Source organism: Telopea speciosissima, chromosome 1 (genome assembly GCF_018873765.1).
Source record: "Telopea speciosissima isolate NSW1024214 ecotype Mountain lineage chromosome 1, Tspe_v1, whole genome shotgun sequence".
Lineage (NCBI taxonomy): Eukaryota > Viridiplantae > Streptophyta > Magnoliopsida > Proteales > Proteaceae > Telopea > Telopea speciosissima.
In genome coordinates this window covers 14,119,617-14,190,577 of record NC_057916.1, presented here as the reverse complement: position 1 = coordinate 14,190,577, position 70,961 = coordinate 14,119,617, and the positions used below count along the sequence as shown (strand labels likewise).

At 38.4% G+C, this 70,961-nt stretch overlaps 6 protein-coding genes, 1 non-coding gene and 1 pseudogene across 8 annotated transcripts; 2 read left to right on the top strand and 6 right to left on the bottom strand.

Annotated features, from left to right (window-relative positions):
* Positions 1–13,527: 13,527 nt before the first annotated feature.
* On the bottom strand, positions 13,528–14,721 carry LOC122661824 (YDG domain-containing protein At5g47150-like). The gene has a single exon (XM_043857363.1). The coding sequence runs from the start codon at positions 14,719–14,721 to the stop codon at positions 13,528–13,530; it is 1,194 nt and encodes a 397-aa protein (XP_043713298.1).
* Positions 14,722–24,661: 9,940 nt separating this feature from the next.
* Positions 24,662–30,928, bottom strand: LOC122661738 (histone-lysine N-methyltransferase, H3 lysine-9 specific SUVH6-like). The gene is made up of 6 exons (XM_043857269.1): positions 30,889–30,928; positions 28,794–28,859; positions 28,572–28,690; positions 26,117–26,368; positions 24,901–26,062; positions 24,662–24,863 (listed from the first exon to the last, which is right to left on the bottom strand). Exons 1-5 carry the CDS (start codon positions 30,926–30,928, stop codon positions 24,917–24,919), a joined length of 1,623 nt encoding a protein of 540 aa, XP_043713204.1. The 3' UTR covers positions 24,662–24,863; positions 24,901–24,916.
* Positions 30,929–33,417: 2,489 nt separating this feature from the next.
* Positions 33,418–43,832, top strand: LOC122656606 (uncharacterized aarF domain-containing protein kinase At5g05200, chloroplastic). The gene is made up of 11 exons (XM_043851206.1): positions 33,418–33,599; positions 34,315–34,426; positions 36,667–36,809; positions 39,291–39,404; positions 39,657–39,845; positions 39,926–40,081; positions 40,725–40,990; positions 41,157–41,254; positions 42,311–42,489; positions 42,938–43,054; positions 43,509–43,832. The coding sequence occupies exons 1-11, from the start codon at positions 33,531–33,533 to the stop codon at positions 43,683–43,685; spliced, it is 1,620 nt and encodes a 539-aa protein (XP_043707141.1). The 5' UTR covers positions 33,418–33,530; the 3' UTR covers positions 43,686–43,832.
* A 2,266-nt stretch (positions 43,833–46,098) lies between these two features.
* LOC122656598 lies at positions 46,099–48,430 on the bottom strand (annotated as a pseudogene).
* A 2,393-nt stretch (positions 48,431–50,823) lies between these two features.
* Positions 50,824–51,525, bottom strand: LOC122661651 (protein FAR1-RELATED SEQUENCE 5-like). Its single transcript, XM_043857161.1, has 2 exons — positions 51,211–51,525; positions 50,824–51,129 (listed from the first exon to the last, which is right to left on the bottom strand). Exons 1-2 carry the CDS (start codon positions 51,523–51,525, stop codon positions 50,824–50,826), a joined length of 621 nt encoding a protein of 206 aa, XP_043713096.1.
* Positions 51,526–52,774: 1,249 nt separating this feature from the next.
* On the top strand, positions 52,775–52,847 carry TRNAR-CCU. The gene has a single exon. It is a non-coding gene; the product is annotated as a tRNA-Arg (tRNA).
* Positions 52,848–53,553: 706 nt separating this feature from the next.
* LOC122656584 lies at positions 53,554–57,232 on the bottom strand. 2 transcript variants are annotated; one of them, XM_043851185.1, is made up of 4 exons: positions 57,015–57,232; positions 56,450–56,637; positions 55,611–56,239; positions 53,554–55,541 (listed from the first exon to the last, which is right to left on the bottom strand). In XM_043851185.1, the coding sequence occupies exons 1-4, from the start codon at positions 57,130–57,132 to the stop codon at positions 53,786–53,788; spliced, it is 2,691 nt and encodes an 896-aa protein (XP_043707120.1). In that variant the 5' UTR covers positions 57,133–57,232; the 3' UTR covers positions 53,554–53,785. The 2 variants fall into 2 exon arrangements, with proteins under 2 accessions (XP_043707120.1, XP_043707111.1); XM_043851176.1 differs by having other exon boundaries at positions 53,554–55,539; positions 55,609–56,637.
* A 6,344-nt stretch (positions 57,233–63,576) lies between these two features.
* LOC122661570 (protein NETWORKED 4A-like) lies at positions 63,577–70,688 on the bottom strand. Its single transcript, XM_043857047.1, has 3 exons — positions 70,411–70,688; positions 66,236–66,347; positions 63,577–65,216 (listed from the first exon to the last, which is right to left on the bottom strand). Exons 1-3 carry the CDS (start codon positions 70,534–70,536, stop codon positions 63,607–63,609), a joined length of 1,848 nt encoding a protein of 615 aa, XP_043712982.1. The 5' UTR covers positions 70,537–70,688; the 3' UTR covers positions 63,577–63,606.
* Between the last annotated feature and the right edge of the window lie 273 nt (positions 70,689–70,961).

The window sequence follows — 70,961 nt, the reverse complement described above, 5'->3', positions numbered from 1 at the left end:
CTATTACTACTTGCCCGTTGCACATCAGAAGTCTTCTTTAAGCCCTTAGTGATGGCTGAACCTGTACTTGTAGCTTTTCCACTGATGACTATAGCATTAGCATTAGCACTAGCTTTACCTCTATTACATGCAGTAGCATTAGCATTAGCATTAGCTTTACCTCTATTACATGCAGTAGCATTAGCATTAACACTTCCAATAGATCCACTACCACTGCTATTAGCACTAGTGGATACCCGACAAACACCACCACCCCTTCTAGCACTTTGCTTTGGCCTTCTTGGTACAGCTCTAATCTGACTCCTCTCAAGCTGTGTACCATCAACTGTGGAATCAAATACAGCCGTGTCCTCAACTAAATTTTCTCTACAAACAATCCCATTAGGGAAGTTATTGACTGTATACTTGTCCATTTGACCAAGGCTAGTTTCAAGATCATATACATGCAAATTAATACCATCCCTCCTAGTCAACTCAAACAACTCATACATAGCACAGTCATCTGTCACCACTTTGACCACTCCATCAGGCATTTCACATCTGACTTTGAAGGTTACATTATGGCCTACAGGTACATGGTTAATGATTGAATTATAGATGTCAAAAATCATGTCCAAGTACCCATCCATGTATGGGTCAACATATTTTTCGAACACTTGATTCTCCCAATAAAATACAATAGCACACCTTACATTCATGATTTGAGAGCAGCTGAAAAAAGTCATAATGATACATGAAATTAATATACATAAGCTCTTATTCCATATCATAAGCTTAGACATAATTAAACTCATGAGATATTTGGCAAGAGATTATTAGACATGGAAAGCAACTATAAGGTTTCAATTACCATGGGTTGTGAAAACAAAACTATCCTTTTAATAAGGACTGTCACTCGGTGCAATGGTACAAGTTCTTTCATAGGACAATTGTTCTTTGTTAATGTTAAATACAAGGAGAGCATAATAAGAAAATGACTTACAATTCACTTGGGTTGGTTTTTTTTTTTCTTATGAAGTGCTCCTGCTGTTCTAACTTTAATGATTTTTTTCTCAGGCTTTCTCAGATGCATGAAATAAATCATGTTCTACATCAAAATCTATTTTCTTGGTACCTCAAGGAAGGATTTATCTAATTAATGCAAGTAGGTTTACCATCTACAGTTCTACACCTTCATTTCATGCTTCCCATGAGTGGGGAAATTATATCACAGAGTGACTGATTATATAGAGCAAGCAGAACCAAAATAGAACAGAGATAGGGAGTGATGTGCAGAATCTTTGAAAAATTAGCAATCAAAATGGAACATACAACACGGTTTGAGGATGAATTTATACTATAATATATGTATAAATCAAAATGAATTATAAGATCAAATCTATTGTCAAGAATTAATCTAAACTAAATCTAATTAGACAAACCCTAGCATAAATCTAACAACAAATATAGATTTTGATTACATTACACGGAACATGACAAATTAGTAATGGATTGAAGGGGAAAAAGTTACTTTAAAGGGTCAAATGTCCTCGAAGATTGCCGGAGAGAACATGGACCTGTCGGAGAGAGCAGTGCACGGTTTGGGGATTTATACAGCTTCGATTTTCTCTTTACAATAGCATCATCAGTAGCAGCAACGGCAAGCTACCGACGGTGATTTCACGCAGTAATAGCAGCTTCGACGATGAATGGACGCAGCAACAACAGATCCGGCGATGATCAGCTCCAGCGATGAATTGCCCTCTTCGTAGTTCTCTGGAGCAGAAGAAGAAATAGATAAGTTTAAAAGATGGGAGAAGGGTTAGAGGGCTTACCCTTATGTCTCATAAGGGTAAAATGGTCCATGGGAAAATTTTAAGGGTAAAATAGGATTTAAAAAAAATTTAATTATAACTAACGCTTTAGAGTTGACGGTAAGGGCTTAATTGTAAGCTATCCAAAACCCAAGTGGATGTACGTAACAAATTTAACTATTTGGGGTGGTTTGATATTGTTACAAACATCTGGGGGATGCATGTAATTTTCTCATTATTTTTTGATATGAGGGACATGAAAAACTCATGGAAGGAGGACAACTCCTTTCATAATCTTGGCGGTGCACCTTAAGGATGCCACGTGTCTGATGTAATCCAACGGTCATAATTCCATGAAAGACGTTTCAACTGCAAATCTCACTTTTACAATCCGGTTGCAAAATGACCTACCCCAGATGCGAAAATGGATCGAGAAGGGGAATTTCCAAATAGAAATCTCACGATTGTGTCTCCTTCCTCTTCCCCGCGCAATGGAAATTTTTGAACTAAAACAATACGAACACCTCCCTAGTCCCTCCTGCTTTCCTCCCTCTCAAAAAATCCCGGGCATTCGGTTCTTTCCTCTCTCTCTCTCGACACAGAACCTAGCACGACAGGTAATTTCTACTTTTTTTTTTATTTGCTGCAAATCATTCCATTTCTCTATTCTTGAAGGAGCTAGGGTTTTTGAAAGGGAGAACTCCCTCCGGCAGCGATCTTCCACCATTTGCGATCTCCTTTCGGCGGCAACATGTCCACAGGTAAAGTATATTTCTGATTTCTTGTTCATGCTTGTTTATGGAAGCTCATCTGCGATTTTTTTGTACTGCAAAACTTCCATCTGTGATTTTTTTTTGGTTTAATCTTGTTCAGTAACTCACCCTACTGCGATTTTTTGTTTAATCTTGTTCAAGAATTCACCCTACTGAGATTTTTTGTTTAGTCTTGTTCAAGTTTTTTTAATAAGTGTATTGTGATCATGTTTGAGGTAAGTACAATCAGTATTGTTTTAACATGTTTTTTTTTTCTTTTAAGGTGAATCCTTAGCACAAAATGGTAGAGCACCTGGGAATTACCCAGGGTACGATGGTTCGAATCCATCAGGATTCATACCATACATTGTTCCCAACATATAAGTTTGGAACAACTATCTATAAGTTTCTGCATTTCCAATTTTTCATTGCTATTGTTGAAAGTTCTTTGTGTTGTAGAGGATCTTAGTTGATTCTTATATACTTAACAGTATTTCAGATTATTAGAGAAAGGTAGAATGTACCACGGCTAAGGACATGAGCTGGAGGAGGTGTGGCACTTGCCAACCGAGATGCTGCCGTATATGGTCCAGTTGACTGTCGACATAAACTTACTGTTACATCATTTAAAAATTGTATCTCCTTGTCTGTTTTGCTTATAGGTCAGTGCCTCAATCAGGGGGACTAGAACAGCAGCCATCATTCCAAATGCATGACCCACATCAAAGGTAGGCGCGCCCTACTGGAGTGGATATGGAATTTTTATCCTGCATTGCAAGAAATGGATTCATGAATACTAAGCGAAACCTTTTAGCATGATTCCTAAGCAAAAGAGGATCACCAGATTTAGTTGGGATAAGGCTGAGTTGAGTTTCAGTTTTTAAGTATTGGAAGAAATGCATTCATGAATACTCTGTCGGATTCACAAAGATCTCAGTGAGTGGAGAATGACTGAAAATGCTATGAACTCAGCAAAATAAAGGCAGCTTTTGGACATACCCAAGAATGAATTTGGTTGTGAGTTTCATTTTCAGATTTAGGGGAGGGTTTTTTTTTTCTACAGAACTCGCTGCTAGCATCTTCTGGCCCTATAGCACTTATAAATGCTTGACAGTAGATCTTTCTAGTGGGAGAGGCCAGATGCTTTGGAGTTTACCATCTTCTGCACTATGCCGTTTGGTCTTGCAGGTGGAGAATAGTAGGACTTTAGAGACTAGATGTTCTTCTAGAACTAAGATAATTGAAAGAATCTCAAATCTCATTTTTTGGGGGATTCCTAGTTTGGCAGAATAGAGAGGAACTGCTTTACAAACTGAGAATCTGATCACACACTTTGTTTGATCTTGCTGTACTAAAACCTTTACCTATTAACAAGGACGTTTCACAATTTTGGAGTTGTTCTCTCTGCATAATCATATAGTTCTTTTCTATACCAGGACTGGTTAAAGGGACGGAGAATCTCCTAGCAAAAGAGGGTTACAAGGGCAGAATTATACAAGTGTATTGAGCTTCCTTGCAATATTTTCCCCTGTAATTTAGAATGTTTATTTCTCTCTTCTATACTTATTGTTTTGCATTGTTTATTGGTGATGACAAATTTTGTTCAAGAAGAAGAGGAAGAAAGGCAATGAGAGGATAAATTATCAAACTTTATCTGACAAACTAGCAATAATTACTATTGCAGGGATCCAATAAGTATCTATCAGGTGCTTTTGTAAATATATGAAGCTGTGTTACCACTGATCTACCATCAACACCATGTCATAATGGAACTCCAAAGATTGCTTTTCACATTTATCACTAGCAACACTTGCATGTTTGTACACAAGTTTTATATTTCCCTCAACAGGAAAACAAATTGACACAGCTAAACCTGGCGTCAGGCAGCAGCACAAATTCTAAAATGTATAATACTGCTATATGTCTAAACTGCTAAAGGAATATAAGTTTTTCCATGATATGGAAAGCAAGTCAAAATGACAAGTATTCATTCACCTTTTGCCTTCGCTTGAAAACAAATTCCAAACAGTAGTAGAATAGTAGTATTAACTAATCAATCAAAACCATAAAAAATAAAGATGAGGAAAAAAAAATCCTCTGCACCATATCAAATAAGAGCATATTATTCCCAACATTTTGTTGTTTGAAATAACTAAGAAATGAAGAAAAGAAACCTAATATACGCAATGCCTCTAACTGAGACAGCAACAAGAGCATATATACCCCCACCTAAAAGGGAAGAAAGAAAGAAAAAAAGGACTAAATTAGGGAAAGATTGAACAAAACCCAACTTCACAAACTGCAATCCTTGAGACTTGATGGATTCAAACCATCATAACCTAGGAAATAATTCCCTGGTGCTCTTCCATTTTGAGCTAAGGCCTCAACCTGTAAAAAACAAATGTTAGATATGAACATACATACAAAAAAGAGAGACCGAGATACAGATAAAATAAACATACCTCTGCGTTATGATGAAAGAGCATTCCACTCCATACTAGTGTTCTGAAAAAGAGAGACCGAGGTATAGAGAAAATAAAACATATGAAAAAACTAACCACAGTATCTGAATTCCACAAATAATACACATGAAAAAATAATTTAGATATTTTGGTGGATGAAATAAAAGGTATACCAAAAATAATGTGTTTTAAGAGGGGGAGGGGGTGAAAGTAAGATGGACAACATAGAAGAGAAGCCAAATGGTTCCATGCTATATGATAAAAATTTCAATGAATTCAGAATTTCAATAAAGGAAAGAAAAAGAGAATACTATGGAATTCAACCATTGATGAAAAAAACCCAACCCAACTCAAGATTGCAACTTCACCATTATCCTCTATAATCTATCCACGTCTGGGACTGGGAGGAACCATAAGCTGTTTAATATTGTTCTTGGAAATTGTGCAGATAGAGTTTTGTTGGTGGTTGAGATGATACAGGCATACAGCTAAGGAAAGATCATGTGAATCATTGATAGTTCCTCCCTGCACAAATACAAGAATGGAAAAAAAATATTAAATTCAATGTTTGAATCATTGAAAGTTAGTCTAGTACATTAAAAAATATTATGTGAATCATTAAACAAACTACCGGTAACAGTGAAGTGCAGCTAATATTGTCATCCATCTGTTGAAGGTAATCTGGGTACATTCGACATTGAAAATGCACCACTAGTTCTAGCAGGAGCTGAATGAATTTCTTGTGACACTTGAGTGTTTCTTGTCTCAGTTCTTTTCTTTTTGTTTCCTTCTTTTTGTATCCTACTCTTCTTCTGTATACCACTTGGACACTTTTCTTTCTTCTTCAGTCCTATTGCAGACATGAGGACCTCATAAGGGACAACCACTTGAGGGCTATCAAGTTGTATACGTAATTCTTTTGAAACCTGCATTACCAAAGCATAACCCTCGAAAATTATGACAAAATTTTTTTTTATGAGAAAAAAATTGATAAACTAAAAGGAGGAATATACAAGAGAGTTAGAGTCCAGGGCCTTGATTTTGGCAGGTAACAAATCCAAAAGGTGTCATCTCTATTCAACGTTGAATTAACTAACTAATATGAAAAAGGGAAGTAGTTAACTATGTAATATGAGTCTTTACTGTTAGAGCAAACCCCAACCAAAAAACGCGAAAGAAAACAAGAACAGAGAAAGATGACATAGAGATTTAACGTGGTTTACACACCAGTATAGTGTGCTACATCCACGAGTGAAGACGAAGATGATTCACTATGCAAATCGGAGAAAAATTACAATGCAGATCTCTCAAGAACACCCAAAACAGCACTTTCGCTCTCTCCCAGAAACCCTAAAATGAAAAAACCCAAATGTTACTCTTCTTTACAATAAAGCGGGTAAAGAACATAAATACTCCTCCATCGGATCCGGGTCGATCCATCGGGTGGGGTCAAACCCGCTACCATCACAGATCTCAGAAAAAGTTCCATTCGGTTCGCCACAAAAAATGTCGGAGCAGATCATTCTTCGAAACAGGTCCAAGAATTTGAGACATACATAACATTTAAATATGGGAAAGAGAGAGAAATAGACTCATGGGAGTGTGGTGTGGCCACTGGATAGAGTTTTTTATTTTTATTTTTTATAAATAGAAGTTCTTACTTCCATATTACCTATTTGGTCACAAATGGTAGCCATCCAATTCAATAGTTTGAAGATTACACAATGAGTTGGTTAGTGTGGCATTAATAGAGTGCAGGCTCTTAGGAAGTCATGCGTTGGACTCTTTTGCATCTTATGCCATAAGGTACTCCCACTCCCTCTCCCTCTCATGTAATTGTAGTTAAGGTCTCATTGGACAATTAGATACTAGGATAAAAACCCTAACACACCCCCCCCCAAAAAAAAAAAAAAAAAAAAAAAGGAAAAATTCAATATGTTGACAAACAAGGCATCATTTTGATTGTCCTCGCTTAATTGTTTTATAACCCACCTTAATCATATTGTTCATTATGTACATTTTTCTTACGGAAAATTATTGACCTCTCACCATTACTTTGCCCTAATTAAACATTTTCCCCCTCGATTTTCTATTATTACACTCAGACCCACTCTGGCTGACAGTGTTAACGTTAGTTATAGTTTAGAAAAAACTATTTTACCCTTACACTAAAACATCCAAAATAAAATGATTGTTTTACCCTTTTCTTCATCTTCAACTCAAACATCCTCATGCTCCTTCTTCATACTTTTCCCTACAACCCGTCCCCACCCTGTTTCCTGCAACTCCGCCCCCACTCCTGCTACCGGCCCATCTGAGTTTTGTTCTGAAGAGATTAATCTCTCCAACTTCTCTTTCTATTCTCCTTTCCTGTTTCTCCTTATTTCTTCTTATCGTCTCCTATTTTTGCTTCTGTTTCTCCTTCTCGACTAAAATTCGGAGTGAATTGGAATTTGAGGATTAAAAAAAATACTACATTACCATGTCACCACTTAACAGACGAACACTAACGGCATGGGTGTAATTGTAATTGATTATAAATTGTATGGGAGGGGGCGTAACAATGGAAAGTCGAGGGGAGGAATGTTTGATTAGGGCAAAGTACAGGGGGAGGAGGATGTAAGTTTTCCAATATTATTAAGATCAACTTAATTTAATTCATCCTTATCCCAACTAAATGGGGTTGGCTACATGGATCCTTTCCCTCCAATCAACTCTATTTAAAGCGATACCTCTTACAAGCCTAAGTTATGCATATCATTTCTCACCACTTCTCCCAAAGTCATTTCTACCCTTGGCTCTTTTACAGTTTGCAATCTTAATCAAATCACTCCTCCAAACTAAACCATCTAAGGGCCTCCATTACACATCCATGCCACCTCAAACAACTTCCTCGCAACTTATCATGTACGGTGCTAATTCTAAATCAGCTCAAATTTGCTCATTCCTTGGGATTGAAAACTCATCATGAGTACATGTAATTTAGTCTAAAAATTGGCAACTTAATTGCCTAATTTATATGTCGAGGTTATCACACAAAAACACCCCCTTAGGTGATGTTCCCGAATTTGGATCCTCTACTGCCGAGCTGCCCTGACATAGGGTTGCATGCAATGTCCGCCTTACCCCTACCCAAACGCCTTGCCCAAGTGAGGGGTAAGGCGGTAATTGCGCACAGCCCTGTGTCTGGGCAGCACGGTCCTGTCGGGCAGCTCGACAGTAGAGGATCTGGATTTGATGGTCCCCACCCTTATTTTCCCTTTTGGCAAGTGAGTTACCTTTATTTTGCTACTTCTACTTATGCAAGTAGCAAAATACAATACATCGTTCCCCCCCCCCCCCCGGGGGACCTTTATCCCCTGAGGTTTGCTGACCAGTGCGGTTCCTCTCATCCCCCCCCCCACCCAAGTGGGGCTGTACACGATCCCAAGCCTCTGTTATCAACAACAGAAGACATTACCACCAGGCCAAGGGTGTCACCTCCTAAGCTGGAATATAGGGTGTAGTTCCATTTTGGAAGGGTGTTGCAAAATCAAATCTTGGGTAAGCACGGAGTCCAAGTGGAACACCATTTGAAAGCAACCCACAAGCATATACATTGGATTGTGAGAAACCCACACCACTGAACAAAGGATGCAAGATTTAATTTTGGGTGAGAATGAATTGATTTATGTAAGTTCCAATAAACAAGTTTGAACTTGATCACATATATCCCCTTAGGCTCAATCTGTTCCAAACGAAAATATTTCACAGGAATTGTCATAAAATAAAAGAAACCATTATAGGTCTAAAAGTACCAGAAATCATTTCACTATAAACTGCAATATAAAGATCTGAAAACCAAATCCCAATTTAATTTTATGGATGTTTTGAAATCTACGTATAGGGGAAGCACATTTCCTTTCCTTTAGGAGAGACACTTTGTTCTATGTACTTAATCCTTCTCTCCGGCATGATTGGCTTCATTCCTGACTGTCTTCTCAGAAGGATTCGGCTCCGAAATGGTTCTTTCACAGCCAACATTATTGCCTTTTTCAGAAGAAACAAATTTCAGGTGCTCCTCTATGCTAATAGGTTGAGCATTTCTTCCACAACCTGGAGGAAATGTTCTGGTGGCAGAGATTTCTCTCTGGGGAAAAGATTTAGGCAAGCTCTCATCTGTTGCTTTCAAAACATGAGGTTGATCTGAAGTACTCATCGACAGTTCCACAAATGAGATGATTGATTCCACACTATATTGATTTCTCTTCAATACACAATCCTTATTATATAAGGATAGGTGTTGAGTTTATTTAGGATTTGATTGGGTTATAAACAAGGGAAGAGGGATTGTAACGGATAGATTTTGAATTGATTCAGGAAGCGTTGTTGTAAACATATCGTGAATCTTACCAGCTGTGGATTCGGTCAAAATATACTTTCCAGGCTGTTCCTTAGTGGTTGTGAACTTGTGATAGTTGGACAAAAGAGATGCTCTTACACGCTCCATAGAAGCTCACTTCTTTGTGTTTTCTGTTGTTCGTTATTTTTTACTGTAAATTTTGTCACAATTCAATTTTTTGGTGGGTGAAAAAAGGTTCTCTTTTTTCCATTTTAATATTTATTAATGCTCAGGAATGTTCGGGTGTGGTTGATTGACAGACGGCTAATAGCAACATGACGTAGAGGAGATATCAGATGAGTTTTTAAGCCGGTTGGACACTTGGACCAGCAAAAGTCCATCTGGACTGATCGGAGGTATTAAGCAATATAGGGAGAATTATATATCAAATCGAAGATCTCGTCGAGCTCTTTAGGAATCAGCGCTGATGTATGCTTTTTTTGGTCATTTTTAACCGAAATTTTGAATTTCGAACTTTTGTTTTCTTCTTCTATAAGCAAGCCTCTCTATATAGGGTTTCGAATTTTCCTTTGTAAACAACTTACATTTTGAATATAAGAGGTTTTCTGTTTCCTTTACTTGTGGATTCAAGGTTCATCGGTGCGGTTAGAACGAGATCTAACCCCCCCTCCCCTCCCCTCCCCTCCCCCCCCAAAAATTTTCTAATGCGTCACAATGTGACCAGTATTTTCCAACCAAACTCTGAAATCAACCCCTTGGCCGGGTAGTTCAACAAGCCTTCATTGGTGTCTTCTTGTATATATTGGTGGGTGTGGTGATCTATGTGGTGAGAAGTTGAAGTTTCAATGGTCATAAGACTTTTAAACCTGTAGATGCATTTTATTTCTCTGTGGTGAGTTTGGTGACTCATTTATTCTATAGACTACTAATCCATGTTGAAAAATTGAATAAAACTAAGTCTTGATGTTTTATTACTTTAGTAAGATAGGGATTCATGGGATGGTTATTATTTAGAACAATGGCTTTCATATTAATTGTTTTTTTTAGCCTTATCTGTAAAAGGTGTGGAATATGGGAGTGACCATTGGACTCCCTTTTTTTTTTGTCGTTCCTGTTTTTGCTAACTATGGGAGTGACTATTGGAAGACCCATGAAAAGAACGGTTGTTGTCAGAGTGACCACGAGAAGAGCGTCCGTGGCCACCAGATCTGCCAGCAAAGTTGAGACCAATCAACTGAAGATGTGATTGATTCCACTATATTGATTGGTCTTCAATACACGATCCTTATATAAGGATAGGTGTTGAGTTTATTTAGGATTGATTGGGTTATACAAGGAAATAGGGATTGTAACAAATAGATTTTGATTTGATTTGATTTGGTTTTATTTAGAACAGTATATTGTGAAGACTCTTACCAGCTGTGGATTCGGTCAAAATATACTCTCCAGGCTAGTCCTCAGTGGTTGTGATAGTTGGCGCAAGAGATGCTCTTATATGACTGGAGGAGCAGGATCTCTTGGTGACGGCAATACCAAACTAGCTTTTGGACACTTCCACGTGACTACAAGTTACTAATGCCTCTTCCTGTGCAGAGAGTGGAAAACTGATTCAACAATTTGACAAACACCACATGAGCAAGCATAATGAATCAACTCAATTCAGCCTTATCTTTCTACCAAAAAAAAAAAATAATTCAGCCTTATTCCAACTAAACAGGGTAGGCTACATGGATCCTTTCCCTCCAATCAAATCTATTTAAAGCGATACACGTTACAAGGCCTAAGCTACGCAATGTTGTTTTCTCACCATTTCTCCCAAAGTCATTTCTACTCTTGACTCTTTTAGAGCCTTCAATCTGAATCAAATTACTCCTCCGTACTAGAGCATCTAAGGGCCTCTGTTACACGTGCATGCCACCTCAAACAATTTTCTCACAACTTATCATGCATCGGTGCTACTCTTAAATCAGCTCAAATTTATTCATTCCTCAGTTTATCTTTTCTAGTTTTACCACACATGCATCCATCTCAACAACATTAAGTTTACCTGTATGTTGTTTATTTACTACCCAACATTTTGCTCCATACACTGACAATGATTAGCAAAGTGGACCACTGCTTCTGAACACTGCTTGCATGTGAAACTTAAGTGGATCTGCCTTTATTAATGGAAAATGGTTGGCTGCTAGTATAGGTAATCTACCTCCCAATAATTCACATACTTCCTGAGTTTTTGAGCTCCAAATTGCACAAAATGCCTCCCAAAATTTCACATGGTCTCTTTGCCAACCATAACTTTATTCTTCTGTCTGAACTTATGATTCTTGAGGATTCCTTTCTGTGCACTAAACTGTAACCTTGAAGTTATCTTCAAATTACCCAAACGCACATTTAGCACCCATATTTGCCTTAGATAGCACTTTGCTGCATAGTTCTGGCTCTTCTTTCTGCTTTCCCAATAAAAGCTTTGTTTGTGCCCATACATTTGGTTGTCATTAACTTTGCCCCCTGCTATAGCCCAGGTGTTCTGTTTTGATGATGCAGGATTCAAACTTTCAAAGTCTATAATGAAAAAGGGTCATGAGTCACATAGTGACTTGTTGTGGCAGATCTGAACCTACCAAATCATGGGAGCCTTTTGGGTTAGCCAAATGAAATAGGCTCTTCACCTTATATTTGTAGTTTTGCTCTATAAATAATAGCCAATTCAATATTCTGAATTTTCTCAGATAAACATACAGAGAAGTGGTTAGCTTTGCCACATGGAACAACATCAGAAGGATGAAACTTGTAATACAGAAAGGAGGTCAACATGTTCTGGGCTGTCAGCTCAGCTGCAGTGTGTAGAAATTGTTCCAAACCTTATCTTTTGTAGTTTTGTCCTAACAGCAAATCTGAATTTTATTTTTATCATGTAAACTTAAGATAGCTCTTTATATGACCTCTTAAAACTATTTTTTTTTCCTTCCCCAAAAGGGTTTTTGTTATCCTCACAGAAATGTCTGTGAGGCCACCTCATAGACCTGTCTGAACACATCACATGGGATTCTGGGCATCAGAAACCCATAAAATGGGTGGTGGATGGGAATGGATAAAAGATAGATGAGATTTACTTGACATGTGATTGGACAATGGCATCACAGAATCTTTGAGAGGTACATCTATTTATGAGTTCTTCATTTTGACCTTGGGGTGTCATATGTTTGAAAATTAAACCTGTTAAATGTTTAGTACACCCCACAAAAAGAGTCAATGTATGATGCAGAACCAATTAACATGTAATTACTGTTTTCCCCATCAAAAGAAGAAGGGTGGTGGTTTTAATTTTAACATGAAATTACTGTTTCCCCCATCAAATTAACCATGTGCTCATTAAAGAGCAAGAGTCTGGAAACAGCGTCTGTGAAAGCAGGGGTATGCAAGGCTGCGTACATTATGACACTCCCTAGACCCCGCAGTGGTGGGAGCCTCGTGCACTGGGTATGCCCTTTTCATTAAAGAGCAAGAGTGAAATCTATTTCAATTTCAAAATTGAAATAGCTGCTCAGCTATTTCAGAATTTCTGTTCCATTTGATTTCTATTTCACTGAAATAAAGTGCAAAATCAAACCAAAAATTTTCTAAAATAAAAATCACCCCGTGAAATTGAAATAGAAAATCATACCAAATCAGGCCTCGTTCTCCAGGCCAAGAGTGGCACCTCCTGGGCTGGAATTATATAGGGGTGTAGTTCGATTCTGGAACGGCGGGTGCCAAATCAAATAAATCTTCAGTCGGTACAGATATGGGAAGTGTTCAGTCCAAGCGGAGCACCACTTGAAAGCAACCCAAAGCCAATACAGTGAGTGCATTATTAGAAACCCACACCATTGATGAGTGAAAGGATGCAATATTTAATATTGGGCGAGAATGAATTGATTTATGTAAAGTTCCAATAAACAAGATTGAACTTTGTTCGCATATGTCGCTCAGGCTCAGTCTGTTCCAACAGAAGATATTTTACAAGAATTGCTCTAAAAGTAAAAGAAACCATTATCGATATAAAAATACCAGAAGTTATTTCACTACAACATGCAATATAAAGATCTAAAAACCAAATCCCAATTATTAAAAAACAATATGGAATCAGAGTCTTGCAATTATAGGTCTAAAAATACCAGAAATTCTTAAATGAATCTTCAACTTCCTGATACTCTTCTCAACTGAAACTTAAAGATGGAAGTCCCAGATTCGCCTGTTTCCGGCCAATATTTCTCCACCATGTAAATCCCATTGTAGACAAAATACGAAACTTTCTTTCCCCGAGCATAGATGGAATCAAAGTCTTGCAATTCTTTCGATCCAAAGATAACCCTTACAACATTTTTTTCATCAATGCTGTTTTTAAGTGCAAGATTTCCTCCCTCGAGCTTTTGATCCTTGGGTCGTTTATCTCCTTTGTTTGGCTTGCTGCCTTGACCGCTATAAACCAAGACATCAGGACTAGACGAGTCATTATCATAACCCCCAGACGCAACAATACTTGTGGCAATAATTTTTCCACCTTTCTTTAAGTAATCAATGCCAGACTCGAAGGGGCGATGGAGGCCAACAATTGAGAGCTCCACTCTGTACTGGAATTTATCACCAACTTCAAACCCAGGGATGGAACCCAAGATTGCTATCCCAGGGTTAACCCACATATGTGTTTTCTTTAGACGCTCATAGGCTAGCATATTAATCCAATTGGTTGAACTTCCTCGCTCCTTCGACTTTTTTCTTTCTTCCTTTAAAAAATTCCTGAACAGATTGAGGGCCTCAATGACTCTGTCATGTGAAACAATTGTTTTGCAGCCATTATCATCCGTATGCCTGGTAACAAGTTGGGCTGGATCTAGGTAAACAACCTTTCCCTTAGGAGGCACTCTGTTCTTTGTAGTTAATCCTCCCAAATTTTCTGTTTTATGTTTCTTTTCATTCAAAGGAGAAATAGACTTTCCCACCGCCAGTTTATGCTTCTCTCCAGCATGATTGGCTTCACTCTTGACTGTCTTCTCAGAAGGCATCAGCTCCGAAATCGTTCTTTCACAGCCAACACTATTGCCGTTTTCAGAAGAAACAAATTTCAGGTGCTCATCTGTGCTAATACGTTGAGCATTTCTTCCACAGGCTGGAGAAAATATTCTGGTGGCAAAGATTTCTCTCTGGGGAAATGTTCTGGCGGCAGAGATTTCTCTCTGAGGGAAATACTTAAGCACGCTCTCATCTGTTGCTTTCAAAACATGAGGTTGATCTGAAGTCATTGACAGTTCCAAGGTGACTGGAGGAGCTGGATCTCTTGGTGACGGCAGTACCAAACCACTCTTGGTTTGAGGTTCTAAGCTTGTGGACATGTCAACTAACTCAATCTGATCCGAAGCCTTGTATAACAATTCCACGTGACTACAAGTCACTATTAATGCCTCTTCCTGCGCTGAAGTTCTCAACAATTCAGGAGTGCCGGTTACAGCACTAGAACTACCATTGTTATACAAACCCATCCTCGACACTAAGGTGACTCCTCAGCTTTTCAACTTCCAATTCCAAGAAATGATTTAGGATTAGTAAAGAAAGACTAATGGTAAAACAGCATACACAGAAGAGAAAACTCTGCAGCAGAGAGAATGGAAAACAGATCCAACAATTCAACAAACATCACAAGAGAAAGCATAACGAAGTTGATTCTCACGAATCAGTATAATAGAGTTAGAAAAATCAACTCAACTCAACTCAGCCTCATCCCAACTAAATGGGGTCGACATGGATCCTTTCCCTCCAATCAACTCTATTTAAAGCGATACCTGTTACAAGGCCTAAGCTATGCATGTCGTTCCTCACCACTTCTCCCAAAGTCGTTTCTACCCCTAGCTCTTTTAGAGCCTTCAATCTGAATCAAATCACTCCTCCATACCAGAGCATCTAAGGGCCTCCGTTATACGTCCATGCCACCTTAAATGACTTTCTCGCAACATATAATGTATCGTTGCTACTCCTAAATCAACTCAAATATGCTCATTCCTTATTTTATCCTTTCTAGTTTTACCAAGCATCCATCTTAACAACATTAAGTTTACCAATATGTTGTTTCTTTACTACCCAACATTTAGCTCCATACATCATTGCCGGTCGTATGACTGTCCTATAAAATTTTTCTTTTAGTTTCACACAACACTCCGGATGCATCTCTTCATTTCATCCATCTTATTTTAATCATGCATTCAACATCATCCTCTATTTCTCCTTCTTTATTTATGATTAAGCCCAAGTACTTAAAATAATCACTTTGCGGTATCTCCATATCATCAATTTTCGCAACCTCATTATCAACCTTATTGTTACTACAGCTACACACTATATACCCTGCTTTGGAACATCCACCAAAACAAATATCATCAATGAAAAACATAAACAAGGGACCTGATCTTGAAAGTCTCTAGTCAATTTATCTATGATTAGCGTAAACAAATATGGGCTTAAAGGTGATCCTTGATGTAACCCAATTGTAATTGGGAATTTACTACCTTTCCACCAAAACAGTTCTTAAACTATTCACCACCCCATTATACATATCTTTAATTATGTCCACATATTTACTTGAAACGTTCCTCTTCTCTAATACTTGACAAATTAACTCTCTAAGGACTCTATCATAAGCTCTTTTTTTTTTTTTTTTTTTGAGTCAATAAAGACCATATGGAGATCCTTCTTACATTCTCTAAATCTTTCCGTGAGTCTCCTAAGTAGACAAATAGGCCCTGCATGATAACACTTCTGTTTCTTGGCCATATTTTTATTCCAAAAATAACTTTATGTATCTCTCTTTTTTGGGCCTATTTTCTGGACCAAAAAAAAAAGGTGTTTGGTAACATATAGTAAATTCTATTTCCGGGCCAGAAAAGAAACAGAAAAATGTTTGTTATGTGCAGTAATTTCTGTTTTTGGAACTTCTATAAATTTTAAAAAATGCAATTGAATACGCAAAATTTTGGTGGAGGTAGCGGTGGTGGTGGTTGAAGATGCATTGGAGGTGGTGTTTTATTTTGAACATGAAATTACTGATTTGCCCATCCAATTAACCATGTGCTCATTAAAGAGCAACTCCCCCCTTATTTCTCCTTTTTGTTTCTAGAACAGAGAAGTTCCAAATTAAAGCTTCTTTTTTCTGTTTCTCAGCAACTTTTAGTGTCTGGTGAACCGGCATTAACAAACGGATTTCTTTTTTTTTTTCCCCCAAGAACAAAAAAATAGAGAAATAGAGAAACCGAAGTTTTATCATGCAGAGCCATAGCTTCCGTAGTTGATCTTCCTGGCATAAAACCAAATTGGTTATCTATAATATTAGATTCTTGTCTCAGACAAGTTTTAATTACTTTCTCCCATAATTTCATAGTATGACTCGTAAGTTTAATGCCTCTATAGTTATTATAGCTTTGAATATCACCTTTATGTTTATCGAAACCACAATGCTTCTCTTCATTTCATCTGGCATTTACCTTGTGCTCATAATCTTATGAAACAACTTAATTAGCCAAAACCCAATAACAAATTTTGTTCACTGGATCAGCTGCTGCATTTCCAGCCCTAAGTTCTCGGTTCTTATCAATGGCAGCCCTGTAGGGTACTTTGGGGCCTCTGTGGGAATTCGGCAAGGATGCCCTCTATCCCCCTATCTTTTCACTTTGGCTTTGGAGGTTCTCTCTGGGCAATTACAGACCTGTACTGATCAGCAGCTTATTTCTCCTTTGCCCAAGTGCAAAGCTTTGAAGCTTACTCACCTTGCATTTGTTGATGACTTGATGATATTCTCTAAGGCTTCCATTGCCTCCCTTGAGTGCATCTTGCTTTGCCTACAACAATTCCATGAGCTTTTGGGTCTCCGCATCAACCCCTCAAAGTCCCTTATCTTCTTTGCGGGTCTTTCGGAGCAGCAAAAAAGGGATTTCCTTGTCAATTCTGGCTTCCAGGAGGGGCACCTGCCTATCAAGTACTTGGGCCTTCCTTTGATTCTGGCTAGGCTTACTGCTCATCACTGTACCCCCATGTTAGACCTCCTGAGGAAAAGACTCCAACTGTGGAAAGGAAAGTTGTTATCTTATGCAGGTAGGCTGGTCCTTATCAGATCTGTCTTGGAGGCTTCTTATATCTATTGGACCGGAATCTACGGGCTCCCGCAAGCTACCATAAAAGCCTTGGAATCTTTGCTGGCCTCTTTTCTTTGGAAGGGAGCTGAATCGTCCAGATTCCTCCACCCCAAGTCTTGGGCTTCTGTGTGTCTCCCAAAAAAGGAGGGAGGTATTGGCATTAGAGGAATCAAAGAAGTCAACAAGGCTGGTATTATCAAGCTGATCTGGAAGTTAGCTTCACATCAGAAAAGCATTTGGGTGGATTGGGTTTATTCAGGTCCCCTTCGGCATGACTCCATTTGGACTACTTCTGGCTCCTCTGATGCTTCCTGGGTCTGGCGCAAGATCTTGGAATACCGTCACATTGTGCTCCCCTACATCCAATCCCACATTGGAGATGGTCTCTCTACTTCCCTTTGGTTGGATCACTGGCACCCTAAAGGAATCCTTCTGCAACTTGTCACCCCAAGGACGATCTATGCCTCAGGTCTTCATCGGATGGCTCTGGTTGCGGACATTCTTCAGCACAATGATTGGGCTCCTCCCCCTACCTCTTCCCAGCCTCTCTCACTCCTTTGGAATGATCTTCAGTCCATCTAAAGAAGGTTGCCTTCTAGGGGAGATTGTGTCCTCTGGACAGCAGATGGCTCGAGGAACTTCTCTTCCAAGGCTGCTTGGAACCTTATTCGCTTCAAAGGCTCGGTGGCTAGTTGGAGGAAGCTTCTCTGGTTCAAGCATCACATCCCTAGGCATTGTTTCACGACCTGGAGACTCTTCACCAACTACCTTCCTACCCAAGCTTTCCTGCTCAGACGCCACATACAAGTTTCCAGTGCTTGCTGTCTTTGTTGGAACAACAATGAAGACTCTGATCATCTGTTCTTTGAGTGCCCTGCCTCTAAAGCCATCTGGAAGGGTGTCCTTTCTAAGTGCTGGCCTGCTCAAAGAAGAATCTTGCCTTTCTCTAGAGAATGGATTTGGGTAGATATGACCTTTGGAGGCACCTTTATTTGTGACACTGTTGGGAAGTTGGCTTTTTGCGCTGCCATTAACCATATATGGATGGAGAGAAATATCAGGAAATGGACCTCCAACTCTAGGTCTTTCTTTCGAAATTTCCTCCACACTTTTGTCAGATCCCCCCTCTTTTTGTGTTGACACCCCAAGGAACAGGCTTATTGTTGTCTCCTGGGGTGTTCCAAATGTTTCTTTTTCTACTTCAGCAGCCTCTAGTTGATAGCTTTGTTTAGCCGTGGGCTGTTGTTCCCCCCTTGGGGGCTCTTGTTTTTCTTTCTTTCCTTGGTAATGAATTCTTTTATTCACCCAAAAAAAAACTTAATTAGCCAAAACCGATTCCTAAGCTCTTCCACACATCTATTGGAACACCATCCAAACTTGTTGTCTAACCTGTGATGCAGAACCAAGGGTGTACTCAAGGAAGAAAAAGAAGAAGGTTGCTGCCTACCTTGGCAGCCAACCACAATTTTGAGTCTCAACTACTGTTAGTGTAACACTGTTCACGTGAACAGTGCTGTTCAATTGGGTTGTTATGTTTTAATTTTTGAGTCATGTAATAAACCAATGAACCAGCTGGTTCAATTGGTCTAGTTTAAGTTATGGTCAGCCATGTGGGCTAAGTTAGTAGTCTAGGATATTTACTTTCTAATTTCATGTTAGTAGTTAGTTTCTATTTTCATAATTAGAAGGTGATTAAAATTAGTAGTCACATCAGTTAGCAGCTGATTGTGTTTTGTAATTTTGTCATCCAAGTCAAGGATCAAAATTAGAAATTTCTAATTTAGGACTTTCTAATTTTGTTCCCTTGCCTTTTCTCTCTTTATGACAGTCAATAAATACAACCCAAGAGGCCATATAGGCCACGATTTCTATTCTCCAAATACTGCTGCTTGCATATTGCTTCAATGAAGCTATTTCCATGGTGTTCGATCCTTGGTGATGGAGCTGGTTTGTGATCCAAGCTGATTCCTTGCAGTGGGAAGCCCAGGAGGTTACTCTTCAGTCCTTGTTCTCTTTCGTTTCAAGCAATCCAGCCATTAGAAGACATCCCCACTCCAGCCGAGAACCACTGCTGCTGCTCCCTTGCTGCTGTGAGTCTGTGACTGGTTTGAACCTATTTTCAATACTTTCTAATTCCATTCTCCCTCTCTCCTGCCCTATCCAGCCATCACTTTTCCTCCATCTTTTGAGCACCTTTTCCCCCATCCTAGAGCTCCACTCGATCCCCCTTTCAGCCCCTTCTGATCTGTTGATTGGCCTCCACAAGAAATCTCCCCAAAACCTATTAAATCCCTATTTCCTAGCCTGCTACTCAATTCGGCAGAGATGAAAATCCTTCTGCAGATTTGTTTGCTTAACCCCTTGTTTTTCCTACTGTCCCTGCATACTAACCTCACCCTTGAACTAAACCGTACCCTATCAAACCGTCCCAGCCTTAACCCATCAAACTGAACCAATTTTCCCTGATTTCAGATCCTGTTTTGGGACTGGGTTCAATTTCATTTCTGTCCTACAGTAACCTGTTTTCATCCTCCTTAAAGCTTCTTTTACTTCGGAGACCCTAATTTTTCATAAATATATATAGATAGATAGATAGATAGACATGTGGTATCTTGATGGTTATTGCAACCTTGTAGAACAATATTACTCGAAATGCATTCATTTAGTAAGTTATAGAAATAGTTTCTCCATCTCTCTTTAATATCCTCATCACATATTAAAATTTTATCATCTTCACTTTTAATGCATCTAACATGGTTGATCTACTCTTCCTTTCCCACATTTTAGCTATTTTATAGATATCTTTTTCCCCTTCCTTATTTATTAGTCCTTGCTTTTCCCACAATCTTCTTAGCTTCCTTTCTAGCAAAAATATACCTCCTTTTTAAATACTCTCCATCTTTAGTCCTTTGCCATGACTTAAAACTAGATTTCTTACCTTTAATGGTTGTTTGAACTTTGAACTTCATCATCCAATCACCAAGTTTCCCTAGATGAATTTTGTTTTCCTTTAAATTCCCCTAGGACTTCTTTGGTAACGTTCTGAATACAAATAGTCATCTTGTTCAACATCGTATTAGTGTCACCATCAAAGTCCCACTTTCCTTTTTGGACTAATTTATTAATAAATGTTTTCAAGCTTTCTATTTTTAGCTCCACCATCTTATCTTAGGGCAGATAATCTAACCTCTTTTACAATTTGGCATTTTGAGACACATCTATGACCACTAATCTATGTTGTGTGGTTAGGATCTTATTGGCCATTCTAGTTAAGAATCTATTTGACTACTTTTTTGCCCACTTTTGAATGTTACTAAATGTTCATCTCTTTTTCAGAGTATATGTTTACTATGGATAAATCATAAGTCACAGCGAAATCTAAAAGTGAAGTCCCCTCCTCATTCCTTTCTCCAAAACCATATCCTCCATGAACTCTTTCATAACCTCTTAGATCACCCCCCCTATAATAATCTTTTTTCGTTGACTAAACCCTAGAACTAATCCATCCATGTGTTCAAAAAATTTAATCTCGTTATTTTCATCTAATCCTATTTGGGATGCATAAGCACTAATTATATTGATAACCTCTTTCTCCAAAACATGCTTGATGGATATAATCTTATAACCAATTCTTTTAACATCTACAACATCATTTTTTAAATCTAAATCCACCACTATGCCCACCCCACTTCTATTACTTTTATTCCCAATATAGATAAGTTTATAGTCATCTAAATCCCTAGGTTTTTACCCTTCTGTCTGGTCTCTTGAATACAAGCTATGTTAATTCTTCATCTCCTCATAACATCTATCAATCTTAGACTCTTTTCTGTTACAGATACAAAGGCAAACATAAAGATGTAAAAAATTCAAGCAATCTGCAACTAAAGAGACACAAAAATCATCTTCTATTCAACTACTTGGCATAGAAGAGAAACCTCAGCAGCAGAGATTGTGAAAAATTAGATTCAACAATTCAAGAAACATTATACATGAGAAAGCATAACTGAAGTTGATTCTCAAGAATCAGTATGATACAGTCAGAAAAATCAAACACACAAAATCGAATCATGAAGAAAAAAAAATAGAGATGTAACAATTAAAGTAATGTTCAACTAAAGAAACAAAAAAAATCATCTTCTCTTCAACCATTCAACTGCTTGACAACTAGGAGACACTAAAATAAGAAATGAGGATGTTTATTCAAACAAATCCTTCGCGAAGAGCTTCGAGGACACTGCAAATGAAGAACACAAATGCCAAATCTGGAAACACAAACAGTAACTTACTTATTACTCACAGAGGAAGACAAATTGATTCACCACGTACCGCAGCTGTTCTATGCTTGAACCTGGGCGAACTATAGCGTCGCGTCGATGATCAGTCAAAGGTGGGACTGCATCTGTAAGACTGTAACTTCCCCCTTCCTAGTGAGAAACTGAGAACTGAGAAGAAAAGATATTTATTTAACGGGTGCACACGCGTAACGGCTGAAATGGTGGGACCCCAGACGAAACAACGAATCATGAGATGTCTTCCTTAATACATTCCTAAAATGTCTTCCCCCGTACAAAATGTAACGAATAAATGTATGCCACGTGGAAATACAACGTACGACAGTCTGGATCCTACCATATATCCATATAAATGCCTTTTTCCATTCATTTTCTGAGCGCTTTAAAATTATAAGGAAAATGGTTCAGTGCCCCAGACGAAACATGGAATCATGCGATGTCTCCCTCAATATATTGCTAAAATGTCTTCCCTCGTACAAAATGTAATGAATAAATTTATGCCACATGGAAGTACAACTAACGAAAGTCTGGAACCTACCATATATCCATATAAATATCTTTTTTTCCATTTGTTGAGTTATGTAACCCGATAAGGGTATTTTGGGTGTTTTTTCTTTCTTTGTTATTCTCCTGCTATAAGCATGTTGGCTATACAGGGGCAGTATTGTAATTCTGCTCATTAGTAAAAGATATAAATGAAAGGGCTGTGAGTGAAGAAAAAACACTCAAGCCATTCTCCCATTCTCTGTTCAGCTAACACCATTCATTGTCTGAACGCATTAAAAGTACAAGGGAAAAGGTTCTCTAAACCACTGGAGTAGGATACACTAGCATTTTTATATCTATATCTTTTCTTGAAGCGGGTCCCACTTGAGTGGATTCCATGTGTGAGCCTCTGAACATACAAGATCCCCATTCTTGTACGATAATGGGATCACGCCTCAATCAAAAGGGTATCAATTGACTGCACATATAGTTATGCCAACTGGTAGGGTGATGATGCAAATCAAACCATTGGATATATAGGAAATGGTATGGATTAACCAGTTACTTGGGTGGGTTATTTGGACGAGCTAGTGGGGGTGGGTTGTTTGAAATTGCCACCCTAACCATGGAGTTGGAAGTTGGAACAAAAATTCCCCTATGCCAATTCCCAACTGAGACTAATTAAGCTGACATATTCCATAGCACAGCCAAATCCAAGTTTACAAGTAGTCATTACCATGGGAAAAAGGTGCAGAAATATGGTTGAAATCATTAAGGAACTTTTTTCAGAAAGGATCAAAGTCAGAAATATTTTGGTCTTTTAGTTAAAACAAAAAATGTAGAAACAATATGGAAATTTTGACCAAAACACAATAAAACAATTTATTCCATGGACCGAGTTGAGTTTCCCTACAACTTGGGGTATGGAGGTAATCTCCACACCCATCCCATTGGTACCACTCAATTTCTTAGAGATGAGTGTTTTCGACTCAATCCCATAACCCCCTACCCCACACAGGTGGAGTTGTACTCTATCCCAAGTCTCTGGCTATCATCAGCTGAAGACATTACCACCATGCCAAGGATGGTACCTCCTAGGCTGGAATATAGGGGTGTAGTTCCATTTGAAAGTAACCCACAAGCCAATACAATGCATTACGAAAAAGCTACACAACTTAACAAAGGATGCAAGATTTAATTTTGGGTGAGAATGAATTGATTTATACAAGTTCCAATAAACAAGATTGATTTAATTCACATATGTCCCCTAAGGCTCAATCTATTCCAACAGAAATCATTTACAGGAGTTGTCCAAAAAGTAAAAGAAACATTATAGATCTAAAAAGACTGGAAATTATTTCACAACAAAATTCAATATAAAGATCTGAAAACCAAATCCCAATTTTATTTTATGGATTTTTTTTTCAAATAAAAAAAAAGTGTTACTTTGGTCAATGGTACATTTGAAATTTATGGAGGATGCCACCCCTCTCGAATGACTAGATTTCTTTCCTTACTCTACCATGCCAATGCATTCTTTTATGATGTATAATTGAAAATTGAAAAAAAGAAAGATAAAACAGCAAATAAGTAACAAATGGTTTAAATATTAAAGTTAATTGTTGAAGAATTGTTCCCCAGCTTTCCATGCGTGAGTATGTCATTTGATGAGCAATATTAGTACCTACCTTCTTATTAAAATTTTGAAAAAATATGATCCACACATAACATAAATTCTTCCAAAACTAATAAATAGTAACAATACACAATTTTTTTTTTATTACTCTTCCACAAAATGACCTTCAGGTTAAATGATTTGAGTGGCTGGTTCTGGGCAGTATAGGGTTCCCCTTCTTAATCCATATATTTTCTACATTTACAACTTAATAATAGATTTTAGTTACCATCACCAAGAAATTCTGACACTGAAGATAACAGATGTAAGTAATGCAAGCTTCAGATTAGAACGATGATTTAACCATGACATACACTTGTAATCAAACTTTCATTAGGATGAGGACTTGAAAGCACTATATAATGATAAGCACATTATGTAAAATATGTAAATAAGTTTTCCTGTCTGATGAATTCTATTAATGAAACTCCATACAAGAAATCAATCATCTTTATATGGTGAGTGCCATGGGCTGTCAAACCATTTGAACAACATCCCATTATGTGTAATAGTTCTTATAATGAAAAATAATAGTGAAAGCTTTCAAAAGATGAGTTCAGTATTTCAGTCACTTATAGGTTTGTTTTGTATGACAAGGCAAGGAAGCAAGATTTTCTTGACTACAAGTTAGGGTCAATAGGCCTCTGTGGCCTACTTGAGATCAGAAATTTAGAATTATATATAGCAAAGCATCATAAAAGGCAGAGAATGCATCATATTTGCTACAAAATTTAAGAAATGCCATAGATTTTAGCAACTTACAGTGAAAAAGGGAAACATAACAGTATAACAAAACTAGGTAATTTTCCTCCGTGATAACTAACATTCTTTGACCAACCTGAAATCCAAACTTTAGTTGTTAGCACCACTATCTACATAGACCATGTCCAACAATACCAGTACAGTTGGACGATCCAAAGTAGCGAATATGCTTCTGTACTTCCTGTTTCTTTTAATTCTTCCTTGAATGAAGCTTCAACTGATCTGCAACTCTTCTCAACTGAAATTTAAAGATTAGATTCCCATAATCCCCTCTTTTTGCCCAATATTGCTCCACCAAGTAAAACCCATTGTAGACATAATCTGAAATTATCGTTCCCCGACTAACAATCCTTACAAAAATTTTTTCACCAATGCTGTTCTTAAGTGCAAGGTTTCCTCCTTTGAGCTTTTGATCCTTGGGTCGCTTATCTCCTTTCCTTGACTTGCTGCCCTGACCACTATAAACCAAGACATCAGGATCAGACGTGTCATTGTCATAACCCCCAGATGCAACAATACTTGTGGCAATAATTTTTCCTCCTTTCTTTAAGTAGTCTATGCCAGACTCTAAGGGGCGATGAAGACCAACAATTAAGAGCTCCACTCTGTACTGGAATTTATCACCAACTGTAACCCCTGGGATGGAACCCAAGATTGCTGTCCCAGGGTTAACCCACATATGTGTTTTCTTTAGACACTCATATGCTAGCAAATCAATCCGGTGGGTTGAATTTCCTCGCTCCTTTGACATTTTCCCCTCTTCCTTCAAAATATTCCTAAACAGATTGAGAGCCTTAATGTCTGTGTTGTGCGAAACATTTGCTTTGCAGCCATTAATTACATTTTCATCTTCAGTATCATGCCATGCATTATCATCCTTATACATGGCAAAAAGTTGACCCGGATCTAAGTAAGCAACCTTTCCTTTAGGAGGCACTTTCTTCTCTGTAATTAATCCTCCTGAATTCTCTGTTTTATGTTTCTTTTCACTCGAAGCAGATACAGACTTTCCCATCTCCATGAGTTTATGCTTCTTTGCATTTATTCCAATTGTACCACTCGAGTTATATATAGTGACCTGTTTTCCTTGTTTGCAGGGACAGTTTGAAGCACCCACTAGAGAATGCCTGCAGGCATATCCATCCTGAACTTCCTTTCCAGCATGATTGGCTTCATTCCTGACTGTCTTCTCAGAAGGCCTATGCTCCAAAATGGTTCTTTCACAGCCAACGCTATTGCCTTTTTCAGAAGAAACAGAGTTCAGGTGCTTGTCGGTGCTAATACGGTGAGCATTTCTTCCACAACCTGGAGGAAATGCTCTGGTGGCTGAGATTTCCCTCCAGGGAAAATATTTAAGCAAACTCTCAGAAGAAACAGATTTCAGGTGCTTGTCTGCACTAATACGTTGAGCATTTCGTCCAAAACCTGGAGGAAATGCTTCGGTGGCTGAGATTTCTCTACAGGGGCAATATGTAAGCAATCTCTCATCTGCTGCTTTCAAAACATCAACGAACGGTTGAGGTTGATCTGAACTCATTGACAGTTCTAAGGTGACTAGAGGAGTGGGATCTCCTGGCGACTGCAGTACCAGTCCACCCCTGGTTTGGGGTTCAATGCTTGTGGACATGTCAACTAACTCAATCTGCTCCCAAGAAATGATTTACGATTAGAGAGAGTGAAAACAGATTCAACAATTCGACAAAACATCACATGAGAACGCATTACTGAAGTTAATTCTCAAGAATCAGTATAATACAGTTAGAAAAATCGGCAGCAGCAGCAGAGAGAGTGGAAAACAGATTCAACAATTCGACAAAACATCACATGAGAACGCATTACTGAAGTAAATTCTCAAGAATCAGTATAATACAGTTAGAAAAATCGAATCCTGAAAAAAAAAAAAAAAAACAGATAGAAAAAAGAAATTGTAAACATGTAATAATTCAAATAATCTGCAACTAAAGATACACAAGAATCATCTTTTGTTCAACACTTCAACTGCTTGGCAAAGAAGAGAAACCGCGGCACCAGCAGCAGAGAGAGTGGAAAACAGATTCAACAATTCGACGAAATATCACATGAGACCGCATTACTGGAGTTGATTCTCGAGAATCAGTATAATACAGTTAGAAAAATCAAACAGATAACATCGAATCATGAAAACAAAAAAAAGATAGAAAAAGAAATCGTAGAGATGTAATAATTCAATTAGTCTGCAACTAAAGAGAAACGAAAATAAGAAATGAGGATTTTATTCAAACATATCCTTCGCGGAAGATCGAGCTTCTTGGACTACAAGATTGTGCAAACGAAGAACAGAACTCCCAAATCTGGAAACGCAAGCAAACAGTAACTTACTTCATTACGCGCAAATGAGAGACAATTTGATTCACTACGTACCACTGCTGTTCTGCTTGAACCTGGACGAACTATAGCTTCGTTTTAGCGGTGAAAGGTGGGAATGCAAATGCTGTTCTGTAACTTACCACTTCCCAGTCAGAACCGAGAGGAAAAGGGTGGGATTCACAGAGACTGAGAGACGAAATGACGAAGAGATGCTCAGATGCCTTCCTTACTACAGTCGTCAACCGCCCTTCCTAATAAGTATTCCGCTCATATAGATTGTAACGGATAAATTTATGTCACGTGGAAAAAATGTCAATCACACCAGCCGGACCGTCTCCAATTAAAATCATTTACTATATATATATATATTAATTTCAATATCATTTAATATCATTTAATTCGAAGGATAGGTAAAGTTAACATCGTGGAGGTAAATTTCAAAAAGGGTTATTACTTTGAGAGTTGCGTTGCGTGTTTGAAGGTTCACAATATCATTTCATTCGAAGGATAGGTAAAGTTAATATTGTGGAGGTTGATGTTGATTTGTAACAAGTTCAAAAAGTGCTTTCTATGTACAACAGAATTAGTTGGGTCAAGTATTTATATTGTTGAGATAACACGAAATGTTGATTTGTAACAAATTCAAAACGTGCCTTCTCTGTCCAACAGAATTGGCTGACTCAAGTTCCATGGTTTTAGTGCACAGTATCGGAACGGGTATCGGCAACACGTAAAATCGATACGGTATCAATATAGATCGGACAAAATTACCCCTAAAATTTCTTAAAAAATGAGTTTTTTTATCATTTTACTCTTTGTCCATACCGTGCTGCCAATACGGTATCGACACGGTATCAATATCGTAGACTAGCAAAATCGATATGTATCGCCCGTATCAGGCGATATGATACCGATACTTAGAACCATGAGTTCCACCCTCCCCCCCAAAACAAGGGGGCATAAATGTCTTTTTATATATGGGGGAAGAGAGAGATAGACTCATAGGAGTGTTGGGGTAGGCCAAAGTCTCGGACAAAGTTCTTTTTCCCCTTGATGTTGACAGGTAACTAATAAAAAAAATGTCATCTCTATTCAACAGAACAAGGGGGCATAAATGTCTTTTCATATGAGAAAGAGAGAGAAAGACTCGTAAGAGTATTGGGTTAGGTCACACTCTCGGATAAAACTCTTTTTCCCCTATGATGATACATATGCCTCCCCGTTCTTTGCCCTAATTACACGTTCCACCCCTTGATTTTTCCACCTTACATTTTGACCCCTTATGGTCGACGTTGTTAGTTTGTCGTAAGTTAATGATTTGAAAAGACAATATTACCCTTGTTCTAAAACAACACAAGTTGAATTACAATGACACCCTTTTCATCATCTTCAACCTTAAAACACTCATTTCTTTCCTCCTCCACCGCCGCCACCACCACCACTCGCCGCCGCCTCCTCCTCCTCGAACTCTTATTCCCTAAAACTTTAAATTCACGCACCGCAAAGATCGAACAAGCAGATGGGTTCATCATCATAGCTTCCATTACCGCGTGAAGAGCAACAGAAGGTGTTGATTTCAATCTTCCAGTTTGCTTGAACACGCTGAGCATCTCTTGTTCTATCACGTAGGAATCACAGATAACAAATTAAAACTGCTTTTTCAATTCTACCTTTCTCATCATCTTCAACCTAAAACACTCATATCTTTCCTACTCCATTGCCAGCACCACCACCACCGCCACCACCCACGCCGCCTCCATCACCGCCACCACCGCAGCCGCCGCCGCCTCCACCACAAACAAATAAGAAGAGATTAGAGGAGAAAGAAGGGATACCGATTGGTAAAAGATCACCAAAGGTTGCCGCAGTAGGACTAAAACATTAGAAACCGAACCAGCCGCAACCTCCGTCCCGCTCACATAAGAAAAACACCCGTGAACCTCCTCGGTTCTCGCCACGTTTTATATTTATGTCTTTCATCTAAATCATCTTCTCCATAATTGCCAGAGAAAAATAAGAAAGAAGAAGAAACAGAGAGCAGAAGGAGCCCTTTGGTTTCTCCCGACCGAGGGCAATCAATTTCGGGAAGGAGAGACTAGAGAGAAAGAGAGAGATTGAAGGAGAAGACGGAATTCAATGCAGTTGCAGAGATTCTGTATTTAAATTTTCTTTTTGTTTTATTTGTTTATCGCTTTTGAATTTTTATCTCAATAGATGAGATAAGATGAAAGATCTGATTATTTTCTTTCTGCTTCTTATTTCGGCAGTGCTTTTATGTCTTTCCTTCTTGAATTCTAACAGCATTTTCGCTGTTTGATTCCCTTCTCACCCAAAATAGCACCAAAGATTCACTTCCACCAACATAATTGGTAGTTTTTTTATCACTCTTTTCAATGGAATTTTTGTTTCCTTTACTGGGTAATTCATAAATCCAGGCTTTTTCAAGGTGTACAAATCACACACAAAGAGAGCATACCTTGTAGCAGAGAACCGTATGGAATGAAGAGAAGTTGGTGAAATTGAGGCCTCGAAGGTGGGAATGGGTTTCGATAGCGTAAGAAGAAGAAGTAACTCCATTCTCTCTCTCTCTCTCTCTCTCTCTCTGCGTTAACAAGCCACAAATACAAGAATGGGGGCTGGCTGCCCAAACTTAAAACTAGAAACTGAATCCTATAATACAAGAATGGAGAAGGGCTTCTAATAATTGTAAAAGAAAGAAAAAGAAACCGGTTTGGGAAGGAATCTGCTTTTAGAACCTTAAACAATCAATGACAAAGAATGGTCACTGTGAGCATAAATACTCGTGCACTCGGTAGGGGTATCGTTGCCGGCGATTACAAGGTTCGAGAGGTTGAAGATGAAGTTGGGAGAGGAGAAAGGGCAAATTTTTCCTTCTTATTTTGGTTTTTATCAAAAGGGTAAATGGGTCATCTCACAATGACCAAGGGTTAGTTTGGGCATTATAAAAATCTAATTATGCCATGTCAAGACATAATGAGACGGATTCTAACGATGGGAGGAATTAGTAATTTTTAAAAACTATAGGGAATCGTATGTAAGGTGGGAAAATCAAGGGGAGGAATGTGTAATTAGGACAAAGTACAGGGGAGGCATATGTAATTTACCCATAAAAAAAATGTAATTTCTATTCAATAGTTTGAATTAACTCTTTTTTCTTTTTTTTTTCTAATAAAGAACAGTTGAATTAACTGTCTCAAGTATTTTTGCAGCTCAAATTAATATGAAAGATGTCATTAACTCTGCATGTCAATGGTTTTTTTTGGCTTTTGAAAAGGAATTCTTACTTTTATATTGCTTATTTGGCCACGTATAGTGTCCATCCAATTCAATAGTCTGAAGATTACACGATCATGGTTGGTTGGTACTTTATCGATAGAATGCAAGCTCATAGAAAGTCATGGGTTCGATTCTTCTATCTTCAACTCATGTCATAAGACACTCCTTAATTTCCCCTATTTCTTTCTCTCTCTCATTGGATTTTTGTGTCCATCAAACCTGATTTTATTTTAATTTGAACCGTTTACATTAATTGGTTTGATATTATTACACGTGATATAACATTACAATTATTTGTGGCCTAAAGTTTACACTTTGAATTGGAGTCACGACTAGGGTTTGAGCTGGGATACCTTATTATATGGTTGTCGCATTGGGTACGCTTAGACATATTGATGTCAGGGTACGAATGCAAGCACATACATGTGTGTGTTGGCGGAAAATTTTTTCATGTCAATTCTTACATGTATTACTGTCAGTTATAGGTAGGGATAGACACTTGTCACTGAGACCCAATACCTGAGAGGGCCTTGTCATTTTCCTTTCTAAAATTAACCATTTTCCGCACAAATTGCAACTCATTTCTAGGCAAAGTTGAACACTAGTATTCTCTTAGACAAGCCAAACATTAAATGGACCCCCCTCCATACTTTTTTTTGAAGATTAATTGTGACCCTGCTTAGAGATCACAAAAATGGGAAATGTGGCATAGGAGTCATCATCCGAAATTCAAAGGGAACTCTTGTAGTTGCGAAATCTATGGTACAAAGCTTTGATGATATAGCAGTAGGAGAGGCTCTAGCAATTCGCTTTGGCTTGTTGGAAGAGATATCTCTTGCGGTGGATCACTTGGTGGTTGGGTCGGACATCAAGGAAGTCATTGCATACATTAATAATTCTTCGAAGGCGATCCCTTTGATAAGATATCCAATCATTGAGGACATTAAACATCTGGCTACCTTTGTGCTTGCCTATAATTTTTTGTTCATTCCTAGAGAAGCTAATTCAATAGCAGACTCTCTAGCCCGAAAGGTGTCTATGTAGGCGTGGGGCTCCTTTGTAGCGCAATAGGGCGTGTAGCGCACATTCAATGGCTGTTGGATGTGTGCTACACGCCCTATCATGCTACAATAGACCCAAATCCGTTTATGCAGTGTATAACAGTGTGGCCAAATTCCACTCGGTGGCTATTGGAAGATTGTACTTCTATGACTTTGTGCCCTTCACTAGTTATTAAATAGTCTTGGGTAAATTACATGACACCCCCTAAAAATCGAATGATACTTAACTCACCCCCCTCTTATTTGAAGAGCACTATATTACAACTTAGTCCCCACCGTTAGTTTTATGCGGTTAACTTATGAAGTCAGCAAGTTAAATGTATTTTAATTCCTAAACTACCCTTGACCAGTATAGAGTTATTTTTTTACCCTTGGATTTAAAAACCCCAAAATCGATCCTCTTCCTCACATGACTTGCAACTCAATCTCTAAAAGAGAGAGCCTTGGCTAGAGAAGAGTTTCAGCAGAACCCAGTGGCGCAAGTGAGAAACTTACCAACCGAAACAAAGTGGGGTTTACCAGGGCAACCCTGATGAGTCTGGGCGTGGGAGCATGGATAACTATTACAAAGCAAGTGTTTACCCAAATTTGTATTTAGCAGAAAAAAATGTTGGACAGTTTCAGCTGCCAAATCCGAATGGTTACAAGGAAAATGTCGACACCGGAGGGCAAATAAGGTAGGACTCAACTGGATATCACAATGGAAATGCTGGCCAATTTCAGCATAATGGCCAAAATGGATATCATCATAGGGAAAATGTTGAAACTGGACAAATGCAGCAGAATACAAATGGATACCAAAGTAGAAACGTTGGAGAATTTCAGCAGAATCCAAATGGGCAAAAAAACACAAGCTTGATTCTTATGCAGCAAACAATGTGAAACCAGATGCTGACAAGGTTCAAACAGCAATAGCTAGTTCACAGGCACTATTGATGAACTGGTTTTTTTTTGCAAGGAGGGTAAAATGAAGGAAGCTGTGGAAGTTTTGGGTTTATTAGAAAAACAAAACGTCAATGTAGATTTACCTAGATACTTGGAGTTGATGCAGGCTTGTGGGTCTGCTCAAGAGTAGGGATGTAAACAGATCGGATTCGGCTTAGGTAGTGCTATATCTGCATCCACATCCGATTAGCTTTCGGACAAATTCAGATACTGCTAAACGGATATGAACACAAATACGGATTGGATATTTTATCCGTTTACATGTAAATATAGCTTCGGATAGCTATAGCCTATCCGTATCCGCATCCATTTAGCTTTTGGATGGATTCAGATAGTGCTAAACGGATACGGGCACGGATACGGAAACGGATTTTGGCTATTCATTTACACCCCTACTCAAGAGTTCAAGTGTCCAAGACTCAACTGGTCTTGAAGCATAAGTTCTTTGATGTGTGGAGGAAGAAATCAAACTCCACAACAAGTTACCGTTGATCTGACGGCTTGAATCTGGAAGATCTCATGGCAGCCATGTGTTGCTGTTGATGTTGGAGTTGGATCCGGGCTTGAATCTACTGAACCTATGAAGAGCTGCGTTGATTTAGCCCTATTGATGAATTTGATTGCTCGAGACTGGTCGTGTGAAAAGGGGTTTGGAGTCAATTGCAGAGAAAGACAGAGAGGGTAAGAGAGTAGAGCGATTTGGGCATCTAAAATCCATTTTCTACAAACGTTGGATACCTCAATAGTCATTGTTTATCCTATTTTGATTGAGGTTAAAATTGTCTTTTCAATTTTTGAATTGTTTTAAGTTAACACCGCATTACTCTAGAAGGGACGGGTAAGTATTTTAAAATAAGAAGGGATGAATTAAGCAGGGTTCGATTTTCTGGAGGTGTCATGTAATTTATCCAATAGTTTTTGCATCACCGAGAAAAAGGGTAAAAATCGTTTCTATCCACTTACCTCCAAAATAAAAGGGTCGCAGCTCGTCATTGCTTTTGTCAGGGATCTCCTTGTTAGTCAGCAGGCCACGTGGCATTTTCTCTTTCACTCTTACTATATAGGAAAATATCGTCGCCAATTCATCGTTTTCCTCAGAGGAACTGAAAGCAAGAATTAGGAGCCTAGAACGAAAGCTGAGCAGTGAGAGCTCCGATGGCTGTTTCATCGTTTAGAGGCGCAGCTTTCGGTCGTTTACCACTCTTTCACCACTCTAATTCTAAGGTCAATGTTCGAATCATTTCTTCTTTTAATTCTTTGTAGCTTACATCGAACCATTAATTCTCATTCAGGGAGTTCCCCTCCTCCTCCCCCCCCTCCTTTTTTCCTTTTTAAATTTTATGTTTAGGGTTTTAGCTAGATTTTTTTTTTGGTTCTGGAAGATTTCTTAATGTTTAGATTGTGAGATAATGTATTCGTGATCATCCAATTATCAATGTTAGTTTTCTGTATTCTTTCTCTGACACTTTTTCAGATTCATCGTAGTTGTCCTTAACTCCTTATTCGATTATTCAAGGACTGGAATATTTCAGAGGCTAAGTCTTCCTTGAGGGAGTTCTACTCGAAATGTATTCGAGAAGAGTCACACTTTCAAATAATTTCTTGTAGCTGATTTAGAGTGTGAAACTTCTCTTCTTGTAGATAGATTGTCTCACTACATTACCTAAAGCATTATCAAGTATCTAATTAACATTCTTGATGAGGAATTCCTGACATCTGATTCAAATTATATTGCTACCTGCCTTTGCGTGAGGAGAGATGTTCCTGTTGTTTATCCTTAGAGTCAAACGGTCTGCTACTTTGGTCGTAGAATACACAGCACAACCAAACTTTACTGCTCCAACGCCGCCAAATATGTTTTATATCAGGTTCAATTATGGTTTAAGATTTTTTGTTTTTCTAACATGTTGCTTGAAGAGAGTTTATTATTTGGTTACAGTTGCCAGCAATAAGGACCTCAGTTCAGATAAGGAATCTCAAACATCACTCAAATGTAGTACCATTATATGCTCGGTATTCACAGTCACAGGATTTTTCTTCCCGACTTCAAGGTGTTTTACTTATTCTTCTTATTTTTTATCTAATAATATTTTCTTTTCTTTTTTTTTTGGTTGGGGGGGGGGGGGGGAAGGGGGGGGGGAACTTCTTTTCTCATTCATTGATATGATGGTTTACAATGGAATCCCTTGCTGCTTTTGGGTTTAGATGGATAATGAAATGAAGCTCATGCGAGATTCTTGCTTATCCCCCACTGGAACAATAATTCCTTTCTAGCTCTGTTTATACTACAAATAGGGAGGGTTGCAACATTATGTTTTAAAGGCACATGCACTACAGTCCATCCTGAACAACGGATGGACAACAAAATGAAAAATTAGTAGGTAATTTTATCATTAACATAAAATACAAATATGCAATAAGATAAAATAACTCAAAATTCTTATTCCCAAAGAGTCACTGAATGCCAGGTGAATTTATGTGATAATTGCTATTCCTCGTGCAAGCATGGAAATTTATTTGAATCTGTGGAAATGTGGAGCAGAAAGCCTTTTTTTTTTTAAAAAAAACTTGCAAAATGGATATTGGCGCTTTTCTCAAGTCAAAGTCTTAGTTGGATTGTAGTTTCAGATGTGAGGTAGGCACCTCAAGTCCAATGCTTAACCCATTTTTTCAGCACTGTACCTGCACCTTCTATTTTTCTAATATGAATCTTGGATCCTAGTAAAGTTGGCATGAATTGGAGCTGTTTATGAACCTATTTGGAAATTAGTATAGGAGTACTTGTTTAAGAAATTGAAAAAGAAGAACAGAAGTACATGGCTACATGGATGTGTGCATGGGTAGTTCGATGTTCTTTCTCATCCATTATTTGATGTGGAAGAAAGGGTGTTATACAAACGAAATGAATAAACAAATAACTTGGAGCTCTTTTACAAAAAAATGGAAAAAGAAAAACAAAGGCCAATCTAACATGAAGAAAATATTTTTTAAAGGTTTATTAATAAAAGTATCCAAGTTCCCACTAAAAAGGTCGTGCCTGGTGCGTTGGTCAAGTGCTCACTTGTTGAATGCTTGGTCACGGGTTCAAGTCCTGGAAACAGCCTCTTTGGAAACAAGGGTAAGGCTGCGTACATTTGACGCTCCCTAGACCCTGCTAAATGCAGGAGCCATGTGTTCTGGGTACTTAAAAAAAAAATAAAAATCCAAGTTCCCACTAAACCTTTTGGATCAATGCCTTGTGAGTGGAGTGAGAGCTTTATTTTCCTTCCCTTTCAGAGGCTTTGGTTAACCCTGTATATATGCATCCTGTGCATGATCTAGGTGTTTGGAGTAGCCATTAGCACCAGAAGAATGACTTAATGGAACACATTCTTTGGGGTTGACATACTACTCTCTTTTAAGTTTTATCACTTTGTTGGGCTGGACTTGAACCTTCTCCTTAAGAGATGGGATGCCAAATCATGAAAATTTATCTGGAACCTTGGATCCTGTACATCTGTGCATAGACTTGAATCCATGTGTTTATGCCCACTTGTTTCCAAGTATTTTGAAGGATGGGAACTGATTCAATTGTTGATTTTACTCCAAGTAGCATCCCCAAAATTAACCAACTCACCTGAACCAACATAGATGCATATGTTTTCCAAAAGCAGTAGAGAATTTTCATAATTCCCTTACCACTCTCAGTCATAGGATAACCCTGCCTTTTTTTTGGATATAACCCATGGGCGCTCCATACTTGCCACCACAAACACTCCTCCGCAGACTATATTATTCCCCAGTTAGAGGGATGAAGCCATTTCCCTGTCATTGCTTTGTTCATCAAGTGAAGAGGTTTAAGTTACAGTCCCCTTCTGTCCTTCATCTTGGAAATGTGCTCTCAAGCAGCCAGATGGTATATGATTTTTTCTTTTTTCTCTCTGGTAGGAAACAAAAGTTTTGTTTATTAAGAAGAGAACAAGAAAACAGAAACAGGCCTGGCAAGCAAAAAGTGCAAAAATCCTAAGAAGAAAATAAGAAAGAATCAACAGGAGCAGAACAACACAACAATGCTCCCCAACTCTCCAGCTAAACACCTGATACTCTCTCCATCTCACCAGACTAATATAGATTCAATTGCCCTCAGAAACCTCCCCCTACCTAAAGAGAGCAGAAAAGGACAAATTTTGGTTGATATGCAGTAATTTTCTTGGTCTAGGTGTGGTTGTCTAGTCTCGATATCTTATATGCACCTTTTCTTTTTGTAATTTCCAGTTATATTTTAATCTTTAAGCTTTTCACTTTCCTGCAGATGGCATGGACAACTTGCCTGGATTGGTGGAGGACATTGTCCAAACATCTTTAAGTACGGGGCCACGGGGAGCTCTGAGATTGGTTCAAGGTATTCAAGCTGTTGTTGGTGTTGGCAGTGAGTGGTTAGCAGATGTTTCTAAGGTAAATTTTTCTTGAGCTTTTGTTCTGATATTATCTTGTGGCATGTTTGATTGTGAATGCTTCCTTCTCCTTTTATTATCAGTTTGTGATCTTATTAAGCAAAGAATAAGAATAATTAATAATGATGCTAACATGTTGACATTTTTATCTAGCAAAAACATACTTTATCGGTCTGTGATTTTTTATAGCATACAACAGGATAATTCATGGATGATGTCAACCTCATATCCTTTGCGTTGGTGTTTGACGTTGCACACATAAGCCTGACTTCTCAGGGACTTGGAATCATGGATGGAATCTTTAACCAGTATTAGGCGTTGTTTAGGTAAACAAGAATTTTACTAGTTGAGTATGTAGTGTGTATTTTTTCCTAGGTAACATGTCCTAACTCATTTAGTTGTAGGGCTAAGTGGACAGAATGGTAGAGTAACAGACACTCATTATGCTACCTGGTGCACCCTATGGGCTTCACTTTTTCCATGCCTTGTATGTATAACATCCAAAACCTCTTTGTAGGTGGTATCTTTCCTGCCAACTTCAAAAATATACCCCAACCAAATAAATAGGGTCAGCCGCCCAGAGAATCTTAACTTGGTTGATTCCGTGGTAAACCACAACGAGTAAGCGAGAAAGGGTGAGGTAAAGCCTCAGACCGGTCAAAAGAGCCTCCCTAATACATCATCAGATAGGTAGCAGAAGCTTTAATATAAAGACCGGTGTTCAGCCACCCAGCCCTACATCTAAACTCAGGCACCCAATTGGCTATGAGAGCCGTAAGCTCAATGACACCAAGGGAAAATACACGGTACAAGAAAAGGAGATGGCGTTCCCAGTTCATCAACCAGGTCTGATTAGAAATGCTTAAATGAGTGGAGGAAGGAAGGTGAGGAATGATAGCTGGAAGGAGTGGATGGAGGAAGGCTGGAAGTGAGGAAGTGAAGAATGCCACGCTGAATGCTTTGCCATTTCTTCACATCCCACCCAACCCAGCTGTTGTCTTGTAGAAGGCAAGGTAAGAAGATTGTTGCTCGTTACGAGGCAACGGTGGTCTACAATCGCTTCAACTTTTATCAGTCGCTGGATTAGCGAAAAACTATACTTAGGCTGTTATCTGGTAGCGAAATGTAAAATTGGAACCTTCGTCGCGTCCTAATTTTACAGTCAGCTAGGAACTCTTTGAGCTTCCTGGTCACCTAGGCCTATTCTACAACTCTGCTCTAATTATAGAAATGTTTTGATCTTGCAAATACTTATGGACTTCGAGATACTTAGAAGAGGTCATTTCTTACATTTGTTGGTGATATTGTCTTATTATCAGTATCTTTATAGTATCCAACTACCACTGTTCCAAGAGAAAGATTTGTATAAATTCACATTTTGTTTAAGTAAAGATATTAACAATCACATATCACACAACCATTTGTTGCATGAAAGATATCTTCTTCTCTTTTTTGGATTCAGTAACGGTTTTTTAACTTTATTCTCTTCCCCTTTCATTCACCAGCAGATTGATTTTTGCTGCTGCTCTGATATTTCTCTTTACATTTTTTTTTATCAGAGTTCACATGCTGAGCTTTCTGTTTTAGGATCCATAACATTATTATGGAGGTTAATCACACTGTCATAATTGGCATATTGATGCCCAACTGCTTTATCCTTGATCCCATCAACAACCATAGGAATTATAACTGAAAAAAATAAGTTTTTGAGGTATGAAATGTTATGTTTAGTTATAAATGGAATATCTAGTTGTTAGAGTTATGTAATAAGGGTACTTTAGGTACTTTGTTATTTTCTTGTGTTGTGCTTTGTCCCTTCTACCTCCCTAGGCTACCTTATAGTGTATATTCTATTTCCCATATAATATTAGCAAGTGAATGAATATACGGGAGAGGGACCAATTCTCTCCCCAAGTCATTACCGCCAACCTTCTCCTCCTCCTCTTACCTCTCATTCTCATCTTCTCTCCTCTTCTCTTGTTCTCTTCCACTATTCTAAGCTTCAACTCTAGTAACATGGTGCACAACTATGCATTCAATGGGTCTCGTCTCACCAAAAATGACCTGATTTGGAATTATTAGCATTCAAGCATCAGTTTATTTTTTCTTACTGTCAAGAGAATCTAGTAAACATTTGTGGACCCAAACAACCCCCCCCCCCCAAAAAAAAAAATGATCAATTCAATTATTGACTGGGGATATATTGTGTAGATGGAATCTTAGAGTTATTCATACTGATCTTTACATTTGTGCCAAGTCTTTGTATCTGTAAAATTGTGCATGATGCTGGGTTCCATATTTGTCTTCTCTGCTATGTGTATCATTATCCTCTTGAGTCCTTTTCTTTTGGGGGTGGGAGTTGAAATTAGCCATTAGCCAATCCCATTTAGTTGGGATAAGGCTAAGTTGTTGTTGTTGGTTGAGATTAGCCATTGTGTCTAGTAACAATGAATGATTACTGATACTCTTGAGTTCTCTGCAGACAGCCAATGCATCTGGGAATTTGCCAACTCAAATGCAGCTGGGATTACTTTCTCCACGTTATTTAAGGAGGTTATTTGAACGCTTGGGAGCTACCTACATCAAGTTAGGTCAGGTAAGTCTTGTTTGCCTATGTTTCTTTCTAAATATTTTTAGTTGGAAAGATTTCATAATTTACTGGGAGACATGCATCTTGAGTGGGTTGGGAACCAACCAAAACCTAACCTTTGGGAGGAAAGGTCAACCTGTAACTCAACTCCTCATGAACTCACCCATGTCCCTGGAAAACTTGATCCTGACTCAACTTAGGTTGTGAATTGTCTGCTTGGTGTTTCTCATGCTCTTTATTTGTTCTTGCAATTGGCAGTTCATTGCATCAGCTCCAACATTGTTTCCACCTGAATATGTTGAGGAATTTCAGAATTGCTTTGACCGGGCTCCAGCAGTTCCTTTCGAAGAAATTCAAGCTATTCTGCGTGAGGAATTAGGAAGGCCAATAGAAAGTGTCTATGAGTATGTTGATCCTGTGCCTATTGCCTCAGCCTCTATTGCTCAGGTTTACTGTATGCTCTCTCGAATTTCTTTTCTCACCCCACTTCAGGGCATATGATGAGAAGCTTTAAATTTTTTGTTCAGGTTCATGGTGCAAAACTCAGAGGTTCCGAAGAGAGTGTTGTGATAAAGGTCTTAAAGCCTGGGATAGAGGATATATTAGTTGCTGATTTAAACTTTGTATATGTTGTCGCCCGCATTTTGGAATTCCTGAACCCTGAGCTCAGCCGTGCGTCACTGGTATGTGGATGATGAATGCCTAACTACCTATATTTGCAACTCTTTATTTTTATGACTTTGATGCCAAATTTGAGTGGCAAATTAGGGTGGGTCATTTTTAATGTCATGATGGATCTTACTATTAGTTTTTCTAAATAAGAGTAAATGTCATGTAAATGGATGCAACACCTCTTGTTGAAACTATTAGAGCTTATGAGTTGAAATTCTTATAGTTCCAAGTAGAGATAGCGAGCTCACCATTTATTGCAGTCATAGTTGTCAAGGTGTTGCCTAGGCGTTGCTTAGGTGTCACCTAGGCATTGCGCTGTCGCCTAGTCGCCTTGCTGGTGTCACCTAGCCGCCTTGACAACTATGATTGCAGTTAGTACTGCTAGTTTTGAGGAATGGATTTCCTATTATCAGTTAAAATAGTAGATTTGTGGAATCAATTTATGATTTGTCCGTGTAAAGGGCATTTCTAGGTTGTCAATTCGAAACAATGACCCTGTCTTATATCCTTATCTTTATTTTCACATTTGTTTTATCCTATGCGTTCAGTTAATGAAGAAAGTTAACAGTTCTTTCTTTGTTTATCTGCCTTCTTTTTTTTGGTTGTTCTTGTGTTAGAAGTTTTGGGTATCAATCTTATCCATCCTTTCAGTAGGTTGGCATTGTCAAAGATATAAAAGACTCGATGCTTGAAGAAGTTGACTTCAAGAAGGAAGCAGTAAACATTGAGGCCTTCAGGAGGTATCTAGAAGCAATGGGACTCACAAGGCAGGCTACGGCTCCGAGAGTTTATCCTCTCTGCAGTACCCGACGAGTTTTAACTATGGAGAGGCTGTATGGAGTTCCCCTCACTGACCTGGACTCTATCAGCTCACTTGTTTCTAGCCCAGAGACTAGTCTGATAACTGCATTTAATGTATGGTAGGTCTTTAAACTGTATTTTATCTTTACCTTCTTACAAATTTCACATACTATTTTGATTTTATTTATTGGATCTGAAGTATGATGTATTTTTTTTTTTTTTTTGGGTTGTATCAAGTTTTTGTTTTTATGGCTACATTATTGTTGTCTCATCCATCTTGTGCAGGTTTGGAAGTTTACTTGCCTGTGAATCCTTCCACGCTGATGTGCATGCAGGAAATTTATGGCTACTCCGTGATGGGAGAATTGGGTTTCTTGATTTTGGTCTGTTCATCTTTACAATTAACCTTGCAGTTGCCTCTGTTCTTTTTATACAGCTGTTTTCCTCCTCAGTTCTTGACCAACAAATATCTTTTAAGATAGTAAAAAAAATAATTGGCCTCTATTTTCTGTACTAATGCTCTGAAAATTTTAAGTTTGAACAATACCAATGTTGCCATAACATTCTGATGCTTTATCTTTTGTCTTGCGAAAACCTTAGGAAAATAACATTTTACAACACTAATAAAATGGGGAGGAATGCTTGAGTTGATTCGGTATAGATTATTAAGAAATTGTAAATGCCTAAATGGAGTAAATTTTCAAGAAAGATAAATATTTATTTTGACTTTTGGGGAACCACTAGCAGCTGTTTGTTGGTGCAATGTTAAAAGCTTTAGCTGCCAATGTGAAGACATGGTTCTGAGTCTAGGGCAGCAATCACTTAAATGAAATGGTGAAGGTTAGGACCAACTCCAGTCCACTCCTCCTGGGAACCTGCGAAAACAGGACTTGCACTGGGTTACAGCCCCCCCCCCCCCTTTTTTTTTCTTCCTAAATACTTTCGAAGACTCAATTTGAAGGATTAAATTTACAACATGCTTTTAGACAGATATCTTATATCTAAATGTTGAAATTACATTGAAACTGAACATTACAAAGACAAACGAATGTGGTGGTAGCATATTCAGCTGGAGCCTCTTTGCCATAGATGTATCTTTTTTATGTATTGTGCTGTTGTTGAAAACATCTAAATCAGCATCTATTCTCTCCTCTTGCTAAGTGAAAATCTTTGGATTTTTAATTCATTGAAAGCCTGGATTTTATACTTTTTCATTTGATTAACTGTGCTATTTCCTACTTCCAATTTTTCCGGTTGAGGTTGTTTTATACATTACTATGGCTATCTTGCTACATTGTTCTGCAATTTGTTTGTGTGGTTTAACTGGGAAGATCAGTATGTTGCTTGCAATTAAATTCCATTCATGTGTTTTACAATGTTGCTTTTATTTTTGAAAGCTGATCCTTTTGGGTTTACTTCATCTGAAATTTACTTTGCAGGAATCGTTGGTCGTATATCCCCCAAAACATGGGCAGCTATGGAGGTATTCTTGACATCAATTGCTATTGAAGAGTATGAAGCAATGGCATCGGCCTTAATCGAAATGGGTGCTGCAGATAAGGATGTAGATGCCAAGGCCTTTGCAAGAGACCTGGAAAAGATCTTCTCATCAATACAGGCAAGCACTTCATGCATGGCACTCATTTAGTTTCTAGATTGTTAATTTGTGATCTTTATTTCTCTTACAGTATTATTTTCCACAACTAAAGTGAAGGACGTATTTATATCAATGTTTTTAAAACAGAATGGACCTTGAAATGGCTTAGGCTACTGTTTGGCATCCTCATTGTTTCAAGGATGGTACCAAGGGGCCCGACTACATCTCCTCACAGGAATACCTTGTCCCTTTATCAATGTCAGATTGATTGGAACAGATATCTTTTCTTTCCCTAGTTAAATTTGTGTATAAGCTGTCAACGCTGGCTGCATAGTGCTCATTGGTGGATGGTTGATAATATTGGACCTAAAACTTCATTAGGAATTGCACATTTTCATGATAACTTGGCTATCACTGCTTTTCTCCATACTATTGCTATCTAGATAAAGTGTTTCTTGTATTAATGCAGGATTTGGACACAGAAATTGTTGTTGCTACAGCCAGAGGACCCAATGCGAATGCTACTGCCGTTTCTGCTAACCTTCTTGTTGATGAGAGGCAGATGAATGCTTTATTTCTTGATGTGGTAAGCCAATTTGTGAAAAGTTTATTAGTTTAACTAATAATCCTGATTCTATAGGCTGTGTGAAACTCCATGTTAAATGGTTTGTGGGTCTGGTATAATTTCAATGTCTTCACTTCTGGGATCAGCTTTGACTTTTAGCTGAAATTCCAACAGAACATTGAAATTTTGTCAGAATAATTTTGTTCAAGAGTTTGCTGCATGTTCTAGATGGTGTAAACATTGATTCAGGTTCTTAACCAAGCCAACACAAGAAGGGTTTTTTCTTTTATTTTGGGGTTGGGGTTGGGTGGGAGAGTTTGAGTTTAGACGATGTTGCCCTTGATTTTCCTTTTCATCAGCTAAACATCTCAAGGCCTTCTGTTTGCTATAAGTATTTTTATTTTTTATTTTATGTATGTATATTTCCTTATTACAGCAAACACGCCCATTGATGAGCTGTAAATCTGTTCTACAGGTTCGTGTTAGTGAATCATATGGACTGAAATTTCCTCGGGAGTTTGCACTTCTCATGAAACAGCTTCTGTACTTTGATCGCTATACGCGCCTACTAGCTCCCAACCTTAACATGCTTCAGGACCAAAGGATAACTATGGTCTCAAATCGGAGGAATAACAGTAGGGTTAATTTCTGAATTGCACAAATGTAGGTTATTCTGCTGGTAGGTGCTATCTTTGCAGATTTAATTGCAATAATATGTGTGGATAACAGAAATAGGATTTCTCTACAAGTTGAATATGTAGTGCCTGTAAAAAATGATAGAAAAATACTGTGTAAAAGTTATGAACATGGGTTTCCTTTGTAATGCCAGTAAGAAATGAAAGAAAAACAGTGTGGATAAGTTATGGGCATGGATTTCTCACGCCGTGGCGTGGGAGAATCTCCCGTGCCATTACAATCACGGCATGGGAAATGGTTTCATTCTATTAAAGTCCACATGGTGTCGAAGAAAAGAGAGAGAGAGAAGACTCACGACTCATTATGTGAGAGGACATGGGAAGGAATCCCCATGGTGCCTGCATGGGGATCTTTTTCCCATTATTTATTTTACCCTGAAGGGGTTGGGTGTGCAGCAAGTTGTGCTATTAGAAGGAAACCATCAAAACCTGGTTTTATTAACCAATTAATTAATCTTTTTGGTATAACAGGGAAACTCACACCCCCCCCCCTCCGCCCCCCATGCTCTCACGCACACACCAAAAAAAAAAAAACCCCAGGTGAGGTGGGTCTTGATCCCCAAAGCTCTGTTTTCAGCAGTTAGAGACCTTACCGCTATGCGAAAAGGTGGCACCTCACCCACTGGATTAAATTAAACCTCCTAAAAGAATCCTATTAACTCCAGAACTCGTCACTGGGTGAGCTTCTGGATAGCAGTCCAGTGAAAAGATGGCATGACAGATTGAGTTCATTTATCATGTAATTGTTCTCTTCCCGTGCAATTGTATCTGTTGAATTTAATGGATATCGAGGATCAGCCAAATAAGTGGCCAGTGATGTGGTGAATCTGTAGAGTCCTCTGAGTTGCCGGCAAAGCTGGCTACAGTTAAGGTTCTAGTCATTCCCTAAGCTGTAGATCCGTCTATACCTACTTACCAGGAAAATGCAGCTTTTTTTTTTTGGGTGAATGAAAAATAATTGAAAACAAGGCTTCTCTTTAGTCAACTTTTCAGACCCATTTTATTTAGCAACATCAGCAACTCTTGACTCCACTTTTGAAGATGCATCGAGTGCACCTTTGAGACACAAACTAGAGTGGTATCCTCTACAATGGCTTCAACATCCTCAACAGTGGCTACCCATAAAGATGTCAAATGTTCCGAAGGTAAAGTATGAATTCGGTGGTCCTGTGTTGAGTTGGTACATTTACACCTCATTGAACAAAATGAAGAAGCCTTCTTCCTTGGCACACAATTATCCCCACCAATGATCTCAATATGTTCACCAATTTGATGGTCATGGCTGATTTGGCATACATTTTCCTCTTTGAACATTGTCTAGGATACTTTTTGTTCTTTGAATTGGCATCACCCCCACCAGTGATCACAATGTTATTTCTAATTAGATCCTGGTCGCCTTGGGTAGGTTCAGTGTATTTATTCCTTTCCGAACATGCCTTTTTCTATATTTATTTTTTTGAAGTGGTATAATCCACACCTGGGGTCTGAACATCAACATTTGTTAATTTTAAATGTCCTGAACCTACAGAAGACAATGAAAGACTCCGATAATGTGGAGCTGTATTAGGCTTTTTTCTTCTTGGGATTGTAATCCTCCATACCAGTAGTCCCAACATTATTTCCATTAAGATTATGGCCACTACATTGGTTCTGTATATTCCCTACTACTTCGACATGCTTTGATTGCATTTTTCTTCTTTGAATTAGTATAACCCACACCCGATGTCTCAACTCTCAACATCAACAGCATTTCATAGCCTCAAAGTTGAGTCTCCAGCAGACAACGAAAACAGACTGGTGATCTGGAGCAGGTTTGGTACTTCTGTTACTCCTTGAAAGAGATTAAGGTGTCTTTTTCTCCTTTGTAGTATCATTGCCACCTGCAGCCTCAATGTCACCATTCACTGCCCTTAGACAAGTAGAATCACTGGGAGTTGATGAATGATCTTGGTGGTCCTGCACTGATTTAGCAGATTCCTTCCTCTTTGAAGGTAAATTGGGTGGTTTTCTCTTCTTTGAGGAGGTATCATCACTACCAATTGTTTCAGCAGCATTTTTCTTCTTTGAATTAGCATAACCCACACCTGAAGTCACCACTTCATCAGTATCTCTTATCCTCAAAGTTGTCGAGTCTTCAGCAGAGAAAGAAACAGACTGGTGATCTGGAGCGGGTTTGGAACTTCTGTTACTCCTTGAAAGAGATTTAGGTGTCTTTTTCTCCTTTGTAGTATCATTGCCACCTACGGCCTCAATGTCACCATTCATTGCCCTTAGACAAGTAGAATCACTGGGAGTTGATGAATGATCTTGGTGGTCCTACACTGATTTTAGCAGTTTCCTTCCTCTTTGAAGGTAACTTGGGTGCTTTTATCTTCTGAGGAGGTATCATCAATACCAATTGTTTCAGCATCATCACAGTTTGTCGGACTTAAAGCTTCTTCAAGATAAATTTGAGCTTTGGTTCTAGATCTTTTGGGCCTACTCTTTGGAGTGTTAATTAATCTTTTCGTGTTACTGTTTCCATACTCTGAGTCAGGAATAGAATCTGTGCCTGGTAATGCAAGAAAGTTTTTTTTTTTTTTTTTGATACAATAATGCAAGAAAGTCACCAGCAACAAGTTGAGGTTGCACCGACTCCTGATCTACAAAATTGGAAATAAGAGCAGCTTTTTGTATCTTCCAAGCTGCTTGGAGCAAAGGAACTTCATGTGGAAACAGAACTTTCCATCTCCTCCTACATTGACCATCAGTCCGTGGAGGCACAGCTGCTGCAACCCTAGACCAGTAATATCCATGCTCCTTAATCGCTGCTTCCAACTTATTGTCCTCTTCTTCAGTCCATTCTCCTAGATTCCAGGATGGATCTAGAACATTGACCCATCTTTCTCTATACTGAACTTGAGTTCGACCAGGGACAAATTTTGCAATTTTCGACCAGGATTTGGGCCCAAAAAGCATGACAGCAACTTTCAAGCGTTTGTCTTCATCTACAGTCCACCTACCCACCATTTTCCTAGAGGGATGAAGCGTTTTCCTCCATCTATTTGAGCACTGAGTACCAGTCCTTCCTTCCAAATTAGAAGCTATTAACTGCCAATAACCCTCACCAAAAGCTTGTACAGCTGCACAAAGTTGAGCATCCTCCTCAGGTGTCCAGTCCCTTTTTATAATGTGAATATTAAGGCTCCGTTGATACTGAGATTAACACTGAAATGGAGTTCTGTTAGTCTCCAAACTAGTTGCAATATCAATCCAGTAATAACGAGTCCCCCTTTCTTGGAGAAGATGCAAAAGCTTCTTATCCTCGTATTTGGACCATGGATTATGATTAATCAGAGGATCTTCAATGTTCAACCACCTTGCTTCACATTCAGCACCTGAACGACCCATAAAATGCAGGGAAGCCAACCTTTGCCAATCATTCTTAGGCAAAAATGATCTAAAATTTTCAGGGGTGAATTCAAGATCTGTGATCAATGTGATGATGCTATCAACAGCATCTGAAGCTCCAGAAGTTCCTTCTGAACCACTATAGAGCACCAATGATTTATCAAACAAAATTTCTTGCATTTGTTGTTTTATTCCCTTGGCAAGATTTTCCTTCCCCACCTGGGACCATGGTTGCTGACGCAGGGAAATCGGAAACAATGTTGTCAACGCTGTTCTATAGAATTGAACGTGAGAATTTTCAACTGGTCCATAAGATGAGGCAGAAGTCTTCTTACCATTAACCTTAAACCTTGAGAGTACTTGAACTTTGGAACTGAAATTAACTGGACATGAACATCCTTCTTTTGTGAGAAAGCTCGCCCTGATCTTTTTTGCATGAAGACTGAAAGTCCTTGAGAACTTTAATTCGTTCCAACAGTTTTCTGTTCTCCTCAATCCTTGCCTCTATCTCTATTAGCATTCTCCTAATAAATCTCTGACATGACCTGTTGTTCTTAATGGCGTCAACAAATACCTCTCCAGATGCTGCAAAGCTAGAATATTTTGGTGGTATGGAAGATAACACAGGAGCAACCAGTTGATGCCACTCAATGGAACCCAATAGCTGACTCCTGGGATCTCCGTTACCAACAGATTCTGAATGCTCATAGGCACTACAAGCATCTTCATAATCTGGAAACTCATTGTCTAAAGCCTCACCAGTAGTACCATTCGCCAACAAAATTTTGCGAGTATCCTGCTCTGATGTTAAGCTAGTATTAACGTTATGTACAAAGGTTGACTCCATCTTCTTCGAAGCCTCAAAGTTGTACTTGGCGAAAGGCCTCTGGATCACACGAAGCGTTTCAAAATCTTCTTCGTCATCCAAACCAGAAAGTGGTGGTAGAGTGCTCAGAGGTTTCAAAAGAAGAGGCAATTCACTTCCGATTGAGACAAGAACCGCTGTTGTAGGCTCCAAAACACTTCGACATCATCGATTCCACTGTCGTTGCCTTCAGAATTGGAGGCAGCTGCAAGCGCAACAGAGACGTCTTGATCTCGTTTGGATTTGTTCCTGTCAACATACAAGCCCTTTTTAGGGCTTCCATGTCTTCATCCAATGATTCATCTTCGTCACTCCCAGAGAGGCTTTCATCACCTTCACCGTCGCCCAAAGCATAGCCCATCTCCATTTGAAGAGTCTTGAGAAGCACTTCTGTGAGACAATAACGCGATTAATAACAGAGCATAAGAAGTGATTCTGTTGAAGGAAAGAAGCTCCAGTTGCAAACTTACTCTCCCCAGTGCCAATAATGAACATCGAATCTAAAACCGTTCTTTCAAGTATTCTTTTGGCATTTGTTGGTAACATGTAAACACTTCAGACACCTGAATTGCGGCATCTACAAATTAAATCAAATTGAGTGAAATTTTGATATTAACCAACAGAGTTAGAGAGAAAAAGGGGTACATGGAGAGTCCTGACTCTGGATCAGGTCCTCCAGATCAACCTTCGTTTAACACTAGTGACACCTTTTTATCCTAAATAATGTTGTCTTTCTGTTTTATCCACCCTTTATCCTTAATTTCCTCTGTTGTTCTATATTCCTATTTTGGGTTGGGCACACAGTGGTGGGTGCTTGGTTGCAGTTTCAAGCTTCAATCCAATTTATATAAACATAAGGGAGAGGATTATTGGTCAAGCGGCTCTTCGGAGCAACATAATGGTAATAATTTTTGGTAGAACTTCCATTCATTCAAGCAAAGGAAAACCCATAATCTGAGAGTTCAATATTATACAACTACAAAAAAAAGAGAGAAATAAAACCTTCGCTCAAACTCAAAGCCAGAAGGCAACAATCAATACTGTAACAAAAACTCAAACTAGGCATCACTGCAACAGAAACTCAAACTAGCCATCTGAGTAATCAAAACCAGTCCTTAATGTGAGAGTTATATACTTTCATGTCCTTAATGTGAAAAAAAAAACATGTATGAGTCCAAAGCACGTCCTTAATTAGAGATATGAGATGATTATCTTCATATCCCTTGCCAATCATGTTGCTCCTTTTGTTGATTCAATGTAACTTCCAAGTCCTACAAAATATCCATAAATTATTAATATGAGCATAACTTGGTGACTTCTCTAAAATACAAATAGAGAATAATGAGAGCATGCCAAAATAAACCTAGAAGGAAAATGGCATATTTGTTCTTCCATTCCTTATAGGAGGTCCTACCTCAGCAAGCTCAAAATGAGTGCTGACCAAGAGATGAGAGGGAATGCCCAATTTGTATAGGACCACTGGAAGGTAATTGGCATATTTGTCCTGTAATCAAATTGTAATGAGTTTTTACCTTCTTTCATCATTAAAATAACTACAATAGAAGTTTAAAAATTCAGGTACCTTGTTTACCATTTTTAACTTGAATGTTACACGAGCTTTGACACTTCTATTTTCCTCTTCTTCTCCATAATGCTTACTATTCTACCACTTGGTCCACCATCATCTTTTTCTTGAATTCCACTTATTTGTTGGGACATTGGCACACCATGGACTAAGGCGCTTATTTTATGCTTTGATCTTGCTTCTTCTTTCAAAATTTCTTCTACCTTTTCATGCCCCTCTCTCAACAATTTTGTCATGAATAAGGTAGTCTTCTCACTATTTGCAGCCTTTCTGGCAAGGCTAACACTTTGGTAGCACATATTATTGTAACGAGAACCTGTGAGTACCTTATCATTATCTTTAGTAACACATCCATCATAGGTGTTTACAATCCCAAACTTTGCAAATTTTGTCCATCTTTTCAATATATATATAGGGACGGAAGCATACAGATCTTCCTCTCATTAAGTACTTTGACCACATGTCTACATTGAATGCCCATGAACTCAAACTTTTTACAGGTACATACAATTGTATTATTGGAGGAGTCAAATATGACCAATCTTTCACCACTTTTCCTTTCTTCTGTAACTTTATATATGCAAGTTGATCCTACCTCCTCAAAAATGTCACAATCACAAGCAATCCACCTCTTGTACTCTTCTTCAAACATAGCATACATGGTTGCTTTGTATTCTTTGGCTGCTTCCTCTAACATTGTCACATCAGCCCATAACATAGGGAAACTTTGATTGATGTTAAAATCTTCAATTAATTCATTTAAGCATTGCCGTTCCACTGCTTGCTCATATCGCTTAAGAAATTGCCAAAGATTGTATTTTCTTTTCAAGTATCTCTTTAGAAAACTATTAGTATTCTCACTTTGTTGAGATGTTTGCACAAAAGGAATCCCTTCCATACACTAGAGCCCAGTTCTCTCGAATTTGAAATAAATCTTTTAACCATTTGTTTTCTGTAAGATTGAATTCCTTTAGCAATCCATCCCAATCTGGAAAAAAATTGTTCTTTAGTTTCAGGATCATATACAACATTCTTGAACCTTTTTTAAGCTATTTGTATCAACAACAAATAGATTTTTAGTAGCATTAAGGTATATATGCCATAAACAAAGACGATGACATATATGCCATAAACAAAGACGATGACATGTCTTTGGCATTGCAATAGCAATAGCTTTCCCCACAGCAGCATGCTGGTCTGTAAGAACTGTCTTTGGTGCTCGCCCAGACATAACTTTTAAAAATGTTTCAAACAATCAGATATAAGATTTTGTCGTTTCATCCAAAAGCAATGCAGCACCGAAAAAAACAGTTTGCCGATGATGGTTCACACCGATAAATAGTGCAAATGACTGACCATATTTGTTTGTCTTATATGTTGTATCAAAGGAAACGACATCACCAAAGAAGTAGTCTTCAACTGACCTTACATCCACCCAAAAAAAATTTGTCATTTCACCTTCTTTGTCAGCTTGCACACTGTAAAAGAACATTGGATCTTCTAAATGCTTGTTTTCCAAATACCTCAATACTACTTGAATATCTCCATCTTTAAGCTCCCTCTGTGATTTAAGTAAAAAAGATTTCTCTTATGGTACAAGAGGATGATTATGCTCACATTCAACTTCAGTAACCAACCATACTCCATCCTTTGTGAATTTAACCACCATTCGTGCTTTACATCCAGTTCTTGTATTTGGACAACTCTTCCTCACATGGATCCGCTTATTTACTCTTCGAAAACCTTCTTTTGAGCATTGAAATGTTCTTTTCCTGAGAATACTTTTTCTCGTTCTTTCTAATAACCCTTTCCGAATGCTAAAACCAGTTTTTCGCGCATATGAATTATAGAAAACATATGCTTGTTCATCTGAATCAAACTTCATATTGACGAAAGGAATCCCATATTCTAAATCTTGAAGTTCCTTCGAAACAAGTGCATCATTAACATCCTCCATCCACTCTCTCCGAGACTAGTCTCTCCCTTTTGCATTTTGTTCACTATTTTCTTCGATGTTTGTTTCTTCTTCATGACTCACATCTGAACTACTTTGACTACTAGTTTCCATGGAAAAATCCATAACCTATCAAATGTCACTGTAAAGCATGCAAAATACTAATATATGAGAATGGATGAAACTAACAGAAATTTAATTTTTTAAAAAAAAGGTTTCTTAACATACATATATACATCTCACATCTTCATATAGATCATCCAAATCTAATCATGACCATCCAACCAAATTATATATTATATAACTCAGTATGTAAAAGGGCAAAAAAAAAACTCCAATTTAGCCTCATCTGATGGTCTGTGTTGTGATGTGGAAGTTGCTTTGGGACAATATTTCAGAAAAGATTTAATTTTTATAAGCAAGGGGACTTGTTCCATGGGAATAAGAAAGGGCACTTGTTCCATGGGAAGCAGTAAGAATCATGCCAACTTTGAAAACGGAGAGGGCTTTCAGAATTGAGGAGAGTGAGGTAGGTTGAGTTGGTTGATGGTCCCCATATGTTTGTTAAATTGTTCATTTGGGGTTGGGGGTCGGCATTGTAGGCGTTCCGGACTATTCTCTGCTGTTGGTTTTGGTTTGTGTCATTCTCATGCAATTGACTTTTATGATTAAAAGAGGACAAGTGCTATAAGCTTTTCTTACTTATTGGTTGGATTTAGATATCACATGGAACCCAGATGAGAGACCGATAACAAAAAGAGGTATAAGCCTTTATCATTCATTGAACAGATGCAAACAATTAGTATTTGAGGAGAACATTTCATATGAAGGAGTAGCAGCACAAGTAAAGGAACAAATGGGAGAGGTAAGACGAACCTGAGAGATTTCAGTTGCAATGTGGAAAACTACAGGACCAAATCGGAGAGCTCAAACTGACGGTGAACTGAGAGCGCTTGACCGATGATGAAATGCAATCCGTCGAAATGGTAACAGGGGGTTAGTCTTTCTACCGCCGCCGACGACTCGAATAGAAATGAGTTGAGAGCAAAAGGGAAGGAAGAAGAAAAGCTTGGGAGAACAAAAAAGGTTCAAGAAACTGAAACGAAGAAGAAAAGACCGATTGGCAGAGAATTCGTTCTCCAGCTAGTGACCGAGACGGGAAGATGACAGTGATGACCTAGAAAAATTTATGGTGATATAAAATTGATAATGATAACTAGAAAAACTTATTATGATATAAATATAACGTCAAGCGCCTGTAGCTCAGTGGATAGAGCGTCTGTTTCCTAAGCAGAAAGTCGTAGGTTCGACCCCTACCTGGCGCGATTAACGTTAGAATTTTTTTTTCTCTCCAAAATAAAATTACAAAAAGTTTGATGCTCTTACCCTCAGATCAGTGATGTTGTTCCATCTCAAACCAACTCCATTGCCCTTGGAAACATATTAAAGATCTACTATCACAAGCCAAGAACACTATTTATACCCCCTTACACTAACACCAGTCGTCACCTCTTTTTTCTACATCTACTTTTTTACTATCCGAGAGAGACCAAGGGTAAAATGGTAAAACAATTTGAATTTTAACTAAATCCGATGGCAAATCCATCTGATACGAGCCAGTCCGGATCAGTATCGGCTGAGATCGATATCTATCCGGTACTGATTACTAAATCCTTGCCAACAATCATGTCCATGCTGCATCTTCTTTGATTCCTCCACATTCTGCAATTGTTCCAAAAGAAATAGATGAGTCGTTGTGGTTGCTCTTCCAAAGTTCCAACTACTAGTTGAAAGCATGAGCAGCAATCGCAATGGAACTCCAGTTTCAGCATAACTGAGACGTGCTAAAACTCTATACAAAATTATAAATAAGAATGTCACTGTAAAATTGCCCAGAGGATAATGTAGATGATCCAGAATTTTTATGAAGAGGGAAGCAATCAAACTATCAAATACTTGTTGTGCATGACAAATATACAGAATACAGAAGATGATTTACAGTAAATAATTATTAATATTAAAAAAAGAAAGAAAAAAAAACAGATGGACACAATCAATAGAAACAAAATAAATTAGGCCTCTATATACAAGGGAACCACAACTTCTGGCCCTTCCATTTCTCAATGGACTTCAGATAAACCAAGAGGCAGTCCGACAATTTCCAAATTTGGAGGCTCCAGGTGCCGTGGCAAACTCCTCTCATCCCTCACTCCCATGTTGGCATGTTTGTTTCTGGATCACTACAAGAATATGCAGCAGCACTCTATCCATGTATGATTTTGCTAGGGGAAGAATAACCCATAAGCCGATGGAGTGCTGAACTAGATGATCGTGGTGCCACTTCTCCTTCCACGGATGAACTTTCCAGTCTGGCCACATTCAAGGATGCACTGGCTGATTCAGATGCTGCTATGGAAGTCATACAATTGTTTCCAGATTGTTTCCAGGCTCGCTTATTCTTGCTCGTTATGTTTGCTTCCGAATAACTGCTTGAAGGCATTGAGGGTCCACAATCTTCAGAATATGACACTGGGTCCCCTTGTGGATAGTCACTGTTGTCAACCTCACTTGGCGGAGGCACCACTGGGTTTGGGTAATAAGGAATGATATGAGTTCTGTTCTGAAGTGAAAACTTAAGTACCTGTGAACAGGCACTACACTGTAGCCGAAGTATCCTCTTTTGCGAGATAAAATCTTCAGGAAGCTGCAATAGTTTATAGCACCTATAGCACATAATAAAAGGGGCTCCACCTGCAATGGGCCTGCAATGTCGCTTAACAGGCTGATGTCTATTCTGATAGTATATTTTTTGCACATCATGGACCATATGCCCCTGGTCTTGGGAATGCATCTGGCAACCTTGTAGGGAGAAATAAGGATCCATATACTTCGGCTGAGTGGAAGAACTGGAACTATAAGGTCCATAGAACATTTGACCAGAATGGCCTCTGGATGGCCCTTTGCTACAGCAAGTGCTGGAGGGTGGAAACTGGGTCTGACATTGCCAGTCGTCTGGGCAACAATGATCAGAAGAATAATCAACATGGTTTATACAAGTTGTAACCTGTCCTGAGAAATGCATTTGTGAAAATTCACATTTTTGGCACCCGTTTTTTCTTGTCCTGAATGGCACATGAGGATGCATATGATGGTTTGCATCATACCAATGTGGAACTTCGGGGTCAGGTTGTCCATACCTATAATACAGTGGTTGCAGCTTTTCCTGCTGAGTGCCTCCGGTGGGAAACCTTCCATTTTCCATTCCTCTCTGGTTGTATAATCTACTAAGTTGATCTCTCAATTCATCCACCTTTCTTAATAATTCCATTTGTTCAGAGTAGTCAAGTTTGCTAGAATTGTGTGCACTTGTCCTGGACAAAAACTCTTCATGCCCATAGTTTGAAGGGCTGCCATTCTCATAGACAGTGGGGAAACCCCTTTGGGATGGCTCCCTAGACCAAAATTCATCACTTATGGAACTCATCCAATTCTTTATGGGATGGAGACCATCAGAATCTGGTGAGCCCACTTGCCCCCCCTGTGCTTGGATTCTGGATCCTTCCCACTTCAGACCATCCATGGCAGCCAGACCATGCTTCTCATCTGATGACATTGAGAAGAATTTTCTCAGTTGATGTTGCAATTCTGGATCTTTAATTATCTTCTTATACACCACCCCATCATCCATTCTTGGTCTCTCCTTCTTAGAAGCAAAGTCACTAACCACTTGGGAGTTGAGCCAAGATCTTTTAGGTAGGTTTGGAGGCTGCTCAGTGACCTGGTCATCCCATCCATCACAAGAAGAAACACTAGCATCATAAGCATGAGAGCTTCTGGCTGTTGAAGATTTTGAAATATTTCTAGGTGTACCACCGAGCTCCTCTGAAATGTTCCCATTGTCAATAGTTCTTGAAGCCTCATCTATACCTATTGACCTTGTATGGTCGGAGTCATGGTAAGAAATCCCATGAGATTGCTGCAACTGTTTATTTGTAGGTGTGAAACTCATTTTCTTGATGCTGATTGGAGGGCAAGGATCCATGTAGCCGACCCCATTTAATTGGGATAAGGCTGAGCTGTTGTTGTTGTTGCTCTCATCAGATAGTCTCTGAGCTGTAAAGGATGAGCTCCTTCCCCTAGAAGACAGTTGGCCATCAAGACTTTGACTTTCATCACTTTCATCTGCTTGTGTATTCCATCCAGCTTCAGATGACTTTTCTTCCCTTCCATGATCACTAAGATCACTTGAAGCAACTTCTTTTAAGAAACTTCTACTTCCAGTTTGCTTGATGCTACAATCTATAGATTCAATTTGCTGTTTCTCACTATCAAGATCCAATGAATCACTTGAAGAAACTCCATCTAGGAAGTTCCTACTTCTTGACGGCTCAATATTACAATCTGTAGATTTAATTTTCTCTTCTGCATTTAGACCTGACAAACAGTCTGAATCACCTGAAGAAACAGCACTCAAGAAGTTCCTGCTTCCAGATGGCTCAATACTGCAATTTGCAGATTCAATTTGCTCTTTTGCTTTCAGATTCGATGAACACTCTTTTGTGTCACGATGGTTTTCTATTTGACCCGAGCTAGTTGACTTTACATCTTCAGAATCATGCTCCAATTGGTTCTCCCATTGCTCTTCTGCATTCAGATCCGATGAACATTCTAACTCACCCGAAGAAACTCCACTCAAGAAATTCCTGCTTCCAGATGGCTCGATCCTGCAACCCGTAGATTCAAGTTGCTCTTTCACATTCAAATTTGATGAACACTCTTTTTTGTCGCGATGGTTTTCTGTTTGACCCGATCTTGTTGACTTTACATCCTCAGAATCATGTTCCAATTGCTCCTCTGCATTCAGATCTGACAAACATTCTGACTCGCCCAAAGAAACTTCACTCAAGAAATTGCTGCTTCCAGATGCCTCGATACTGCAATCCGTAGATTTAAGTTGCTCTTTCGCATTCAGATATGATGAACATTCTTTTGTGTCACAATGGTTTTCTATTTGACCTGAGCTGGGTGATTTTACGTCTTCAGAATCATGCTCCAATTGGTTCTTCTGAATACTCTTTTCAAGTGATCCAGAGCTTCCATTTTTGCGATTTTTAGCTGCATCCAACAACATTATAAGTATAATAAGAAGGATTTGAGAAATTAATGTGTGCATTAAGTAGGTCAATCAATGTCATGCAGGAGGATGGATACAATTCACTTGTCAACCATTTAAGAGACAAGCTATGCTAATAATAAAATTGAATTACGAATTGAAATGACACAGGACTACAGATTTGAAGATTAGGATATACCAATCTCTTGCTCAAGAGAATATCTAATTCAACCATACTTAGCAGCAGTAAAACGCTAAATGTGACCAAACCAAACTAGGGGAAAAAGCCCAATGTTTCAGGACATCTAGTGTGATGTGTTTGTGGACTAATCTTACTCTTAGACCTACCCAGAACTACTCTATATGAAAAGAATGTTACCTTGAAGGACTGCACCACATCCACCACACATATACACTGCAAGTTCAGGCACCTCAGGGAGAACCTTTCGACATCTGGGACATAGAACTAATCGGACTTTAGTTGTTGCACTGGCCATTTTCCTCTAGATATCAGATGGAAAATTCTTCAAAATTCTGTCACAAAAAAGAACTCCCATCATGTCCTGAAATACTCCAATATATTAAGATGCCACTAATCTATGTCCAATGACATCATTTAAGTATTAATATTATCCAGTGGGATACCCTAGACAGAATATCACTAATTTTAGATCATTAAAGAAGAAACCATAAACATACAGGATTCTATTGAACCAGTATTCAGTCCACATCAGGAAGAAAATCGCAGGGAAAAGATACCAAGGATCTTATATCATTATTAGGTATTTCAAGGCCATAACAACTTTCGAAACTACTCTGAGTTGCCAAATAAAAGGGAAATGACACAAATAAATACAAATTTGAAATGCAAATCCTTCAAATTTCCTAAAACAGAACAAGAAGAGAAGGTCAGAGAGCCGAATTTCAAAACTAATTGAAGTATAGAAACAAAATTGAGGGGGGGGGGGGGAGGAGAGAAAACAGTCTGAAAATGAATAAATCAATTGAAGATGACGATTTAATTTGAGAAGAACTTCGACAGAAACAGATCGGTTAAGATTGAATTAAAGAGGGGGAACAAAGGCGAATAAAGAGCAAATGAAATTAAGTATAAAAGATTAAACTAGAAAATAAACGAGACAGAATACAACGAACAGATCAAAACCACTTCAACAAGTTTAAGAACGAGAGACTATAATTAACCCACAGAAAGAAAGATGTACTAAATTGCTTCAACTCTTGAACAATAAAATCATTTTTATTAAAACGAACAGGCATTAAACAATCAATTAATATGGATCTCCCAGAAGGAGGAAAAGAAGGGTAAACACAAACGGAGTATAACAAAGAAATTACAAGTGGAAACAAATCTGAACTAATTAATGAAATTTCTTCGACCTGGACATACGTACCACAGATTCAACAAGATCCAGAGCTCAAACCAATAGTAGGTGAAATGGAGAAAAAATCAAAAGCGGAGAAGCCGAATAAGATGGAAGCAAATACAGAAGATGTAAATACTTAATTTTCCCAAAAAAATAAAATAGAGATCTCTGACAATAAACCACAAACCTTCAAAGAAACACAGACAGAGGAATCCAAGAAAACAGCTTCAAAGATTCTTTTCTTTAACGCCAAGCTTACAATATCTTCTCCATTCTCTCTCTCTCTCAAGCTCCCAACGCACCTCGTCGTTTTTACAAGGAAGCTTGGCTCTTCTTCTTCTTCTTCTTCTTCTCTCTACTGCGCACAGGCACGGGTCCTGGAAAGCGAAAGAATCGTAGTAGTAAGAAGTAACCAGCATGAAAGAGGGGTGTGTGGTGAGATTGTGAGAAGAGAAGAAAGACTTTTACGTCGGACACTGCGGGTATTTAGTATTTACATCTACTGGGTGACGTGTCAAGGTAGAGGAACGCACGACCGTTTGTTTTGTTGTGGACTTATACAAGTCAAAGTCAATGTTAAACTTAGAATTTGGGTAATCTTTATTTCAGTTCAATCTGAGCCAACCAAAGAGAAACAATACCATCACTAGAGACAAAACTTTTTTTTTTCCCCTTCTAAATCCACTCCTACAATCTCTTTAACAAGATATCATATTGTGATTCAAACCATTCGATTAGCATCTCTTGTGATAATAATGGGTCCATTGCTGATCATTGCGCGTATTGAAACATATCTCATCAGACAACGTAAAGTAAAAGTCAATGCCGGCTCCAAACTCGGGGTGGTTAGCTGGAATGAATAGTATTGAGACCGGTATCAGTCACCGAATATCAATAGGATCGTATCCGATCCATGGTTTTAGTATGTAGTATGTATCTTATCACCGATACAGTATCAATAGGGTATTGGAATCGGCAACTAACAAACATTACCTATCGCCTGATACGGATGATATGATACCAATACCTCAAATCATGATCGGGTTGGATCAGATGTTTTTGCCCATTCAGATTCTAATACGATTTTTTTACCAGTTTACCTTTTCCTATTTCAATTTCGATCAGGTTTAAAAGTGTGGCAATTTTTAATCATATGAATAAACAAGATCTCTTATGGATTAGCTACATGTTAAATTATGTATAAAAATTCATGTCAATTTGAATTCATTTATGCATGTATATGTAGATGGTACATAATTTTGGCTTTGATTCTTTACTTTCTTTTTCTTAATACACAAAAATTAGATTGTTTCAAATTTTATAAGGGGAAATGTTTTTTGTACTGGGACACAGGTTGCGTCCAGACACATGGGAGTGGACAAAGTGACAGCCCCGCTCCCCTGAATAGTCACAATGACTATCGCGTCCTACCCCATGTGTCTAGACGCAGTGGCACAAACGGATAGAGAATATCACCTCATTTTATAAATAGATAAACAATGATAGATATTACTTGAAAAAAAATCCGATCTTGCAAGTTCGACACATAGATGTAGTGAATTCTTTTTGAGTTTGGCACCGTTGGATGTCACCGCATCCACGCGTCGAACTCACACGTCCCACCGCCAAATCAATGCATAGCAAAGGATTTTTATCCGGATTACTTGTGAACTAAATTTTATGGCCAAATATATTGCCAAATGGCAAATATTGGCTGGAACATTTCGGTAAAGCTTTGGCAACACGTTCATACCGCTACCACCTACCAAAAACAAATACAAGAAAATATTAAATGTGACTAATCTACATTACCATCCAGTGGTTGTAAATTAGCCACATCAGCCCCCGGGTTATAGTTAGTAGTAATCCTTCTTTCGAGTAGAATAGAATAGAAAAGCGAATGAAAAATAGATTTTCTTTGGAATTAAAAAAAGAATGTAGAATAAAAATATTTATTTTTTATTTATATTGATATTAATTAATATTTCTTGAGTTGTGGGGGTAATGGGTCCCACTGGGGTTTGGGGTTTGATGATGCTTTTCAATTCTTTTGGTGCGCGCATTAAGAGGGTGCAGCCGCGCAACAATCCAATGTGTGATGTTTTTTAAATCGTTTTCCCAACTAACTAACTAACTACTACCACTAAAGTCGAGAATTAAAGGCTCAAGAGAGAGAACCATATCTCTACTCCCTAAAACCCAAAAAAAAAACAAAGAGAGAATGAACCATATACGTATACCGTCCCAATTTGGATCCTCATAGAGTCCTCACTCCGTGGGCCCCACTTCCGCGGGTGAGCGGGGCGCACGACACGCAAAGTGAACACAGTTGCCGCCCATTATCCAATATCCATATCCGGATATCCCATGTCCAGATACTTCTAGAAGCAGTGTGACGTGGACAATTGAAGTTTCTTCTCATTTCAATAACTTTATGACGTCATTTGTTTTTATATTCTGGCGTCAAAATCTTAATAATTAAAATTTTTTTCTAACGTCATTTATTTTTAATTTTTAATCTTATTTTTATTTTAATCTTTAATGAAAAACAGAAGGTTGTTTGGTTGAATAGTTTCTGTGCCTAGACACAGAATTTACTGTCTCACCTCTTTGAAATAAAAAATTCTATCATGTTGATACTCTTGTGCATATTTTTATTGGCACTTGTGCTAATGCAGGGACTACACGATCAATCAACGATCTCTTATTCCATTTTAATATATTATCTTTGAGAGACAATTGGGTATGTCGTCAATTTTTGATACGTAACGACATACACCAATTATAGGGTTGGATCAGGAGGGCAAATGGGTCTTTTCCAAAGGAAGAGGAGAGATATTGGCACCTGCTAGGCACACTAGTAGCATGCCCAGTCTCAATTTCAACCTCAATTTGTATGAGTCTCATAAACCTGTCTGAAGTTAGAAAAATAATTTATATTTTTTCTTTAGTTACTAGGTTCTAAGAGTAAATAACTCAATATATACACATCACATTTAAAAAAATTAAAATAAAATTAAATAAAAGATTCATGCATCACATAAGAAAGTGACTTGTGAGGTAGCAAAGCCTTCTTTGTATGCATATGTTGGGAGAGTAGATAAATGCAAGGGAAAAGGCTCTATAAGCCTAAGGTGTACATTGCGTCTTCTTACATCCTATTTTTTAATTAATAAAATACTTCAAAAGATATTTTCTATTCATGAAATTGACAAGATCAATAAGACAAAGGAGTAGCTATTTCTTTACTTTTCTTTTTTAAAAGGAGAACTTAATAAACAAAACATTATCAACATTGCCCTTAATCACACAGAAAATCGACTAAACCTAGATTGCGTAGCCCATTTATATGCTATTGCTACTATTTTCGTGTCTTTCTTCTTAATTGATACAGTTTCAAAAGTATTCATGAGTTCAAAAGTATCAAAAATAAGTTACAATTCTCCCAAGGCGGCAAGGCCACCCTTTAGTAGTTTATTAATTTGCATCAAAAGATCCACCACCTCTTGCGAATTCATCCACATCTGAAATGCCCACCACTGCCTTTGCGCTCCCTACAAAGCTTATGGCAACCCCTGCAATTCTGATTGTTGGGATTGAACCATAACTTTACGCAATTGGATATTTTAAATTACTACATGCCGGGTCTATATAACCCGAAACCGGTCCATTTTTAAAATACTGGTTTAGAGTCTACACAAATAAGTGGTATGGTATGGAGATAATATATGTATAATGATGATCTACAAACTGAAGCAGCTAAAATTTTGCTGTCCTCCGTTATGCAGGAATGTTCTTGCTATCGGTTCACAATAAATTAAAAAAAAAAAAGAAAATCTAAAAAGGTATTTTAAAAAATACTAAAACATAGGAGGATATTTGTGACCTCAAAGGGTAAATGAGTTATTCCATTTCTTTGACTGCAAATCCAGATAGCGCGAAGAAACATTCGTCCAACTTGGATAGTAACAAAATTTTTCCCAAACTAAAATCCAACATTGAATTCATATGGCCTTAATTGCTTGAATTCGTGACACTTTAACCATAACATTTTTTTAAGGTTATTATATATGAACCAAGGTTACAAATTATTTGTCAAACTGTAATAAAAAAGTCCCTTCCCTTTTAACGATCCAATATTAAACAAATAGGGTCAAATTTTATGGATTATATGGAAACCTAGAAAATCATTTGATCTGTAATGTAATGAGCTAATTATATATCTATTTCCTGTTATTAGTTTTTTAACAGTCTAATTTGACTTCATATAATTGAGAATTCCATGGAAGGGACTTCTGTGTTTGTGGTGTGTGGGTGCTCCTCAAGTTCAATGAACTATGTAGATATCTTTCTTTGGTGATTAGCAATTAAAAGACCGTTTGAAAAGTCTGCATCAATCATTTCCTACCACTTGCAGTGAAATTTCGTTGGAGAAAATTAGGCCTCTAGATACGTTAAGACTCGTTCAAGATTTGGAGTTATGGAAATCGTCCTTCCTGGGTGGAGCCCACACACAGATTAAAGTCTTTCCCTCACCATCTCCTTCAAAAGGATTACAACCATGATTAAGAGTACACACTTCAAACTTGCTCTTCCCACTCCAGATATGCTATGATAGGCTTGAAACATTTTGATTGGATTTGATTGGATTGGGTTCAAAAATTTTATGCTCTTTCAGATGGGCTTATCTTAGGGTTGGGGTTGGGCTTGGGCTTCAAGTAAAGGGAGACGCACATAGAAGCATATCAACAGACATAAAATTCGGGAAAAAGTTTCTCATGATGCCAGTGTAATATTGTTGTCTTGCATGAGATTTTTTTTTTTAATTTATTATTTTCTATCTTTTATCATGATCACGTAGATTCATAAAAATAATATATTTTTTTCATATCGTCATTGATGTGGCGTGAGAGATCCCCACATTGGTGTTGTAGGAAACCCTCTCCCTTAAAATTCGGTTTATACGACCAAGCTAACATCTAATACAATGAGAGGAAGTACAATTGGTATTCTAGAAGTATCCAAGTACATCATTTAGGGTCGGGTTCTCACATACTTGTTGTGGGAGCTCTTTCTTAAACACATGCTACAATTGTCATGTGGTAGCCTTTTGTGCTTTTAAGTTCCTTTAACATGTTGTCCACAAAATTGCTTAGTTATGTTTTAAACTTCGAAGTAATAATCTTACTTCATGCATTGTTGTAATGATTTAAAGAGAATGATTAAGCAATTGGAACCGTTAGTAAAGTAAGGGAAAAAGCCAATACATGAAAGGTTCAAACACAAAGAATAAGCTGAACCCTATCCAGATACCGATTCTTGTTTTAAACCTGGTTTTACCCCCAATTCAAGACTCAAGGACTCGGACAATAACAACTGAGAAAGGCAGATTCCATCAGATATTCGATCGAACATCTTACACCACAAAATTACACACAAAATGAGAGAGAGAGAGACAGGGCAGAATAAACAAATGCAACCAATAGCACGAGTTCAGTGCAAACATTTAATCTACAGGTATACATGATGTACAACATAGAAAATAAAACAATATATAGAGAGAGAGAGAGAGAGAGATTGAAAAGTTTAGGAAGCTAAGACCGAGTGGCGTTTGTGGTTTCCAATATAAACCTGGCGAAGCTGCTTATACCCATTCCGGTAATGATCCAGCGAGAAACAAAGCTGACGAATTGCCTCTCGTTTCTCCTCAGCACCGTTTGATATGGTCACTCTCTGCCTCTCCACCTCCTCCTCCAGTTCCCTCACCTTTCCTCCCAGTTCCTCCACAACTTTCCTCCCCCTCTCTGCCCCTGCCAACATCTCCATCTGCTCCATGTGCAATCTCTTCAGATGTTCTTCCATTTGTTCCATCCGATCGTCTCTGCAACTAACCTCCGCCATCATTGTCTCCACCGTCGCCTTCAACCCGTCTCTCTCTGCAACCAGCATTTCGTATTTTAATTTTAATACGTCAAGGTCTTTGTTCAATGCTTCCACATCATCTCCTCTCTGTGTAATGCCCGCCTTCAATCTTTCCATCTCTTCCTCCAGAGATCGACCCTTCGATTCGCAGTCTCTGAGCTTCGCCTCTAGCGGGGCACGCTCCTCTGTCACCTTTGATATTTCAACCTCCAACCGCTCCTTCTCCGCAGAGGAATTCTGGCTAATTTTGGATATTTCTTCTCTCAATACCTCTACCTCCAACCCTGTATCGCTTGTACCCTCTTCCAAAGATCGTTTATCATTCTCAAATTCAAACTTTAACCTTGCAATTTCGTCCTCCTTATCCTGAAGCCTTCTGTTTGCAGTTTTCAGTATTTCAATCGAGGACCCAGAATCTAGGGCCGGGACACTAGTCTCCAATCCAGGAATCTGTACCTGCATATCGAACGACCGCCCTTCCCCTGATTTATTGCCGGTCTCCACCACTTTGATATCCTTCTGCACTAATTCAAGCTGAGCCTGAGAATTACGGGCAATCTTCATTGATTCACCATCCCCAAGCTCACGCTTCAACCTGGTAATCTCTTCCTCTGCGAGCTTCAGCTTCTCGTTTGTGATTCTCAGCTGTTCCTGGTACCCTACAAACTTATGTAGCAATTTCTCATAATTCTCATTATTATCGGTGGTCTTCGCATTACCACCATCTCTGTTTCCTTCTCCTTCATGGAGTCTTTCTTTAGCGTCGCGTAGCTCGATCTCCAATTCAATAACCCGCCGATGCAATCTTTCGCCGTTGCCATTGACGGGTGGACCAGAGTAATTGTTGGTAGACGAGGCATCATCAGAATCCAAGTCGGAATCTAACGAAGACAACGATGAATGCTCAACATCCTTCAGAGTGAGGTCATTGCAGCTGCCTCCGGCGGAACCCAGAAAGAAATCAAAACCAGCAGCCCGGTGGGTAGTCCTCCGTTGGATAGATCTCCGATCAGATGTTGAAATGGGAGTGATTTGTTCAGAGACCGCTTCAGAAATGCCAGAGCTCTGCGAATTTAAATCAGAGGGAATGGTTTTGCGCAATTCTCCTGTCAAGTGATTGTAACGTTCGGCGAGAGATCTGTACATCCGATGGAAATCCTCGACAAGGAAGACGAGCTCAGGTCTCTTCTGGTAATACATGTCAGCCTTCTTAGCGAACGAGTCTCCTTCGCCTTCGATCAGCTTCAACATCCGTTGGACGCTGCGATCCATCTCTGATGTCAATGACATTTTCGTCATTTTTGAATAATTGGGAAATCTTGGTGAGAAACTTAAATGGGAGACTTCTTCAAATTGATCATTGACAGTGAGGAGCTTAAAAATGCATACTTTAGAAAAATTTTACTGACAGTTGAGCGGTTTAAGGTTGGGAAGTACGCTCACCATTTTATTCCGGAGGTTGAGGAGAGAAAAAGGGTTGGAGGGGGTCAAAACTGGTCAAGATTTTTCAAACTTCAAACCGTTTGGTCAGTTTGTCCACTTCCAATCAAATATGGTTATATGGTATCTTTTCCACGCCCAGAACAACCGCAACTAATAAGAGCGGAGGCTCACATTTTGTTTGAGGAGAGAGTGTCGTGTGAGATTTCATGGCTCATCGTATAAGAGGGCATGGGAAAGAATCTCCACTCTTGCATTTTGAAAATTTTTTTTCCTCAAAAAAAATATTGAATGTCAAACAGCGAATTATATATAGGGGGAGGGTGCTCCGAGCAAGCGACATAGGGGAGCTCACCAATGAAGTGTAAACGGGAATGGTTTCATCCATAAGTAGATAATGAAGTCATTTCATGTGAGGAGGAGAGAGAGAGGGTACCAGTGTACCCTGCCCCAGTGACTCAAAGAACCTTTTTTTCCCATATTTCTGTATCTTTCTCATATGAAATGACAACGATATAGTTTTACCGCACCCCATTGATGGACTCATCTATGCCGCTTGCTTAAAGGACCCTCACCCTATAAATATATACAGATTAAGTCTACTGTGTAGAGCAAGGTGACTGATGTTGAGAAGGCAATTGTAAATCTGGCTAATTGACAGAGTTCCCCACGATTTGTATGTTTTGGGATTCTTGATCCACCATATCAGCCCTAAAAAACTTTCAATCTGTGGTATGCCTGCTACATTGTTTTGTTTACTTTCATTTCTTTTTCCATTTTTTCTTCTCAAAGAAATTTAAAATGTTACTTGCAATTCAAACGAGAATGGAAAGATGCAATTACAGTTTCTTACCCTCCGTATTATCAGCCATCCATTTTGAACTTTTTGGGGAAATATGACTATCCCACCACAAAGGATGTGATTTTCTTCTTTCTGCCCTCATCAAACTCTTGCTCATTTTGGCCTGAAGCATACAAACAAACAGCATGACCCCAAAGCTAAGAAAACAAAGCTCATTTTAAACCAAAAGCAAATCAATGAGATTAAATAGGTACAAGACGACATAAATCATGGTTAGAGAATGAGATTTATAACTTCTACCCAAAACAAAAAAAAAAAAGAATGAGATTTATAACCAAAGTGACCCGGATTGTAGCTTTGAGCAATTAAATTTTCCAAGAAAAATAAGCAATGAACAAGAATCAGGAGAAGGATTTGAATATCGACTCTGCATTAGTTTGAGCCCAGGTTATCTAAATGAGATTTAAGACACCAAAGCTTCTTAGGAACTTCACCAAATACTGTTAATATTTACACAAGTTGCTATAATTGAAAGGGTTGAAGATCTGAAATGAGAGTAACTAAAGATAAGGTTGCCTCAATGGTAGAGGTTAACTACAAAGCTATTTTATTTCAACCAATTAATGAAGTTTAGAAGAGGAAAGAACTTCATGAGTCTTTGTTGCATAAAATGGGGTCTTTTTTTTTTTGGTGGGTGGGGAAGAGGAATTATGTCTCAAACATATGTATTGACAAAACAAGAGATGTATAATAATGCATTAGATAGTTCAGAAAAAAAAAGTTGAGATAAACATCCCGATTTTAGAAGGTCTACAACATGGGTCAGAAGCAGGCCTTATCTTTCCGTATTGCTCATAACTGGAACAGCTCGCATATCAGAAAAGGTACATTGTTCTTTGTTTGTTGATGAATAGCTAGAAGGATATAAAGAGAGTGTAATGCAAGGTAAGAACTGTTGAGGATGTCTAACAATAAACAGTTTACTAAATAAATTGGAATGAGAGAATTTAGGAGTGCATTATCAGTAAAAACAAGAGTAGATAGAAATGAGAGAGAAATAAAGAATGAAAACTATGAAGTTCCCAAACACAGCAATGCCAGCTCGGTCTAATTACACATAACAGGAAAGTGAATGAAGAGCATTTTGTACATACTCTATACAACCAGAAGCAAGGTGATTGAAGGAGACAGGAGATTATGGAGTGCCCTATGATTGACAAAAACCAATCAAGTTGATGGGAAGTTAATATGGTTATGAGAAGCCATCCTTTATGAACGGAATATAGGCAATCAACAACCAAGACATAAAGAGAACAAATGTGGCAAGTAGAGGATGATGAAAGGTGAAATACAAGATCAGAAGGGCTAAACTAAGAGATGAAGATAGGAGCTCAGGGACAAACCCCGTGGCTGAATCCATCAGGGTGGAGGTAGTGGCTCAGGAGTGGATTACACGTGGTTTAACAGAATATCAGGCTACAGATAAGAGTATGGTGGGAAATGAATATGCATAGCCAACCTCATACCATTAACAGTTATCTCCCCAAGGAGCATTCCATAAGAGGGAGGTGGGGTTGGGGTGAAAGGAAAGAAAAGATGCAAAGATCCATCAGTGATAACCATCCCCCTAAGAGAAATTCATGAAAAGAGAGTTACGGATTGCAAAAAGAAACCGACAATCATATGATATTTCTTCTACTCACATGCAAATAGCTATGGATACATTGATCTAAACCAACAGTTAAAGAAAACAGTAGATAATATAAGAAATATCCATATCCCATGTATCCTAATCAACTGAAGGATAAAGAGTTTGCATTGTAGACTTGCACATGATATGAGTGCACACTACACAAATTCTTTAGCCTACACCATCCATTAATCCATCATTGCTCCAGCGGGAAGAAGAGATTGTACATGACTGGCCGAAATGGTTACACATGCTCTTATTCATATAATAGCAGATAAATGACCAGTCATTAGGTATGATAAATGATATGACCTTTTATATTGTTGAAAAGGTAAACTTACCACATCATTGGGCTGCAATGGGCTAAGGGTCTACAATTGGGGATTCATGCAAGAGATTGGACCTGAATTAAGAGTTGAGATTCCTTATAAATTCCCTTCATTAACTGGAACAGAGGGAAGAACCTAGATAAAGTTCTTATATAGTCACACATTCTACTATTTATACAAAAAGTGAACTTGGAAAAATGTGGGTGTAGTCATTCATGGTCCCAGATGTCAAGTAGGCTTCTAGTGGGTTGTGCACAGCTCCCATGTGAGCCTCCTAACTTTGTAACAGAGGAAATTTTTTTTTTTAAATAATTCTATATTGCATTTTGAGGAATAGAGGTTAGACTATTGAAACATGGAGAAAAGCTTGAGATAATGATGCAAGTTACAAGAAAGAACAGGATGGGCAGGTTAGGCTCACTGATTGACCAGTAATGGCATAATAGAAAATTTTACATCAAATGACTACGCCAAGAAGCCACTTGAAATCTGTCCCTTCAGTTGTGTAACAAGGCCATACACACAATCACAAATCCGCTCCCTTAATTGATGGATTCAGTACATCATTGTGCCCAAAAAATAGTAGATTGAGATTTTGGGATTTTAGTTCAGATTTAATATAATGGCTATAATAGTTCCTATTAGAAAGCTTTCCATATTTGTCAATTGGAGAGCTTATGCGATGACAAATATTCATTCAGTTCCTTGCAGAATTGAGGAAATCTACACCCATAAATCTATCATTTTAATTCCACAATTGAACATCATTATTTCGAAATCCGCCGTTGAATGTATCTCAAGGTAACACAATACACCAAACAATACCTACCTCCTATTTGATTATTTCACTTACAGATATGTATATTATGGTAGAATTATCATGACATAAATTCCCTTATATGATCAATAACATATTAATAGGACTTAAGGGATCATAAAAATATAAATATACACAGCCGTTATATGTATTATGAATGGGTTTTAGTCATAGGTATAACCAGTACCATAAGCTTGAGATTAAGGGCTTATGTTTAACTCTCACACATAACTGATCCAGGGCATGTATCATGTACCAACCATGATCCATCTCTAATTTGTAAGTAAAGCTCCTAATCCTGTATGTTTTAGTCATAGGTATAAACAGTACCATAAGCTTGAGATTAAGGGCTTATGTTTAACTCTCACAAATAACTGATCTAGGGCATGTATCATGTACCAACCATGATCCATATCTAATTTGTAAGTGAAGATCCTAATCCTGTATCTAAATTAAAGCCCATTTCGCTCTGTATTTTCTGCTATCATCTCAGGGTCCCCAAGACAGAACAAATACAGGGAGAAGAAAGCATATCTCATAAATAGTATTATGATTCCATATCACTCTATATTGGTTTTGGAAAAGGTGTATTTATGGCAAGCACTAATTTGTAATGGTGACTCGAGGAGGGCCAACAGTTCAGAGAAGGGTGCGTGGGTGTTGGGCCTCTTGGCCCTACCACTGTGATCTGTCATCGACCAAAAGGTACAGCTACGTCCATGAAAGGTTAACAAAAGCTCTGAGATCAAGTAGTCCTTAAAATATAAAAGTAAAAGGCATAAAAAATTATTTGACTACTTGGAGTCAATGACCATAGTACCCTCGCTACAGGGTACTAAAAGACAGAAAAAACAGAGATCAAATAGGATATTTACAGGCAAAGCTACAGCCACGGATAAGGGTATTCTCGTCACAATGTAATTAACCGAAGAACCTAGAATAATCTCCCACAGAGAAAAATCTCCAGAATTTCTAAAAAACAAAATCATTGCTCAAGTAAAGGTTAGCGGTATTTCCTTTTCGATTTTCTTCTCCGTCTAAAATTTGAAAGATCGTGATCAGAAAACTATTACGATGATTCCACGAACACAGTTCAAGTAGAAGAGATCACAGGGGGAACAGTTCAAAATTTCAGAGCCTATACCACACATTACAAGACAGAGAGAAGACTCCAACTCTTCCAATTTCAAGAGATAAAGGAAGAATCTCCTGGCATTGAACAGAAAAAAGAACAATAAATCCTGTGAAAAGAGTCAACACTTAAATCGAACTAACCTACATCATCAACATCCGAAAGACAAATGGAAATCATTGCGAACATAGAACTTGAAAGTAAACGAGGAAATAACTTTCAGTTTCACAGATCAGAAATCAGAAATGGGATACTAACCTTCTCCGGTGAATGGCAGGTCGACAATGCAAAATGCTTGAAATCTTCAGAACTATCGCGAGGAAGAAATGCCCAGAGCAACACCCACCGAGATTTCTGTGAGAGATAATGAGATACAAGTCTCATACAACCATCTTTAACTTTAAAGCTCACATCAAATTGAGAGAGTAAAATACCCAGTTGTCCACTCCAATAAAGATTTAAAAATGGTGGATAAGATCAGAATGAGTCATTTCTGATCATGTTATGGCAACACCTGCTAATATATATATAGAGAGAGAGACTACCACCTAAACGAGGGAAGCTGGGGAATGCTCGAGTTTCTATTCATGCCTAAATTTTAATGACGAAAATACCCTTATGTGTAAAGGGAAATGAAAATAAGACTCCATGAAATGGGGCCAATAATCTAATAATTTTTTTTTTTGTTGGGGGGGGGGAATCCAGATCTCCTACTGCCCAGCTGCCCATCGTCGCACAGATCTCCTACTGCCCAGCTGACCATAGTAGCCTGTGCGACGTGATAGGATCGCATGCGCAATGACCACCTT

Coding starts and splice junctions, on each gene's coding strand:
- LOC122656584 (XM_043851176.1), bottom strand. CDS start 57,132: ATGGCCAGTGCAACAACTAAAGTCCGATTAGTTCTATGTCCCAGATGT. Junction 56,638..57,014: donor ATGTGGTGCAGTCCTTCAAG/GTAACATTCTTT, acceptor TGTTGGATGCAG/CTAAAAATCGCAAAAATGGA. Junction 55,540..55,608: donor ACTATCTGATGAGAGCAACA/ACAACAACAGCT, acceptor CTCCAATCAGCA/TCAAGAAAATGAGTTTCACA.
- LOC122661651 (XM_043857161.1), bottom strand. CDS start 51,525: ATGGAGGATGTTAATGATGCACTTGTTTCGAAGGAACTTCAAGATTTA. Junction 51,130..51,210: donor TTAAATTCACAAAGGATGGA/GTATGGTTGGTT, acceptor CTTAAATCACAG/AGGGAGCTTAAAGATGGAGA.
- LOC122661570 (XM_043857047.1), bottom strand. CDS start 70,536: ATGAGACTTGTATCTCATTATCTCTCACAGAAATCTCGGTGGGTGTTG. Junction 66,348..70,410: donor CCTGCCATTCACCGGAGAAG/GTTAGTATCCCA, acceptor TGTATGCTTCAG/GCCAAAATGAGCAAGAGTTT. Junction 65,217..66,235: donor GATGGCTGATAATACGGAGG/GTAAGAAACTGT, acceptor CATTGACATCAG/AGATGGATCGCAGCGTCCAA.
- LOC122656606 (XM_043851206.1), top strand. CDS start 33,531: ATGGCTGTTTCATCGTTTAGAGGCGCAGCTTTCGGTCGTTTACCACTC. Junction 34,427..36,666: donor TTTTTCTTCCCGACTTCAAG/GTGTTTTACTTA, acceptor ACTTTCCTGCAG/ATGGCATGGACAACTTGCCT. Junction 42,490..42,937: donor AGATCTTCTCATCAATACAG/GCAAGCACTTCA, acceptor GTATTAATGCAG/GATTTGGACACAGAAATTGT.
- LOC122661824 (XM_043857363.1), bottom strand. CDS start 14,721: ATGTCCACAAGCTTAGAACCTCAAACCAAGAGTGGTTTGGTACTGCCG.
- LOC122661738 (XM_043857269.1), bottom strand. CDS start 30,928: ATGGTTAATTTTAGAAAGGAAAATGACAAGGCCCTCTCAG. Junction 28,860..30,888: donor AAATGACAAGGCCCTCTCAG/GTATTGGGTCTC, acceptor TTTGTGGTGGAG/GCGGCGGCGGCTGCGGTGGT. Junction 26,369..28,571: donor CTGCTTGTTCGATCTTTGCG/GTGCGTGAATTT, acceptor TCTTGGGAGCAG/ATTGAGTTAGTTGACATGTC.